Source organism: Chiloscyllium punctatum, chromosome 21, assembly GCF_047496795.1.
Source record: "Chiloscyllium punctatum isolate Juve2018m chromosome 21, sChiPun1.3, whole genome shotgun sequence".
NCBI classification, from domain to species: Eukaryota; Metazoa; Chordata; class Chondrichthyes; order Orectolobiformes; family Hemiscylliidae; genus Chiloscyllium; species Chiloscyllium punctatum.
The window spans coordinates 23,819,196-23,888,965 of NC_092759.1; positions in this window are offsets into that span (position 1 = coordinate 23,819,196).

A 69,770-nucleotide genomic window follows, 5' to 3' on the forward strand; every position below is an offset into this window, starting at 1 on the left:
CAGAGGGTCTGAGACAGAGGGGCTGAAACAGAGGGCGAGAAACAGAGGGGCTGAAACAGAGGGCGAGAAACAGAGGGGCTGAAACAGAGGGCGAGAAACAGAGGCGCTGAAACAGAGAGGCTGAAACAGAGGGCGAGAAACAGAGGGTAATGAAACAGAGGGCGAGAAACAGAGGGGCTGAAACAGAGGGTGAGAAACAGTGGGGCTGAATCAGAGGGGCTGAATCAGAGGGGCTGAAACAGAGGGCGAGAAACACAGGGGCTGAAACAGAGGGCGAGAAACAGAGGGACTGAAACAGAGTGGCTGAAACAGAGGGGCTGAAACAGAGGGGCTGAAACAGGGGGACTGAAACAGAGGGCGAGAAACAGAGGGGCTGAAACAAAGGGCGAGAAACAGAGGGGCTGAAACAGAGGGCGAGAAACAGAGGGGCTGAAACAGAGGTTGAGAAACAGTGGGGCTGAAACAGAGGGGCTGAAACAGAGAGGATGAAACAGAGGGGCTGAAACAGAGGGCGAGATACAGAGGGGCTGAAACAGAGGGCGAGAAACAGAGGGGCTGAAACAGAGGGCGAGAAACAGAGGGGCTGAATCAGAGGGGCTGAAACAGAGGGCGAGAAACAGAGGGGCTGAAACAGAGGGTGCGAAACAGAGGGGCTGAAACAGAGGGGCTGAAACAGAGGGTGAGAAACAGAGGGGCTGAAACAGAGGGTGAGAAACAGAGGGGCTAAAACAGAGGCGCTGAAACAGAGGGTCTGAAACAGAGGGGCTGAAACAGAGGGCGAGAAACAGAGGGGCTGAAACAGGGGGCGAGAAACAGAGGGGCTGAAACAGAGGGCGAGAAACAGAGGGGCTGAAAGAGAGGGCGAGAAACAGAGGGGCTGAAACAGAGGGGCTGAAACAGAGGGCGAGAAACAGAGGGGCTGAAACACAGGGGCTGAAACAGAGGGGCTGAAACAGATGGGCTGAAACAGAGGGCGAGAAACAGAGGGGCTGAAACAGAGGGCGAGAAACAGAGGTGCTGAAACAGAGGGGCTGAATCAGAGGGGCTGAAACAGAGGGGCTGAATCAGAGGGGATGAAACAGAGGGCGAGAAACAGAGGGGCTGAAACAGAGGGGGAGAAACAGAGGTGCTGAAACAGAAGGGCTGAATCAGAGGGGCTGATTCAGAGGGGCTGAAACAGAGGGGCTGAATCAGCGGGTCTGAAACAGAGGGCGAGAAACAGAGGGGCTGAAACAGAGGGCGAGAAACAGAGGGGCAGAAACAGAGGGCGAGAAACAGAGGGGCTGAAACAGAGGGGCTGAAAGAGAGGGCGAGAAACAGAGGGGCTGACACAGAGGGGCTGAAAGAGACGGGCTGAAACAGAGGGGCTGAAACAGAGGTCGAGAAACAGAGGGGCTGAAACAGAGGGCGAGAAACAGAGGGGTTGAAACAGAGGGCGAGAAGCACAGGGGCTGAAACAGAGGGGATGAAACAGAGGGGCTGAAACAGAGAGCGAGAAACAGAGGGGATGAAACAGAGGGCGAGAAACAGAGGGGCTGAAACAGAGGGCGAGAAACAGTGGGGCTGAAGCAGAGGGGCTGAAACAGAGGGGCTGAAACAGAGGGGCTGAATCAGAGGGGCTGATTCAGAGGGGCTGAAACAGAGGGGCTGAATCAGCGGGGCTGAAACAGAGGGCGAGAAACAGAGGGGCTGAAACAGAGGTCGAGAAACAGAGGGGCTGAAACAGAGGGGTTGAAACAGAGGGGCTGAAACAGAGGGGCTGAAACAGAGGGCGAGAAACAGAGGGGCTGAAACAGAGGGGCTGAATCAGAGGGGCTGAAACAGAAGGGCTGAAACAGAGGGCGAGAAACAGAGGGGCTGAAACAGAGGGGCTGAAACAGAGGGGCTGAAACAGAGGGCGAGAAACAGAGGGGCTGAACTAGAGGGCGAGAAACAGAGGGGCTGAATCAGAGGGGCTGAAACAGAGGGGCTGAAACAGAGGGCGAAAAACAGAGGGGCTGAAACAGAGGGCGAGAAACAAAGGGCGAGAAACAGAGGGACTGAAACAGAGGGGCTGAAACAGAGGGGCTGAAACAGAGGGGCTGAAACAGAGGGCCTGAATCAGAGCGGCTGAAACAAGGGGCTGAATCAGAGGGGCTGAAACAGAGGGCGAGAAACAGAGGGGCTGAAACAGAGGGCGAGAAACAGAGGGGCTGAAACAGAGGGGCTGAAACAGAGGGCGAGAAACAGAGGGGCTGAAACAGAGGGCGAGAAACAGAGGTGCTGAAACAGAGGGGCTGAATCAGAGGGGCTGAAACAGAGGGGCTGAATCAGAGGGGATGAAACAGGGGGCGAGAAACAGAGGGGCTGAAACAGAGGGCGAGAAACAGAGGTGCTGAAACAGAGTGGCTGAATCAGAGGGGCTGATTCAGAGGGGCTGAAACAGAGGGGCTGAATCAGCGGGGCTGAAACAGAGGGCGAGAAACAGAGAGGCTGAAACAGAGGGCGAGAAACAGAGGGGCAGAAACAGAGGGGCTGAAACAGAGGGGCTGAAACAGAGGGCGAGAAACAGAGGGGCTGAATCAGAGGGGCTGAATCAGAGGGGCTGAATCAGAGGGGCTGAAACAGAGGGGCTGAATCAGAGGGGCTGAAACAGAGGGCGAGAAACAGCGTGGCTGAAACAGAGGGCGGGAAACAGAAGGGCTGAAACAGAGGGGTGAAACAGAGGGGCTGAAACAGAGGGGCTGAATCAGAGGGGCTGATTCAGAGGGGCTGAATCAGAGGGGCTGAATCAGCGGGGCTGAAACAGAGGGCGAGAAACAGAGGGGCTGAAACAGAGGGGCTGAAACAGAGGGCGAGAAACAGAGGGGCTGACACAGAGGGGCTGAAACAGAGGGGCTGAAACAGAGGGGTTGAAACAGAGGGGCTGAACTAGAGGGCGAGAAACAGAGGGGCTGAATCAGAGGGGCTGAAACAGAGGGGCTGAAACAGTGGGGCTGGAACAGAGGGGCTGAAACAGACGGGCTGAAACAGAGAGCCTGAAACAGAGGGCGAGAAACAGAGGGGCTGAAACAGAGGGCGAAAAACAGAGGGGCTGAAACAGAGGGCGAGAAACAAAGGGGGAGAAACAGAGGGACTGAAACAGAGGGGCTGAAACAGAGGGGCTGAAACAGAGGGGCTGAAACAGAGGGGCTGAATCAGAGGGGCTGAAACAGAGGGGCTGAATCAGAGGGGCTGAAACAGAGGGCGAGAAACAGAGGGGCTGAAACAGAGGGCGAGAAACAGAGGGGCTGAAACAGAGGGGCTGAAACAGAGGGCGAGAAACAGAGGGGCTGAAACAGAGGGCGAGAAACAGAGGTGCTGAAACAGAGGGGCTGAATCAGAGGGGCTGAAACAGAGGGGCTGAATCAGAGGGGATGAAACAGGGGGCGAGAAACAGAGGGGCTGAAACAGAGGGGGAGAAACAGAGGTGCTGAAACAGAGTGGCTGAATCAGAGGGGCTGATTCAGAGGGGCTGAAACAGAGGGGCTGAATCAGCGGCGCTGAAACAGAGGGCGAGAAACAGAGGGGCTGAATCAGAGGGGCTGAATCAGAGGGGCTGAAACAGAGAGCGAGAAACAGAGGGGCTGAAACAGAGGGCGAGAAACAGAGGGGCTGAAACAGAGGGCGAGAAAACGAGGGGCTGAAGCAGAGGGGCTGAAACAGAGGGGCTGAAACAGAGGGGCTGAATCAGAGGGGCTGATTCAGAGGGGCTGAAAAAGAGGGGCTGAATCAGCGGGGCTGAAACAGAGGGCGAGAAACAGAGGGGCTGAAACAGATGGGCTGAAACAGAGGGCGAGAAACAGAGGGGCTGAAACAGAGTGGCTGAAACAGAAGGCGAGAAACAGAGGGGCTGAAACAGAGGGCGAGAAACAGAGGGGCTGAAACAGAGGTCGAGAAAGAGAGGGGCTGAAACAGAGGGGCTGAAACAGAGGGGTTGAAACAGAGGGGCTGAAACAGAGGGCGAGAAACAGAGGGGCTGAATCAGAGGGGCTGAATCAGAGGGGCTGAAACAGAGGGGCTGAATCAGTGGGCGAGAAACAGAGGGGCTGAAACAGCAGGCGAGAAACAGAGGGCGAGAAACAGAGGGGCTGAAACAGAGGGGCTGAAACAGACGGGCTGAAACAGAGAGCCTGAAACAGAGGGCGAGAAACAGAGGGGCTGAAACAGAGGGGCTGAAACAGACGGGCTGAAACAGAGAGCCTGAAACAGAGGGTGAGAAACAGAGGGCAAGAAACAGAGGGGCTGAAACAGAGGGGCTGAAACAGAGGGGCTGAATCAGAGGGGCTGAAACAGAGTGGTTGAAACAGAGGGGCTGAAACAGAGGGGCTGAATCAGAGGGGCTGAAACAGAGGGGCTGAATCAGAGGGGCTGAAACAGAGGGCGAGAAACAGCGTGGCTGAAACAGAGGGCGGGAAACAGAAGGGCTGAAACAGAGGGGCTGAAACAGAGGGGCTGAAACAGAGGGGCTGAATCAGAGGGGCTGATTCAGAGGGGCTGAATCAGAGGGGCTGAATCAGCGGGGCTGAAACAGTGGGCGAGAAACAGAGGGGCTGAAACAGAGGGGCTGAAACAGAGGGCGAGAAACAGAGGGGCTGACACAGAGGGGCTGAAACAGAGGGGCTGAAACAGACGGGTTGAAACAGAGGGCGAGAAACAGAGGGGCTGAAACAGAGGGCGAGAAACAGGGAGGCTGAAACAGAGGGGAAGAAACAGAGGGGCTGAAACAGAGGGGCTGAAATAGAGGGGCTGAAATAGAGGGGCTGAAACAGAGGGCGAGAAACAGCGGGGCTGAAACAGAGGGCGAGAAACAGAGGGGCTGAAACAGAGGGCGAGAAACAGGGGGCTGCAACAGTGGAGCTGAAACAGAGGGGCTGAATCAGAGGGGCTGATTCAGAGGTGCTGAATCAGAGGGGCTGAATCAGCGGGGCTGAAACAGAGGGCGAGAAACAGAGGGGCTGAAACAGAGAGCCTGAAACAGAGGGCGAGAAACAGAGGGGCTGAAACAGAGGGGCTGAAACAGACGGGCTGAAACAGAGAGCCTGAAACAGAGGGTGAGAAACAGAGGGCAAGAAACAGAGGGGCTGAAACAGAGGGGTTGAAACAGAGGGGCTGAAACAGAGGGGCTGAATCAGAGGGGCTGAAACAGAGTGGTTGAAACAGAGGGGCTGAAACAGAGGGGCTGAATCAGAGGGGCTGAAACAGAGGGCGAGAAACAGAGGGGCTGAAACAGAGGGCGAGAAACAGAGGGGCTGAAACTGAGGGGCTGAAACAGAGGGGCTGAAACAGAGGGCGAGACACAGAGGGGCTGAAACAGATGGCGAGAAACAGAGGGGCTGAAACAGAGGGCGAGAAACAGAGGGGCTGAAACAGAGGGGCTGAAAGAGAGGGCGAGAAACAGAGGGGCTGACACAGAGGGGCTGAAACAGACGGGCTGAAACAGAGGGGCTGAAACAGAGGTCGAGAAACAGAGGGGCTGAAACAGAGGGCGAGAAACAGAGGGGTTGAAACAGAGGGCGAGAAGCACAGGGGCTGAAACAGAGGGGATGAAACAGAGGGGCTGAAACAGAGAGCGAGAAACAGAGGGGCTGAAACAGAGGGCGAGAAACAGAGGGGCTGAAACAGAGGGCGAGAAACAGAGGGGCTGAAGCAGAGGGGCTGAAACAGAGGGGCTGAAACAGAGGGGCTGAATCAGAGGGGCTGATTCAGAGGGGCTGAAACAGAGGGGCTGAATCAGCGGGGCTGAAACAGAGGGCGAGAAACAGAGGGGCTGAAACAGAGGTCGAGAAACAGAGGGGCTGAAACAGAGGGGCTGAAACAGAGGGGCTGAAACAGAGGGCGAGAAACAGAGGGGCTGAAACAGAGTGGCTGAATCAGAGGGGCTGAAACAGAAGGGCTGAAACAGAGGGCGAGAAACAGAGGGGCTGAAACAGAGGGGCTGAAACAGAGGGGCTGAAACAGAGGGGCTGAAACAGAGGGCGAGAAACAGAGGGGCTGAACTAGAGGGCGAGAAACAGAGGGGCTGAATCAGAGGGGCTGAAACAGAGGGGCTGAAACAGTGGGGCTGGAACAGAGGGGCTGAAACAGACGGGCTGAAACAGAGAGCCTGAAACAGAGGGCGAGAAACAGAGGGGCTGAAACAGAGGGCGAAAAACAGAGGGGCTGAAACAGAGGGCGAGAAACAAAGGGGGAGAAACAGAGGGACTGAAACAGAGGGGCTGAAACAGAGGGGCTGAAACAGAGGGGCTGAAACAGAGGGGCTGAATCAGAGCGGCTGAAACAGAGGGGCTGAATCAGAGGGGCTGAAACAGAGGGCGAGAAACAGAGGGGCTGAAACAGAGGGCGAGAAACAGAGGGGCTGAAACAGAGGGGCTGAAACAGAGGGCGAGAAACAGAGGGGCTGAAACAGAGGGCGAGAAACAGAGGTGCTGAAACAGAGGGGCTGAATCAGAGGGGCTGAAACAGAGGGGCTGAATCAGAGGGGATGAAACAGGGGGCGAGAAACAGAGGGGCTGAAACAGAGGGCGAGAAACAGAGGTGCTGAAACAGAGTGGCTGAATCAGAGGGGCTGATTCAGAGGGGCTGAAACAGAGGGGCTGAATCAGCGGGGCTGAAACAGAGGGCGAGAAACAGAGGGGTTGAAACAGAGGGCGAGAAACAGAGGGGCTGAAACAGAGGGGCTGAAACAGATGGGCTGAAACAGAGAGCGAGAAACAGAGGGGCTGAAACAGAGGGCGAGAAACAGAGGGGCTGAAACAGAGGGCGAGAAACAGAGGGGCTGAAGCAGAGGGGCTGAAACAGAGGGGCTGAAACAGAGGGGCTGAATCAGAGGGGCTGATTCAGAGGGGCTGAAACAGAGGGGCTGATTCAGCGGGGCTGAAACAGAGGGCGAGAAACAGAGGGGCTGAAACAGGGCGAGAAACAGAGGGGCAGAAACAGAGGGCGAGAAACAGAGCGGCTGAAACAGATGGGCTGAAACAGAGGGGCTGAAACAGAGTGGCTGAAACAGAAGGCGAGAAACAGAGGGGCTGAAACAGAGGGCGAGAAACAGAGGGGCTGAAACAGAGGTCGAGAAAGAGAGGGGCTGAAACAGAGGGGCTGAAACAGAGGGGTTGAAACAGAGGGGCTGAAACAGAGGGCGAGAAACAGAGGGGCTGAATCAGAGGGGCTGAATCAGAGGGGCTGAAACAGAGGGGCTGAAACAGTGGGCGAGAAACAGAGGGGCTGAAACAGCAGGCGAGAAACAGAGGGCGAGAAACAGAGTGGCTGAAACAGAGGGTCTGAAACAGACGGGCTGAAACAGAGAGCCTGAAACAGAGGGCGAGAAACAGAGGGGCTGAAACAGAGGGGCTGAAACAGACGGGCTGAAACAGAGAGCCTGAAACAGAGGGTGAGAAACAGAGGGCAACAAACAGAGGGGCTGAAACAGAGGGGCTGAAACAGAGGGGCTGAAACAGAGGGGCTGAATCAGAGGGGCTGAAACAGAGTGGTTGAAACAGAGGGGCTGAAACAGAGGGGCTGAATCAGAGGGGCTGAAACAGAGGGCGAGAAACAGAGGGGCTGAAACAGAGGGCGAGAAACAGAGGGGCTGAAACAGAGGGGCTGAAACAGAGGGGCTGAAACAGAGGGCGAGACACAGAGGGGCTGAAACAGATCGCGAGAAACAGAGGGGCTGAAACAGAGGGCGAGAAACAGAGGGGCTGAAACAGAGAGCGAGAAACAGAGGGGCTGAAACAGAGGGCGAGAAACAGAGGGGCTGAAACAGAGGGCGAGAAACAGAGGGACTGAAACAGAGGGGCTAAAACAGAGGGGCTGAAACAGAGGGCGAGAAACAGAGGGGCTGAAACAGAGGGTCAGAAACAGAGGGGCTGAAACACGGGGCGTGAAACAGAGGGGCTGAAACAGAGGGGCGGGAAACAGAGGGGCGGGAAACAGAGGGGCGGGAAACAGAGGGGCTAAATGAGAGGGGCTGAATGAGAGTGGCTGAATCAGAGAAGCTGAATCAGAGGGGCTGAAACAGAGGGTGAGTAACAAAGGGGCTGAAACAGAGGGGCTGAAACAGAGGGGCTGAAACAGAGGGCGAGAAACAGAGGGGCTGAATCAGTGGGGCTGAATCAGAGGGGCTGAATCAGAGGGGCTGAAACAGAGGGGCTGAATCAGAGGGGCTGAAACAGAGGGCGAGAAACAGCGTGGCTGAAACAGAGGGCGGGAAACAGAAGGGCTGAAACAGAGGGGTGAAACAGAGGGGCTGAAACAGAGGGGCTGAATCAGAGGGGCTGATTCAGAGGGGCTGAATCAGAGGGGCTGAATCAGCGGGGCTGAAACAGAGGGCGAGAAACAGAGGGGCTGAAACAGAGGGGCTGAAACAGAGGGCGAGAAACAGAGGGGCTGAAACAGAGGGCGAGAAACAGGGAGGCTGAAACAGAGGGGAAGAAACAGAGGGGCTGAAACAGAGGGGCTGAAATAGAGGGGCTGAAATAGAGGGGCTGAAACAGAGGGCGAGAAACAGCGGGGCTGAAACAGAGGGCGAGAAACAGAGGGGCTGAAACAGAGGGCGAGAAACAGGGGGCTGCAACAGTGGAGCTGAAACAGAGGGGCTGAATCAGAGGGGCTGATTCAGAGGTGCTGAATCAGAGGGGCTGAATCAGCGGGGCTGAAACAGAGGGCGAGAAACAGAGGGGCTGAAACAGAGAGCCTGAAACAGAGGGCGAGAAACAGAGGGGCTGAAACAGAGGGGCTGAAACAGACGGGCTGAAACAGAGAGCCTGAAACAGAGGGTGAGAAACAGAGGGCAAGAAACAGAGGGGCTGAAACAGAGGGGTTGAAACAGAGGGGCTGAAACAGAGGGGCTGAATCAGAGGGGCTGAAACAGAGTGGTTGAAACAGAGGGGCTGAAACAGAGGGGCTGAATCAGAGGGGCTGAAACAGAGGGCGAGAAACAGAGGGGCTGAAACAGAGGGCGAGAAACAGAGGGGCTGAAACTGAGGGGCTGAAACAGAGGGGCTGAAACAGAGGGCGAGACACAGAGGGGCTGAAACAGATGGCGAGAAACAGAGGGGCTGAAACAGAGGGCGAGAAACAGAGGGGCTGAAACAGAGGGGCTGAAAGAGAGGGCGAGAAACAGAGGGGCTGACACAGAGGGGCTGAAACAGACGGGCTGAAACAGAGGGGCTGAAACAGAGGTCGAGAAACAGAGGGGCTGAAACAGAGGGCGAGAAACAGAGGGGTTGAAACAGAGGGCGAGAAGCACAGGGGCTGAAACAGAGGGGATGAAACAGAGGGGCTGAAACAGAGAGCGAGAAACAGAGGGGCTGAAACAGAGGGCGAGAAACAGAGGGGCTGAAACAGAGGGCGAGAAACAGAGGGGCTGAAGCAGAGGGGCTGAAACAGAGGGGCTGAAACAGAGGGGCTGAATCAGAGGGGCTGATTCAGAGGGGCTGAAACAGAGGGGCTGAATCAGCGGGGCTGAAACAGAGGGCGAGAAACAGAGGGGCTGAAACAGAGGTCGAGAAACAGAGGGGCTGAAACAGAGGGGCTGAAACAGAGGGGCTGAAACAGAGGGCGAGAAACAGAGGGGCTGAAACAGAGGGGCTGAATCAGAGGGGCTGAAACAGAAGGGCTGAAACAGAGGGCGAGAAACAGAGGGGCTGAAACAGAGGGGCTGAAACAGAGGGGCTGAAACAGAGGGGCTGAAACAGAGGGCGAGAAACAGAGGGGCTGAACTAGAGGGCGAGAAACAGAGGGGCTGAATCAGAGGGGCTGAAACAGAGGGGCTGAAACAGTGGGGCTGGAACAGAGGGGCTGAAACAGACGGGCTGAAACAGAGAGCCTGAAACAGAGGGCGAGAAACAGAGGGGCTGAAACAGAGGGCGAAAAACAGAGGGGCTGAAACAGAGGGCGAGAAACAAAGGGGGAGAAACAGAGGGACTGAAACAGAGGGGCTGAAACAGAGGGGCTGAAACAGAGGGGCTGAAACAGAGGGGCTGAATCAGAGCGGCTGAAACAGAGGGGCTGAATCAGAGGGGCTGAAACAGAGGGCGAGAAACAGAGGGGCTGAAACAGAGGGCGAGAAACAGAGGGGCTGAAACAGAGGGGCTGAAACAGAGGGCGAGAAACAGAGGGGCTGAAACAGAGGGCGAGAAACAGAGGTGCTGAAACAGAGGGGCTGAATCAGAGGGGCTGAAACAGAGGGGCTGAATCAGAGGGGATGAAACAGGGGGCGAGAAACAGAGGGGCTGAAACAGAGGGCGAGAAACAGAGGTGCTGAAACAGAGTGGCTGAATCAGAGGGGCTGATTCAGAGGGGCTGAAACAGAGGGGCTGAATCAGCGGGGCTGAAACAGAGGGCGAGAAACAGAGGGGTTGAAACAGAGGGCGAGAAACAGAGGGGCTGAAACAGAGGGGCTGAAACAGATGGGCTGAAACAGAGAGCGAGAAACAGAGGGGCTGAAACAGAGGGCGAGAAACAGAGGGGCTGAAACAGAGGGCGAGAAACAGAGGGGCTGAAGCAGAGGGGCTGAAACAGAGGGGCTGAAACAGAGGGGCTGAATCAGAGGGGCTGATTCAGAGGGGCTGAAACAGAGGGGCTGATTCAGCGGGGCTGAAACAGAGGGCGAGAAACAGAGGGGCTGAAACAGGGCGAGAAACAGAGGGGCAGAAACAGAGGGCGAGAAACAGAGCGGCTGAAACAGATGGGCTGAAACAGAGGGGCTGAAACAGAGTGGCTGAAACAGAAGGCGAGAAACAGAGGGGCTGAAACAGAGGGCGAGAAACAGAGGGGCTGAAACAGAGGTCGAGAAAGAGAGGGGCTGAAACAGAGGGGCTGAAACAGAGGGGTTGAAACAGAGGGGCTGAAACAGAGGGCGAGAAACAGAGGGGCTGAATCAGAGGGGCTGAATCAGAGGGGCTGAAACAGAGGGGCTGAAACAGTGGGCGAGAAACAGAGGGGCTGAAACAGCAGGCGAGAAACAGAGGGCGAGAAACAGAGTGGCTGAAACAGAGGGTCTGAAACAGACGGGCTGAAACAGAGAGCCTGAAACAGAGGGCGAGAAACAGAGGGGCTGAAACAGAGGGGCTGAAACAGACGGGCTGAAACAGAGAGCCTGAAACAGAGGGTGAGAAACAGAGGGCAACAAACAGAGGGGCTGAAACAGAGGGGCTGAAACAGAGGGGCTGAAACAGAGGGGCTGAATCAGAGGGGCTGAAACAGAGTGGTTGAAACAGAGGGGCTGAAACAGAGGGGCTGAATCAGAGGGGCTGAAACAGAGGGCGAGAAACAGAGGGGCTGAAACAGAGGGCGAGAAACAGAGGGGCTGAAACAGAGGGGCTGAAACAGAGGGGCTGAAACAGAGGGCGAGACACAGAGGGGCTGAAACAGATCGCGAGAAACAGAGGGGCTGAAACAGAGGGCGAGAAACAGAGGGGCTGAAACAGAGAGCGAGAAACAGAGGGGCTGAAACAGAGGGCGAGAAACAGAGGGGCTGAAACAGAGGGCGAGAAACAGAGGGACTGAAACAGAGGGGCTAAAACAGAGGGGCTGAAACAGAGGGCGAGAAACAGAGGGGCTGAAACAGAGGGTCAGAAACAGAGGGGCTGAAACACGGGGCGTGAAACAGAGGGGCTGAAACAGAGGGGCGGGAAACAGAGGGGCGGGAAACAGAGGGGCGGGAAACAGAGGGGCTAAATGAGAGGGGCTGAATGAGAGTGGCTGAATCAGAGAAGCTGAATCAGAGGGGCTGAAACAGAGGGTGAGTAACAAAGGGGCTGAAACAGAGGGGCTGAAACAGAGGGGCTGAAACAGAGGGCGAGAAACAGAGGGGCTGAATCAGTGGGGCTGAATCAGAGGGGCTGAATCAGAGGGGCTGAAACAGAGGGGCTGAATCAGAGGGGCTGAAACAGAGGGCGAGAAACAGCGTGGCTGAAACAGAGGGCGGGAAACAGAAGGGCTGAAACAGAGGGGTGAAACAGAGGGGCTGAAACAGAGGGGCTGAATCAGAGGGGCTGATTCAGAGGGGCTGAATCAGAGGGGCTGAATCAGCGGGGCTGAAACAGAGGGCGAGAAACAGAGGGGCTGAAACAGAGGGGCTGAAACAGAGGGCGAGAAACAGAGGGGCTGAAACAGAGGGCGAGAAACAGGGGGCTGCAACAGTGGAGCTGAAACAGAGGGGCTGAATCAGAGGGGCTGATTCAGAGGTGCTGAATCAGAGGGGCTGAATCAGCGGGGCTGAAACAGAGGGCGAGAAACAGAGGGGCTGAAACAGAGAGCCTGAAACAGAGGGCGAGAAACAGAGGGGCTGAAACAGAGGGGCTGAAACAGACGGGCTGAAACAGAGAGCCTGAAACAGAGGGTGAGAAACAGAGGGCAAGAAACAGAGGGGCTGAAACAGAGGGGTTGAAACAGAGGGGCTGAAACAGAGGGGCTGAATCAGAGGGGCTGAAACAGAGTGGTTGAAACAGAGGGGCTGAAACAGAGGGGCTGAATCAGAGGGGCTGAAACAGAGGGCGAGAAACAGAGGGGCTGAAACAGAGGGCGAGAAACAGAGGGGCTGAAACTGAGGGGCTGAAACAGAGGGGCTGAAACAGAGGGCGAGACACAGAGGGGCTGAAACAGATGGCGAGAAACAGAGGGGCTGAAACAGAGGGCGAGAAACAGAGGGGCTGAAACAGAGGGGCTGAAAGAGAGGGCGAGAAACAGAGGGGCTGACACAGAGGGGCTGAAACAGACGGGCTGAAACAGAGGGGCTGAAACAGAGGTCGAGAAACAGAGGGGCTGAAACAGAGGGCGAGAAACAGAGGGGTTGAAACAGAGGGCGAGAAGCACAGGGGCTGAAACAGAGGGGATGAAACAGAGGGGCTGAAACAGAGAGCGAGAAACAGAGGGGCTGAAACAGAGGGCGAGAAACAGAGGGGCTGAAACAGAGGGCGAGAAACAGAGGGGCTGAAGCAGAGGGGCTGAAACAGAGGGGCTGAAACAGAGGGGCTGAATCAGAGGGGCTGATTCAGAGGGGCTGAAACAGAGGGGCTGAATCAGCGGGGCTGAAACAGAGGGCGAGAAACAGAGGGGCTGAAACAGAGGTCGAGAAACAGAGGGGCTGAAACAGAGGGGCTGAAACAGAGGGGCTGAAACAGAGGGCGAGAAACAGAGGGGCTGAAACAGAGGGGCTGAATCAGAGGGGCTGAAACAGAAGGGCTGAAACAGAGGGCGAGAAACAGAGGGGCTGAAACAGAGGGGCTGAAACAGAGGGGCTGAAACAGAGGGGCTGAAACAGAGGGCGAGAAACAGAGGGGCTGAACTAGAGGGCGAGAAACAGAGGGGCTGAATCAGAGGGGCTGAAACAGAGGGGCTGAAACAGTGGGGCTGGAACAGAGGGGCTGAAACAGACGGGCTGAAACAGAGAGCCTGAAACAGAGGGCGAGAAACAGAGGGGCTGAAACAGAGGGCGAAAAACAGAGGGGCTGAAACAGAGGGCGAGAAACAAAGGGGGAGAAACAGAGGGACTGAAACAGAGGGGCTGAAACAGAGGGGCTGAAACAGAGGGGCTGAAACAGAGGGGCTGAATCAGAGCGGCTGAAACAGAGGGGCTGAATCAGAGGGGCTGAAACAGAGGGCGAGAAACAGAGGGGCTGAAACAGAGGGCGAGAAACAGAGGGGCTGAAACAGAGGGGCTGAAACAGAGGGCGAGAAACAGAGGGGCTGAAACAGAGGGCGAGAAACAGAGGTGCTGAAACAGAGGGGCTGAATCAGAGGGGCTGAAACAGAGGGGCTGAATCAGAGGGGATGAAACAGGGGGCGAGAAACAGAGGGGCTGAAACAGAGGGCGAGAAACAGAGGTGCTGAAACAGAGTGGCTGAATCAGAGGGGCTGATTCAGAGGGGCTGAAACAGAGGGGCTGAATCAGCGGGGCTGAAACAGAGGGCGAGAAACAGAGGGGTTGAAACAGAGGGCGAGAAACAGAGGGGCTGAAACAGAGGGGCTGAAACAGATGGGCTGAAACAGAGAGCGAGAAACAGAGGGGCTGAAACAGAGGGCGAGAAACAGAGGGGCTGAAACAGAGGGCGAGAAACAGAGGGGCTGAAGCAGAGGGGCTGAAACAGAGGGGCTGAAACAGAGGGGCTGAATCAGAGGGGCTGATTCAGAGGGGCTGAAACAGAGGGGCTGATTCAGCGGGGCTGAAACAGAGGGCGAGAAACAGAGGGGCTGAAACAGGGCGAGAAACAGAGGGGCAGAAACAGAGGGCGAGAAACAGAGCGGCTGAAACAGATGGGCTGAAACAGAGGGGCTGAAACAGAGTGGCTGAAACAGAAGGCGAGAAACAGAGGGGCTGAAACAGAGGGCGAGAAACAGAGGGGCTGAAACAGAGGTCGAGAAAGAGAGGGGCTGAAACAGAGGGGCTGAAACAGAGGGGTTGAAACAGAGGGGCTGAAACAGAGGGCGAGAAACAGAGGGGCTGAATCAGAGGGGCTGAATCAGAGGGGCTGAAACAGAGGGGCTGAAACAGTGGGCGAGAAACAGAGGGGCTGAAACAGCAGGCGAGAAACAGAGGGCGAGAAACAGAGTGGCTGAAACAGAGGGTCTGAAACAGACGGGCTGAAACAGAGAGCCTGAAACAGAGGGCGAGAAACAGAGGGGCTGAAACAGAGGGGCTGAAACAGACGGGCTGAAACAGAGAGCCTGAAACAGAGGGTGAGAAACAGAGGGCAACAAACAGAGGGGCTGAAACAGAGGGGCTGAAACAGAGGGGCTGAAACAGAGGGGCTGAATCAGAGGGGCTGAAACAGAGTGGTTGAAACAGAGGGGCTGAAACAGAGGGGCTGAATCAGAGGGGCTGAAACAGAGGGCGAGAAACAGAGGGGCTGAAACAGAGGGCGAGAAACAGAGGGGCTGAAACAGAGGGGCTGAAACAGAGGGGCTGAAACAGAGGGCGAGACACAGAGGGGCTGAAACAGATCGCGAGAAACAGAGGGGCTGAAACAGAGGGCGAGAAACAGAGGGGCTGAAACAGAGAGCGAGAAACAGAGGGGCTGAAACAGAGGGCGAGAAACAGAGGGGCTGAAACAGAGGGCGAGAAACAGAGGGACTGAAACAGAGGGGCTAAAACAGAGGGGCTGAAACAGAGGGCGAGAAACAGAGGGGCTGAAACAGAGGGTCAGAAACAGAGGGGCTGAAACACGGGGCGTGAAACAGAGGGGCTGAAACAGAGGGGCGGGAAACAGAGGGGCGGGAAACAGAGGGGCGGGAAACAGAGGGGCTAAATGAGAGGGGCTGAATGAGAGTGGCTGAATCAGAGAAGCTGAATCAGAGGGGCTGAAACAGAGGGTGAGTAACAAAGGGGCTGAAACAGAGGGGCTGAAACAGAGGGGCTGAAACAGAGGGCGAGAAACAGAGGGGCTGAATCAGTGGGGCTGAATCAGAGGGGCTGAATCAGAGGGGCTGAAACAGAGGGGCTGAATCAGAGGGGCTGAAACAGAGGGCGAGAAACAGCGTGGCTGAAACAGAGGGCGGGAAACAGAAGGGCTGAAACAGAGGGGTGAAACAGAGGGGCTGAAACAGAGGGGCTGAATCAGAGGGGCTGATTCAGAGGGGCTGAATCAGAGGGGCTGAATCAGCGGGGCTGAAACAGAGGGCGAGAAACAGAGGGGCTGAAACAGAGGGGCTGAAACAGAGGGCGAGAAACAGAGGGGCTGACACAGAGGGGCTGAAACAGAGGGGCTGAAACAGAGGGGTTGAAACAGAGGGGCTGAACTAGTGGGCGAGAAACAGAGGGGCTGAATCAGAGGGGCTGAAACAGAGGGGCTGAAACAGTGGGGCTGGAACAGAGGGGCTGAAACAGACGGGCTGAAACAGAGAGCCTGAAACAGAGGGCGAGAAACAGAGGGGCTGAAACAGAGGGCGAAAAACAGAGGGGCTGAAACAGAGGGCGAGAAACAAAGGGGGAGAAACAGAGGGACTGAAACAGAGGGGCTGAAACAGAGGGGCTGAAACAGAGGGGCTGAAACAGAGGGGCTGAATCAGAGCGGCTGAAACAGAGGGGCTGAATCAGAGGGGCTGAAACAGAGGGCGAGAAACAGAGGGGCTGAAACAGAGGGCGAGAAACAGAGGGGCTGAAACAGAGGGGCTGAAACAGAGGGCGAGAAACAGAGGGGCTGAAACAGAGGGCGAGAAACAGAGGTGCTGAAACAGAGGGGCTGAATCAGAGGGGCTGAAACAGAGGGGCTGAATCAGAGGGGATGAAACAGGGGGCGAGAAACAGAGGGGCTGAAACAGAGGGCGAGAAACAGAGGTGCTGAAACAGAGTGGCTGAATCAGAGGGGCTGATTCAGAGGGGCTGAAAAAGAGGGGCTGAATCAGCGGGGCTGAAACAGAGGGCGAGAAACAGAGGGGCTGAAACAGAGGGCGAGAAACAGAGGGGCAGAAACAGAGGGCGAGAAACAGAGGGGTTGAAACAGAGGGCGAGAAACAACGGGGCTGAAACAGAGGGGCTGAAACAGATGGGCTGAAACAGAGAGCGAGAAACAGAGGGGCTGAAACAGAGGGCGAGAAACAGAGGGGCTGAAACAGAGGGCGAGAAACAGAGGGGCTGAAGCAGAGGGGCTGAAACAGAGGGGCTGAAACAGAGGGGCTGAATCAGAGGGGCTGATTCAGAGGGGCTGAAAAAGAGGGGCTGAATCAGCGGGGCTGAAACAGAGGGCGAGAAACAGAGGGGCTGAAACAGGGCGAGAAACAGAGGGGCAGAAACAGAGGGCGAGAAACAGAGGGGCTGAAACAGATGGGCTGAAACAGAGGGCGAGAAACAGAGGGGCTGAAACAGAGTGGCTGAAACAGAAGGCGAGAAACAGAGGGGCTGAAACAGAGGGCGAGAAACAGAGGGGCTGAAACAGAGGTCGAGAAAGAGAGGGGCTGAAACAGAGGGGCTGAAACAGAGGGGTTGAAACAGAGGGGCTGAAACAGAGGGCGAGAAACAGAGGGGCTGAATCAGAGGGGCTGAATCAGAGGGGCTGAAACAGAGGGGCTGAATCAGTGGGCGAGAAACAGAGGGGCTGAAACAGCAGGCGAGAAACAGAGGGCGAGAAACAGAGGGGCTGAAACAGAGGGTCTGAAACAGACGGGCTGAAACAGAGAGCCTGAAACAGAGGGCGAGAAACAGAGGGGCTGAAACAGAGGGGCTGAAACAGACGGGCTGAAACAGAGAGCCTGAAACAGAGGGTGAGAAACAGAGGGCAAGAAACAGAGGGGCTGAAACAGAGGGGCTGAAACAGAGGGGCTGAAACAGAGGGGCTGAAACAGAGGGCGAGAAACAGAGGCGCTGAAACAGAGAGGCTGAAACAGAGGGCGAGAAACAGAGGGTAATGAAACAGAGGGCGAGAAACAGAGGGGCTGAAACAGAGGGTGAGAAACAGTGGGGCTGAATCAGAGGGGCTGAATCAGAGGGGCTGAAACAGAGGGCGAGAAACACAGGGGCTGAAACAGAGGGCGAGAAACAGAGGGACTGAAACAGAGTGGCTGAAACAGAGGGGCTGAAACAGAGGGGCTGAAACAGGGGGACTGAAACAGAGGGCGAGAAACAGAGGGGCTGAAACAAAGGGCGAGAAACAGAGGGGCTGAAACAGAGGGCGAGAAACAGAGGGGCTGAAACAGAGGTTGAGAAACAGTGGGGCTGAAACAGAGGGGCTGAAACAGAGAGGATGAAACAGAGGGGCTGAAACAGAGGGCGAGATACAGAGGGGCTGAAACAGAGGGCGAGAAACAGAGGGGCTGAAACAGAGGGCGAGAAACAGAGGGGCTGAATCAGAGGGGCTGAAACAGAGGGCGAGAAACAGAGGGGCTGAAACAGAGGGTGCGAAACAGAGGGGCTGAAACAGAGGGGCTGAAACAGAGGGTGAGAAACAGAGGGGCTGAAACAGAGGGTGAGAAACAGAGTGGCTGAAACAGAGGGGCTGAAACAGAGGGCGAGAAACAGAGGGGCTGAAACAGAGGGCGAGAAACAGAGGGGCTGAAACAGAGGGCGAGAAACAGAGGGTCTGAAACAGAGGGCGAGAAACAGAGGGGCTGAAACAGAGTGCGAGAAACAGAGGGGCTGAAACAGAGGGGCGGAAACAGTGATCGAGATACAGAGGGGCTGAAACAGAGGGGCTGAAATACAGGGGCTGAAACAGGGCGAGAAACAGAGGGGCTGAAACAGAGGGTGAGAAACGGAGGGGCTGAAACAGGGGGCGTGAAACAGAGGGGCTGAAACAGAGGGGAGGGAAAAAGAGGGGCGGGAAACAGTGGGGCGGGAAACAGAGGGGCTGAATCAGAGGGGCTGAATCAGAGGGGCTGAATCAGAGGGGCTGAATCAGAGGGGCTGAAACAGAGGGTGAGAAACAGAGGGGCTGAAACAGAGGGGCTGAAACAGAGGGGCTGAAACAGGGCGAGAAACAGAGGGGCTGAATCAGAGGGTCTGAATCAGAGGGGCCGAATCGGAGGGGCTGAAACAGAGGGGCTGAATCAGAGGGGCTGAAACAGAGGGCGAGAAACAGAGGGGCTGAAACAGAGGGCGGGGAACAGAGGGGCTGAAACAGAGGGGCTGAAACAGAGGGGCTGAAACAGAGGGGCTGAATCCAAGCGGCTGAAACAGAGGGGCTGAATCAGAGGGGCTGAAACACAGGGCGAGAAACAGAGGGGCTGAAACAGAGGGCGAGAAACAGAGGGGCTAAAACAGAGGCGCTGAAACAGAGGGTCTGAAACAGAGGGGCTGAAACAGAGGGCGAGAAACAGAGGGGCTGAAACAGGGGGCGAGAAACAGAGGGGCTGAAACAGAGGGCGAGAAACAGAGGGGCTGAAAGAGAGGGCGAGAAACAGAGGGGCTGAAACAGAGGGGCTGAAACAGAGGGCGAGAAACAGAGGGGCTGAAACACAGGGGCTGAAACAGAGGGGCTGAAACAGATGGGCTGAAACAGAGGGCGAGAAACAGAGGGGCTGAAACAGAGGGCGAGAAACAGAGGTGCTGAAACAGAGGGGCTGAATCAGAGGGGCTGAAACAGAGGGGCTGAATCAGAGGGGATGAAACAGAGGGCGAGAAACAGAGGGGCTGAAACAGAGGGCGAGAAACAGAGGTGCTGAAACAGAAGGGCTGAATCAGAGGGGCTGATTCAGAGGGGCTGAAACAGAGGGGCTGAATCAGCGGGTCTGAAACAGAGGGCGAGAAACAGAGGGGCTGAAACAGAGGGCGAGAAACAGAGGGGCAGAAACAGAGGGCGAGAAACAGAGGGGCTGAAACAGAGGGGCTGAAAGAGAGGGCGAGAAACAGAGGGGCTGACACAGAGGGGCTGAAAGAGACGGGCTGAAACAGAGGGGCTGAAACAGAGGTCGAGAAACAGAGGGGCTGAAACAGAGGGCGAGAAACAGAGGGGTTGAAACAGAGGGCGAGAAGCACAGGGGCTGAAACAGAGGGGATGAAACAGAGGGGCTGAAACAGAGAGCGAGAAACAGAGGGGCTGAAACAGAGGGCGAGAAACAGAGGGGCTGAAACAGAGGGCGAGAAACAGAGGGGCTGAAGCAGAGGGGCTGAAACAGAGGGGCTGAAACAGAGGGGCTGAATCAGAGGGGCTGATTCAGAGGGGCTGAAACAGAGGGGCTGAATCAGCGGGGCTGAAACAGAGGGCGAGAAACAGAGGGGCTGAAACAGAGGTCGAGAAACAGAGGGGCTGAAACAGAGGGGCTGAAACAGAGGGGCTGAAACAGAGGGGCTGAAACAGAGGGCGAGAAACAGAGGGGCTGAAACAGAGGGGCTGAATCAGAGGGGCTGAAACAGAAGGGCTGAAACAGAGGGCGAGAAACAGAGGGGCTGAAACAGAGGGGCTGAAACAGAGGGGCTGAAACAGAGGGCGAGAAACAGAGGGGCTGAACTAGAGGGCGAGAAACAGAGGGGCTGAATCAGAGGGGCTGAAACAGAGGGGCTGAAACAGAGGGCGAAAAACAGAGGGGCTGAAACAGAGGGCGAGAAACAAAGGGCGAGAAACAGAGGGACTGAAACAGAGGGGCTGAAACAGAGGGGCTGAAACAGAGGGGCTGAAACAGAGGGCCTGAATCAGAGCGGCTGAAACAAGGGGCTGAATCAGAGGGGCTGAAACAGAGGGCGAGAAACAGAGGGGCTGAAACAGAGGGCGAGAAACAGAGGGGCTGAAACAGAGGGGCTGAAACAGAGGGCGAGAAACAGAGGGGCTGAAACAGAGGGCGAGAAACAGAGGTGCTGAAACAGAGGGGCTGAATCAGAGGGGCTGAAACAGAGGGGCTGAATCAGAGGGGATGAAACAGGGGGCGAGAAACAGAGGGGCTGAAACAGAGGGCGAGAAACAGAGGTGCTGAAACAGAGTGGCTGAATCAGAGGGGCTGATTCAGAGGGGCTGAAACAGAGGGGCTGAATCAGCGGGGCTGAAACAGAGGGCGAGAAACAGAGAGGCTGAAACAGAGGGCGAGAAACAGAGGGGCAGAAACAGAGGGGCTGAAACAGAGGGGCTGAAACAGAGGGCGAGAAACAGAGGGGCTGAATCAGAGGGGCTGAATCAGAGGGGCTGAATCAGAGGGGCTGAAACAGAGGGGCTGAATCAGAGGGGCTGAAACAGAGGGCGAGAAACAGCGTGGCTGAAACAGAGGGCGGGAAACAGAAGGGCTGAAACAGAGGGGTGAAACAGAGGGGCTGAAACAGAGGGGCTGAATCAGAGGGGCTGATTCAGAGGGGCTGAATCAGAGGGGCTGAATCAGCGGGGCTGAAACAGAGGGCGAGAAACAGAGGGGCTGAAACAGAGGGGCTGAAACAGAGGGCGAGAAACAGAGGGGCTGACACAGAGGGGCTGAAACAGAGGGGCTGAAACAGAGGGGTTGAAACAGAGGGGCTGAACTAGAGGGCGAGAAACAGAGGGGCTGAATCAGAGGGGCTGAAACAGAGGGGCTGAAACAGTGGGGCTGGAACAGAGGGGCTGAAACAGACGGGCTGAAACAGAGAGCCTGAAACAGAGGGCGAGAAACAGAGGGGCTGAAACAGAGGGCGAAAAACAGAGGGGCTGAAACAGAGGGCGAGAAACAAAGGGGGAGAAACAGAGGGACTGAAACAGAGGGGCTGAAACAGAGGGGCTGAAACAGAGGGGCTGAAACAGAGGGGCTGAATCAGAGGGGCTGAAACAGAGGGGCTGAATCAGAGGGGCTGAAACAGAGGGCGAGAAACAGAGGGGCTGAAACAGAGGGCGAGAAACAGAGGGGCTGAAACAGAGGGGCTGAAACAGAGGGCGAGAAACAGAGGGGCTGAAACAGAGGGCGAGAAACAGAGGTGCTGAAACAGAGGGGCTGAATCAGAGGGGCTGAAACAGAGGGGCTGAATCAGAGGGGATGAAACAGGGGGCGAGAAACAGAGGGGCTGAAACAGAGGGGGAGAAACAGAGGTGCTGAAACAGAGTGGCTGAATCAGAGGGGCTGATTCAGAGGGGCTGAAACAGAGGGGCTGAATCAGCGGCGCTGAAACAGAGGGCGAGAAACAGAGGGGCTGAATCAGAGGGGCTGAATCAGAGGGGCTGAAACAGAGGGGTTGATACAGAGGGCGAGAAACAGAGGGGCTGAAACAGAGGGGCTGAAACAGTTGGGCTGAAACAGAGAGCGAGAAACAGAGGGGCTGAAACAGAGGGCGAGAAACAGAGGGGCTGAAACAGAGGGCGAGAAAACGAGGGGCTGAAGCAGAGGGGCTGGAACAGAGGGGCTGAAACAGAGGGGCTGAATCAGAGGGGCTGATTCAGAGGGGCTGAAAAAGAGGGGCTGAATCAGCGGGGCTGAAACAGAGGGCGAGAAACAGAGGGGCTGAAACAGATGGGCTGAAACAGAGGGCGAGAAACAGAGGGGCTGAAACAGAGTGGCTGAAACAGAAGGCGAGAAACAGAGGGGCTGAAACAGAGGGCGAGAAACAGAGGGGCTGAAACAGAGGTCGAGAAAGAGAGGGGCTGAAACAGAGGGGCTGAAACAGAGGGGTTGAAACAGAGGGGCTGAAACAGAGGGCGAGAAACAGAGGGGCTGAATCAGAGGGGCTGAATCAGAGGGGCTGAAACAGAGGGGCTGAATCAGTGGGCGAGAAACAGAGGGGCTGAAACAGCAGGCGAGAAACAGAGGGCGAGAAACAGAGGGGCTGAAACAGAGGGGCTGAAACAGACGGGCTGAAACAGAGAGCCTGAAACAGAGGGCGAGAAACAGAGGGGCTGAAACAGAGGGGCTGAAACAGACGGGCTGAAACAGAGAGCCTGAAACAGAGGGTGAGAAACAGAGGGCAAGAAACAGAGGGGCTGAAACAGAGGGGCTGAAACAGAGGGGCTGAATCAGAGGGGCTGAAACAGAGTGGTTGAAACAGAGGGGCTGAAACAGAGGGGCTGAATCAGAGGGGCTGAAACAGAGGGGCTGAATCAGAGGGGCTGAAACAGAGGGCGAGAAACAGCGTGGCTGAAACAGAGGGCGGGAAACAGAAGGGCTGAAACAGAGGGGCTGAAACAGAGGGGCTGAAACAGAGGGGCTGAATCAGAGGGGCTGATTCAGAGGGGCTGAATCAGAGGGGCTGAATCAGCGGGGCTGAAACAGTGGGCGAGAAACAGAGGGGCTGAAACAGAGGGGCTGAAACAGAGGGCGAGAAACAGAGGGGCTGACACAGAGGGGCTGAAACAGAGGGGCTGAAACAGACGGGTTGAAACAGAGGGCGAGAAACAGAGGGGCTGAAACAGAGGGCGAGAAACAGGGAGGCTGAAACAGAGGGGAAGAAACAGAGGGGCTGAAACAGAGGGGCTGAAATAGAGGGGCTGAAATAGAGGGGCTGAAACAGAGGGCGAGAAACAGCGGGGCTGAAACAGAGGGCGAGAAACAGAGGGGCTGAAACAGAGGGCGAGAAACAGGGGGCTGAAACAGTGGAGCTGAAACAGAGGGGCTGAATCAGAGGGGCTGATTCAGAGGTGCTGAATCAGAGGGGCTGAATCAGCGGGGCTGAAACAGAGGGCGAGAAACAGAAGGGCTGAAACAGAGAGCCTGAAACAGAGGGCGAGAAACAGAGGGGCTGAAACAGAGGGGCTGAAACAGACGGGCTGAAACAGAGAGCCTGAAACAGAGGGTGAGAAACAGAGGGCAAGAAACAGAGGGGCTGAAACAGAGGGGTTGAAACAGAGGGGCTGAAACAGAGGGGCTGAATCAGAGGGGCTGAAACAGAGTGGTTGAAACAGAGGGGCTGAAACAGAGGGGCTGAATCAGAGGGGCTGAAACAGAGGGCGAGAAACAGAGGGGCTGAAACAGAGGGCGAGAAACAGAGGGGCTGAAACTGAGGGGCTGAAACAGAGGGGCTGAAACAGAGGGCGAGACACAGAGGGGCTGAAACAGATGGCGAGAAACAGAGGGGCTGAAACAGAGGGCGAGAAACAGAGGGGCTGAAACAGAGGGGCTGAAAGAGAGGGCGAGAAACAGAGGGGCTGACACAGAGGGGCTGAAACAGACGGGCTGAAACAGAGGGGCTGAAACAGAGGTCGAGAAACAGAGGGGCTGAAACAGAGGGCGAGAAACAGAGGGGTTGAAACAGAGGGCGAGAAGCACAGGGGCTGAAACAGAGGGGATGAAACAGAGGGGCTGAAACAGAGGGCGAGAAACAGAGGGGCTGAAACAGAGGGCGAGAAACAGAGGGGCTGAAACAGAGGGCGAGAAACAGAGGGGCTGAAGCAGAGGGGCTGAAACAGAGGGGCTGAAACAGAGGGGCTGAATCAGAGGGGCTGATTCAGAGGGGCTGAAACAGAGGGCTGAATCAGCGGGGCTGAAACAGAGGGCGAGAAACAGAGGGGCTGAAACAGAGGTCGAGAAACAGAGGGGCTGAAACAGAGGGGCTGAAACAGAGGGGCTGAAACAGAGGGCGAGAAACAGAGGGGCTGAAACAGAGGGGCTGAATCAGAGGGGCTGAAACAGAAGGGCTGAAACAGAGGGCGAGAAACAGAGGGGCTGAAACAGAGGGGCTGAAACAGAGGGGCTGAAACAGAGGGGCTGAAACAGAGGGCGAGAAACAGAGGGGCTGAACTAGAGGGCGAGAAACAGAGGGGCTGAATCAGAGGGGCTGAAACAGAGGGGCTGAAACAGTGGGGCTGGAACAGAGGGGCTGAAACAGACGGGCTGAAACAGAGAGCCTGAAACAGAGGGCGAGAAACAGAGGGGCTGAAACAGAGGGCGAAAAACAGAGGGGCTGAAACAGAGGGCGAGAAACAAAGGGGGAGAAACAGAGGGACTGAAACAGAGGGGCTGAAACAGAGGGGCTGAAACAGAGGGGCTGAAACAGAGGGGCTGAATCAGAGCGGCTGAAACAGAGGGGCTGAATCAGAGGGGCTGAAACAGAGGGCGAGAAACAGAGGGGCTGAAACAGAGGGCGAGAAACAGAGGGGCTGAAACAGAGGGGCTGAAACAGAGGGCGAGAAACAGAGGGGCTGAAACAGAGGGCGAGAAACAGAGGTGCTGAAACAGAGGGGCTGAATCAGAGGGGCTGAAACAGAGGGGCTGAATCAGAGGGGATGAAACAGGGGGCGAGAAACAGAGGGGCTGAAACAGAGGGCGAGAAACAGAGGTGCTGAAACAGAGTGGCTGAATCAGAGGGGCTGATTCAGAGGGGCTGAAACAGAGGGGCTGAATCAGCGGGGCTGAAACAGAGGGCGAGAAACAGAGGGGTTGAAACAGAGGGCGAGAAACAGAGGGGCTGAAACAGAGGGGCTGAAACAGATGGGCTGAAACAGAGAGCGAGAAACAGAGGGGCTGAAACAGAGGGCGAGAAACAGAGGGGCTGAAACAGAGGGCGAGAAACAGAGGGGCTGAAGCAGAGGGGCTGAAACAGAGGGGCTGAAACAGAGGGGCTGAATCAGAGGGGCTGATTCAGAGGGGCTGAAACAGAGGGGCTGATTCAGCGGGGCTGAAACAGAGGGCGAGAAACAGAGGGGCTGAAACAGGGCGAGAAACAGAGGGGCAGAAACAGAGGGCGAGAAACAGAGCGGCTGAAACAGATGGGCTGAAACAGAGGGGCTGAAACAGAGTGGCTGAAACAGAAGGCGAGAAACAGAGGGGCTGAAACAGAGGGCGAGAAACAGAGGGGCTGAAACAGAGGTCGAGAAAGAGAGGGGCTGAAACAGAGGGGCTGAAACAGAGGGGTTGAAACAGAGGGGCTGAAACAGAGGGCGAGAAACAGAGGGGCTGAATCAGAGGGGCTGAATCAGAGGGGCTGAAACAGAGGGGCTGAAACAGTGGGCGAGAAACAGAGGGGCTGAAACAGCAGGCGAGAAACAGAGGGCGAGAAACAGAGTGGCTGAAACAGAGGGTCTGAAACAGACGGGCTGAAACAGAGAGCCTGAAACAGAGGGCGAGAAACAGAGGGGCTGAAACAGAGGGGCTGAAACAGACGGGCTGAAACAGAGAGCCTGAAACAGAGGGTGAGAAACAGAGGGCAACAAACAGAGGGGCTGAAACAGAGGGGCTGAAACAGAGGGGCTGAAACAGAGGGGCTGAATCAGAGGGGCTGAAACAGAGTGGTTGAAACAGAGGGGCTGAAACAGAGGGGCTGAATCAGAGGGGCTGAAACAGAGGGCGAGAAACAGAGGGGCTGAAACAGAGGGCGAGAAACAGAGGGGCTGAAACAGAGGGGCTGAAACAGAGGGGCTGATACAGAGGGCGAGACACAGAGGGGCTGAAACAGATCGCGAGAAACAGAGGGGCTGAAACAGAGGGCGAGAAACAGAGGGGCTGAAACAGAGAGCGAGAAACAGAGGGGCTGAAACAGAGGGCGAGAAACAGAGGGGCTGAAACAGAGGGCGAGAAACAGAGGGACTGAAACAGAGGGGCTAAAACAGAGGGGCTGAAACAGAGGGCGAGAAACAGAGGGGCTGAAACAGAGGGTCAGAAACAGAGGGGCTGAAACACGGGGCGTGAAACAGAGGGGCTGAAACAGAGGGGCGGGAAACAGAGGGGCGGGAAACAGAGGGGCGGGAAACAGAGGGGCTAAATGAGAGGGGCTGAATGAGAGTGGCTGAATCAGAGAAGCTGAATCAGAGGGGCTGAAACAGAGGGTGAGTAACAAAGGGGCTGAAACAGAGGGGCTGAAACAGAGGGGCTGAAACAGAGGGCGAGAAACAGAGGGGCTGAATCAGTGGGGCTGAATCAGAGGGGCTGAATCAGAGGGGCTGAAACAGAGGGGCTGAATCAGAGGGGCTGAAACAGAGGGCGAGAAACAGCGTGGCTGAAACAGAGGGCGGGAAACAGAAGGGCTGAAACAGAGGGGTGAAACAGAGGGGCTGAAACAGAGGGGCTGAATCAGAGGGGCTGATTCAGAGGGGCTGAATCAGAGGGGCTGAATCAGCGGGGCTGAAACAGAGGGCGAGAAACAGAGGGGCTGAAACAGAGGGGCTGAAACAGAGGGCGAGAAACAGAGGGGCTGACACAGAGGGGCTGAAACAGAGGGGCTGAAACAGAGGGGTTCAAACAGAGGGGCTGAACTAGTGGGCGAGAAACAGAGGGGCTGAATCAGAGGGGCTGAAACAGAGGGGCTGAAACAGTGGGGCTGGAACAGAGGGGCTGAAACAGACGGGCTGAAACAGAGAGCCTGAAACAGAGGGCGAGAAACAGAGGGGCTGAAACAGAGGGCGAAAAACAGAGGGGCTGAAACAGAGGGCGAGAAACAAAGGGGGAGAAACAGAGGGACTGAAACAGAGGGGCTGAAACAGAGGGGCTGAAACAGAGGGGCTGAAACAGAGGGGCTGAATCAGAGCGGCTGAAACAGAGGGGCTGAATCAGAGGGGCTGAAACAGAGGGCGAGAAACAGAGGGGCTGAAACAGAGGGCGAGAAACAGAGGGGCTGAAACAGAGGGGCTGAAACAGAGGGCGAGAAACAGAGGGGCTGAAACAGAGGGCGAGAAACAGAGGTGCTGAAACAGAGGGGCTGAATCAGAGGGGCTGAAACAGAGGGGCTGAATCAGAGGGGATGAAACAGGGGGCGAGAAACAGAGGGGCTGAAACAGAGGGCGAGAAACAGAGGTGCTGAAACAGAGTGGCTGAATCAGAGGGGCTGATTCAGAGGGGCTGAAAAAGAGGGGCTGAATCAGCGGGGCTGAAACAGAGGGCGAGAAACAGAGGGGCTGAAACAGAGGGCGAGAAACAGAGGGGCAGAAACAGAGGGCGAGAAACAGAGGGGTTGAAACAGAGGGCGAGAAACAGAGGGGCTGAAACAGAGGGGCTCAAACAGATGGGCTGAAACAGAGAGCGAGAAACAGAGGGGCTGAAACAGAGGGCGAGAAACAGAGGGGCTGAAACAGAGGGCGAGAAACAGAGGGGCTGAAGCAGAGGGGCTGAAACAGAGGGGCTGAAACAGAGGGGCTGAATCAGAGGGGCTGATTCAGAGGGGCTGAAAAAGAGGGGCTGAATCAGCGGGGCTGAAACAGAGGGCGAGAAACAGAGGGGCTGAAACAGGGCGAGAAACAGAGGGGCAGAAACAGAGGGCGAGAAACAGAGGGGCTGAAACAGATGGGCTGAAACAGAGGGCGAGAAACAGAGGGGCTGAAACAGAGTGGCTGAAACAGAAGGCGAGAAACAGAGGGGCTGAAACAGAGGGCGAGAAACAGAGGGGCTGAAACAGAGGTCGAGAAAGAGAGGGGCTGAAACAGAGGGGCTGAAACAGAGGGGTTGAAACAGAGGGGCTGAAACAGAGGGCGAGAAACAGAGGGGCTGAATCAGAGGGGCTGAATCAGAGGGGCTGAAACAGAGGGGCTGAATCAGTGGGCGAGAAACAGAGGGGCTGAAACAGCAGGCGAGAAACAGAGGGCGAGAAACAGAGGGGCTGAAACAGAGGGTCTGAAACAGACGGGCTGAAACAGAGAGCCTGAAACAGAGGGCGAGAAACAGAGGGGCTGAAACAGAGGGGCTGAAACAGACGGGCTGAAACAGAGAGCCTGAAACAGAGGGTGAGAAACAGAGGGCAAGAAACAGAGGGGCTGAAACAGAGGGGCTGAAACAGAGGGGCTGAAACAGAGGGGCTGAATCAGAGGGGCTGAAACAGAGTGGTTGAAACAGAGGGGCTGAAACAGAGGGGCTGAATCAGAGGGGCTGAAACAGAGGGGCTGAATCAGCGGGGCTGATTCAGAGGGGCTGAATCAGATGGGCTGAATCAGCGGGGCTGAAACAGTGGGCGAGAAACAGAGGGGCTGAAACAGAGGGGCTGAAACAGAGGGCGAGAAACAGAGGGGCTGACACAGAGGGGATGAAACAGAGGGGCTGAAACAGAGGGGTTGAAACAGAGGGCGAGAAACAGAGGGGCTGAAACAGAGGGCGAGAAACAGGGAGGCTGAAACAGAGGGGAAGAAACAGAGGGGCTGAAACAGAGGGGCTGAAATAGAGGGGCTGAAATAGAGGGGCTGAAACAGAGGGCGAGAAACAGCGGGGCTGAAACAGAGGGCGAGAAACAGAGGGGCTGAAACAGAGGGCGAGAAACAGGGGGCTGAAACAGTGGGGCTGAAACAGAGGGGCTGAATCAGAGGGGCTGATTCAGAGGTGCTGAATCAGAGGGGCTGAATCAGCGGGGCTGAAACAGAGGGCGAGAAACAGAGGGGCTGAAACAGAGAGCCTGAAACAGAGGGCGAGAAACAGAGGGGCTGAAACAGAGGGGCTGAAACAGACGGGCTGAAACAGAGAGCCTGAAACAGAGGGTGAGAAACAGAGGGCAAGAAACAGAGGGGCTGAAACAGAGGGGCTGAAACATAGGGGCTGAAACAGAGGGGCTGAATCAGAGGGGCTGAAACAGAGTGGTTGAAACAGAGGGGCTGAAACAGAGGGGCTGAATCAGAGGGGCTGAAACAGAGGGCGAGAAACAGAGGGGCTGAAATAGAGGGCGAGAAACAGAGGGGCTGAAACTGAGGGGCTGAAACAGAGGGGCTGAAACAGAGGGCGAGACACAGAGGGGCTGAAACAGATGGCGAGAAACAGAGGGGCTGAAACAGAGGGCGAGAAACAGAGGGGCTGAAACAGAGGGGCTGAAAGAGAGGGCGAGAAACAGAGGGGCTGACACAGAGGGGCTGAAACAGACGGGCTGAAACAGAGGGGCTGAAACAGAGGTCGAGAAACAGAGGGGCTGAAACAGAGGGCGAGAAACAGAGGGGTTGAAACAGAGGGCGAGAAGCACAGGGGCTGAAACAGAGGGGATGAAACAGAGGGGCTGAAACAGAGAGCGAGAAACAGAGGGGCTGAAACAGAGGGCGAGAAACAGAGGGGCTGAAACAGAGGGCGAGAAACAGAGGGGCTGAAGCAGAAGGGCTGAAACAGAGGGGCTGAAACAGAGGGGCTGAATCAGAGGGGCTGATTCAGAGGGGCTGAAACAGAGGGGCTGAATCAGCGGGGCTGAAACAGAGGGCGAGAAACAGAGGGGCTGAAACAGAGGTCCAGAAACAGAGGGGCTGAAACAGAGGGGCTGAAACAGAGGGGCTGAAACAGAGGGCGAGATACACAGGGGCTGAAACAGAGGGGCTGAATCAGAGGGGCTGAAACAGAAGGGCTGAAACAGAGGGCGAGAAACAGAGGGGCTGAAACAGAGGGGCTGAAACAGAGGGGCTGAAACAGAGGGGCTGAAACAGAGGGCGAGAAACAGAGGGGCTGAACTAGAGGGCGAGAAACAGAGGGGCTGAATCAGAGGGGCTGAAACAGAGGGGCTGAAACAGTGGGGCTGGAACAGAGGGGCTGAAACAGACGGGCTGAAACAGAGAGCCTGAAACAGAGGGCGAGAAACAGAGGGGCTGAAACAGAGGGCGAAAAACAGAGGGGCTGAAACAGAGGGCGAGAAACAAAGGGGGAGAAACAGAGGGACTGAAACAGAGGGGCTGAAACAGAGGGGCTGAAACAGAGGGGCTGAAACAGAGGGGCTGAATCAGAGCGGCTGAAACAGAGGGGCTGCATCAGAGGGGCTGAAACAGAGGGCGAGAAACAGAGGGGCTGAAACAGAGGGGCTGAAACAGAGGGGCTGAAACAGAGGGCGAGAAACAGAGGGGCTGAAACAGAGGGCGAGAAACAGAGGTGCTGAAACAGAGGGGCTGAATCAGAGGGGCTGAAACAGAGGGGCTGAATCAGAGGGGACGAAACAGGGGGCGAGAAACAGAGGGGCTGAAACAGAGGGCGAGAAACAGAGGTGCTGAAACAGAGTGGCTGAATCAGAGGGGCTGATTCAGAGGGGCTGAAACAGAGGGGCTGAATCAGCGGGGCTGAAACAGAGGGCGAGAAACAGAGGGGTTGAAACAGAGGGCGAGAAACAGAGGGGCTGAAACAGAGGGGCTGAAACAGATGGGCTGAAACAGAGAGCGAGAAACAGAGGGGCTGAAACAGAGGGCGAGAAACAGAGGGGCTGAAACAGAGGGCGAGAAACAGAGGGGCTGAAGCAGAGGGGCTGAAACAGAGGGGCTGAAACAGAGGGGCTGAATCAGAGGGGCTGATTCAGAGGGGCTGAAACAGAGGGGCTGATTCAGCGGGGCTGAAACAGAGGGCGAGAAACAGAGGGGCTGAAACAGGGCGAGAAACAGAGGGGCAGAAACAGAGGGCGAGAAACAGAGGGGCTGAAACAGATGGGCTGAAACAGAGGGCGAGAAACAGAGGGGCTGAAACAGAGGGGCTGAAACAGAGTGGCTGAAACAGAAGGCGAGAAACAGAGGGGCTGAAACAGAGGGCGAGAAACAGAGGGGCTGAAACAGAGGTCGAGAAAGAGAGGGGCTGAAACAGAGGGGCTGAAACAGAGGGGTTGAAACAGAGGGGCTGAAACAGAGGGCGAGAAACAGAGGGGCTGAATCAGAGGGGCTGAATCAGAGGGGCTGAAACAGAGGGGCTGAAACAGTGGGCGAGAAACAGAGGGGCTGAAACAGCAGGCGAGAAACAGAGGGCGAGAAACAGAGGGGCTGAAACAGAGGGGCTGAAACAGATGGGCTGAAACAGAGAGCCTGAAACAGAGGGCGAGAAACAGAGGGGATGAAACAGAGTGGCTGAAACAGACGGGCTGAAACAGAGAGCCTGAAACAGAGGGTGAGAAACAGAGGGCAAGAAACAGAGGGGCTGAAACAGAGGGGCTGAAACAGAGGGGCTGAAACAGAGGGGCTGAATCAGAGGGGCTGAAACAGAGTGGTTGAAACAGAGGGGCTGAAACAGAGGGCGAGAAACAGAGGGGCTGAATCAGAGGGGCTGAATCAGAGGGGCTGAAACAGAGGGGCTGAAACAGTGGGCGAGAAACAGAGGGGCTGAAACAGCAGGCGAGAAACAGAGGGCGAGAAACAGAGGGGCTGAAACAGAGGGGCTGAAACAGACGGGCTGAAACAGAGAGCCTGAAACAGAGGGCGAGAAACAGAGGGGCTGAAACAGAGGGGCTGAAACAGACGGGCTGAAACAGAGAGCCTGAAACAGAGGGTGAGAAACAGAGGGCAACAAACAGAGGGGCTGAAACAGAGGGGCTGAAACAGAGGGGCTGAATCAGAGGGGCTGAAACAGAGTGGTTGAAACAGAGGGGCTGAAACAGAGGGGCTGAATCAGAGGGGCTGAAACAGAGGGCGAGAAACAGAGGGGCTGAAACAGAGGGCGAGAAACAGTGGGGCTGAAACAGAGGGGCTGAAACAGAGGGGCTGAAACAGAGGGCGAGACACAGAGGGGCTGAAACAGATCGCGAGAAACAGAGGGGCTGAAACAGAGGGCGAGAAACAGAGGGGCTGAAACAGAGAGCGAGAAACAGAGGGGCTGAAACAGAGGGGCTGAAACAGAGGGCGAGAAACAGAGGGACTGAAACAGAGGGGCTAAAACAGAGGGGCTGAAACAGAGGGCGAGAAACAGAGGGGCTGAAACAGAGGGTCAGAAACAGAGGGGCTGAAACACGGGGCGTGAAACAGAGGGGCTGAAACAGAGGGGCGGGAAACAGAGGGGCGGGAAACAGAGGGGCGGGAAATAGAGGGGCTGAATGAGAGGGGCTGAATGAGAGTGGCTGAATCAGAGGAGCTGAATCAGAGGGGCTGAAACAGAGGGTGAGTAACAAAGGGGCTGAAACAGAGGGGCTGAAACAGAGGGGCTGAAACAGAGGGCGAGAAACAGAGGGGCTGAATCAGAGGGGCTGAATCAGAGGGGCTGAATCAGAGGGGCTGAAACAGAGGGGCTGAATCAGAGGGGCTGAAACAGAGGGCGAGAAACAGCGTGGCTGAAACAGAGGGCGGGAAACAGAAGGGCTGAAACAGAGGGGTGAAACAGAGGGGCTGAAACAGAGGGGCTGAATCAGAGGGGCTGATTCAGAGGGGCTGAATCAGAGGGGCTGAATCAGCGGGGCTGAAACAGAGGGCGAGAAACAGAGGGGCTGAAACAGAGGGGCTGAAACAGAGGGCGAGAAACAGAGGGGCTGACACAGAGGGGCTGAAACAGAGGGGCTGAAACAGAGGGGTTAAAACAGAGGGGCTGAACTAGAGGGCGAGAAACAGAGGGGCTGAATCAGAGGGGCTGAAACAGAGGGGCTGAAACAGTGGGGCTGGAACAGAGGGGCTGAAACAGACGGGCTGAAACAGAGAGCCTGAAACAGAGGGCGAGAAACAGAGGGGCTGAAACAGAGGGCGAAAAACAGAGGGGCTGAAACAGAGGGCGAGAAACAAAGGGGGAGAAACAGAGGGACTGAAACAGAGGGGCTGAAACAGAGGGGCTGAAACAGAGGGGCTGAAACAGAGGGGCTGAAACAGTGGGGCTGGAACAGAGGGGCTGAAACAGACGGGCTGAAACAGAGAGCCTGAAACAGAGGGCGAGAAACAGAGGGGCTGAAACAGAGGGCGAAAAACAGAGGGGCTGAAACAGAGGGCGAGAAACAAAGGGGGAGAAACAGAGGGACTGAAACAGAGGGGCTGAAACAGAGGGGCTGAAACAGAGGGGCTGAAACAGAGGGGCTGAATCAGAGCGGCTGAAACAGAGGGGCTGAATCAGAGGGGCTGAAACAGAGGGCGAGAAACAGAGGGGCTGAAACAGAGGGCGAGAAACAGAGGGGCTGAAACAGAGGGGCTGAAACAGAGGGGCTGAAACAAAGGGCGAGAAACAGAGGGGCTGAAACAGAGGGCGAGAAACAGAGGTGCTGAAACAGAGGGGCTGAATCAGAGGGGCTGAAACAGAGGGGCTGAATCAGAGGGGATGAAACAGGGGGCGAGAAACAGAGGGGCTGAAACAGAGGGCGAGAAACAGAGCTGCTGAAACAGAGTGGCTGAATCAGAGGGGCTGATTCAGAGGGGCTGAAACAGAGGGGCTGAATCAGCGGGGCTGAAACAGAGGGCGAGAAACAGAGGGGTTGAAACAGAGGGCGAGAAACAGAGGGGCTGAAACAGAGGGGCTGAAACAGATGGGCTGAAACAGAGAGCGAGAAACAGAGGGGCTGAAACAGAGGGCGAGAAACAGAGGGGCTGAAACAGAGGGCGGGAAACAGAGGGGCTGAAGCAGAGGGGCTGAAACAGAGGGGCTGAAACAGAGGGGCTGAATCAGAGGGGCTGATTCAGAGGGGCTGAAACAGAGGGGCTGATTCAGCGGGGCTGAAACAGAGGGCGAGAAACAGAGGGGCTGAAACAGGGCGAGAAACAGAGGGGCAGAAACAGAGGGCGAGAAACAGAGGGGCTGAAACAGATGGGCTGAAACAGAGGGCGAGAAACAGAGGGGCTGAAACAGAGGGGCTGAAACAGAGTGGCTGAAACAGAAGGCGAGAAACAGAGGGGCTGAAACAGAGGGCGAGAAACAGAGGGGCTGAAACAGAGGTCGAGAAAGAGAGGGGCTGAAACAGAGGGGCTGAAACAGAGGGGTTGAAACAGAGGGGCTGAAACAGAGGGCGAGAAACAGAGGGGCTGAATCAGAGGGGCTGAATCAGAGGGGCTGAAACAGAGGGGCTGAAACAGTGGGCGAGAAACAGAGGGGCTGAAACAGCAGGCGAGAAACAGAGGGCGAGAAACAGAGGGGCTGAAACAGAGGGGCTGAAACAGACGGGCTGAAACAGAGAGCCTGAAACAGAGGGCGAGAAACAGAGGGGCTGAAACAGAGGGGCTGAAACAGACGGGCTGAAACAGAGAGCCTGAAACAGAGGGTGAGAAACAGAGGGCAAGAAACAGAGGGGCTGAAACAGAGGGGCTGAAACAGAGGGGCTGAAACAGAGGGGCTGAATCAGAGGGGCTGAAACAGAGTGGTTGAAACAGAGGGGCTGAAACAGAGGGGCTGAATCAGAGGGGCTGAAACAGAGGGCGAGAAACAGAGGGGCTGAAACAGAGGGCGAGAAACAGAGGGGCTGAAACAGAGGGGCTGAAACAGAGGGGCTGAAACAGAGGGCGAGACACAGAGGGGCTGAAACAGATCGCGAGAAACAGAGGGGCTGAAACAGAGGGCGAGAAACAGAGGGGCTGAAACAGAGAGCGAGAAACAGAGGGGCTGAAACAGAGGGCGAGAAACAGAGGGGCTGAAACAGAGGGCGAGAAACAGAGGGACTGAAACAGAGGGGCTAAAACAGAGGGGCTGAAACAGAGGGCGAGAAACAGAGGGGCTGAAACAGAGGGTCAGAAACAGAGGGGCTGAAACACGGGGCGTGAAACAGAGGAGCTGAAACAGAGGGGCGGGAAACAGAGGGGCGGGAAACAGAGGGGCGGGAAATAGAGGGGCTGAATGAGAGGGGCTGAATGAGAGTGGCTGAATCAGAGGAGCTGAATCAGAGGGGCTGAAACAGAGGGTGAGTAACAAAGGGGCTGAAACAGAGGGGCTGAAACAGAGGGGCTGAAACAGAGGGCGAGAAACAGAGGGGCTGAATCAGAGGGGCTGAATCAGAGGGGCTGAATCAGAGGGGCTGAAACAGAGGGGCTGAATCAGAGGGGCTGAAACAGAGGGCGAGAAACAGCGTGGCTGAAACAGAGGGAGGGAAACAGAAGGGCTGAAACAGAGGGGTGAAACAGAGGGGCTGAAACAGAGGGGCTGAATCAGAGGGGCTGATTCAGAGGGGCTGAATCAGAGGGGCTGAATCAGCGGGGCTGGAACAGAGGGCGAGAAACAGAGGGGCTGAAACAGAGGGGCTGAAACAGAGGGCGAGAAACAGAGGGGCTGACACAGAGGGGCTGAAACAGAGGGGCTGAAACAGAGGGGTTGAAACAGAGGGGCTGAACTAGAGGGCGAGAAACAGAGGGGCTGAATCAGAGGGGCTGAAACAGAGGGGCTGAAACAGTGGGGCTGGAACAGAGGGGCTGAAACAGACGGGCTGAAACAGAGAGCCTGAAACAGAGGGCGAGAAACAGAGGGGCTGAAACAGAGGGCGAAAAACAGAGGGGCTGAAACAGAGGGCGAGAAACAAAGGGGGAGAAACAGAGGGACTGAAACAGAGGGGCTGAAACAGAGGGGCTGAAACAGAGGGGCTGAAACAGAGGGGCTGAATCAGAGCGGCTGAAACAGAGGGGCTGAATCAGAGGGGCTGAAACAGAGGGCGAGAAACAGAGGGGCTGAAACAGAGGGCGAGAAACAGAGGGGCTGAAACAGAGGGGCTGAAACAGAGGGCGAGAAACAGAGGGGCTGAAACAGAGGGCGAGAAACAGAGGTGCTGAAACAGAGGGGCTGAATCAGAGGGGCTGAAACAGAGGGGCTGAATCAGAGGGGATGAAACAGGGGGCGAGAAACAGAGGGGCTGAAACAGAGGGCGAGAAACAGAGGTGCTGAAACAGAGTGGCTGAATCAGAGGGGCTGATTCAGAGGGGCTGAAACAGAGGGGCTGAATCAGCGGGGCTGAAACAGAGGGCGAGAAACAGAGGGGCTGAAACAGAGGGCGAGAAACAGAGGGGCAGAAACAGAGGGCGAGAAACAGAGGGGTTGAAACAGAGGGCGAGAAACAGAGGGGCTGAAACAGAGGGGCTGAAACAGATGGGCTGAAACAGAGAGCGAGAAACAGAGGGGCTGAAACAGAGGGCGAGAAACAGAGGGGCTGAAACAGAGGGCGAGAAACAGAGTGGCTGAAGCAGAGGGGCTGAAACAGAGGGGCTGAAACAGAGGGGCTGAATCAGAGGGGCTGATTCAGAGGGGCTGAAAAAGAGGGGCTGAATCAGCGGGGCTGAAACAGAGGGCGAGAAACAGAGGGGCAGAAACAGGGCGAGAAACAGAGGGGCAGAAACAGAGGGCGAGAAACAGAGGGGCTGAAACAGATGGGCTGAAACAGAGGGCGAGAAACAGAGGGGCTGAAACAGAGTGGCTGAAACAGAAGGCGAGAAACAGAGGGGCTGAAACAGAGGGCGAGAAACAGAGGGGCTGAAACAGAGGTCGAGAAAGAGAGGGGCTGAAACAGAGGGGCTGAAACAGAGGGGTTGAAACAGAGGGGCTGAAACAGAGGGCGAGAAACAGAGGGGCTGAATCAGAGGGGCTGAATCAGAGGGGCTGAAACAGAGGGGCTGAATCAGTGGGCGAGAAACAGAGGGGCTGAAACAGCAGGCGAGAAACAGGGGGCGAGAAACAGAGGGGCTGAAACAGAGGGGCTGAAACAGACGGGCTGAAACAGAGAGCCTGAAACAGAGGGCGAGAAACAGAGGGGCTGAAACAGAGGGGCTGAAACAGACGGGCTGAAACAGAGAGCCTGAAACAGAGGGTGAGAAACAGAGGGCAAGAAACAGAGGGGCTGAAACAGAGGGGCTGAAACAGAGGGGCTGAAACAGAGGGGCTGAATCAGAGGGGCTGAAACAGAGTGGTTGAAACAGAGGGGCTGAAACAGAGGGGCTGAATCAGAGGGGCTGAAACAGAGGGGCTGAATCAGAGGGGCTGAAACAGAGGGCGAGAAACAGCGTGGCTGAAACAGAGGGCGGGAAACAGAAGGGCTGAAACAGAGGGGCTGAAACAGAGGAGCTGAAACAGAGGGGCTGAATCAGAGGGGCTGATTCAGAGGGGCTGAATCAGAGGGGCTGAATCAGCGGGGCTGAAACAGAGGGCGAGAAACAGAGGGGCTGAAACAGAGGGGCTGAAACAGAGGGCGAGAAACAGAGGGGCTGACACAGAGGGGCTGAAACAGAGGGGCTGAAACAGAGGGGATGAAACAGAGGGCGAGAAACACAGGGGCTGAAACAGAGGGCGAGAAACAGGGAGGCTGAAACAGAGGGGAAGAAACAGAGGGGCTGAAACAGAGGGGCTGAAATAGAGGGGCTGAAATAGAGGGGCTGAAACAGAGGGCGAGAAACAGCGGGGCTGAAACAGAGGGCGAGAAACAGAGGGGCTGAAACAGAGGGCGAGAAACAGGGGGCTGAAACAGTGGGGCTGAAACAGAGGGGCTGAATCAGAGGGGCTGATTCAGAGGTGCTGAATCAGAGGGGCTGAATCAGCGGGGCTGAAACAGAGGGCGAGAAACAGAGGGGCTGAAACAGAGAGCCTGAAACAGAGGGCGAGAAACAGAGGGGCTGAAACAGAGGGGCTGAAACAGACGGGCTGAAACAGAGAGCCTGAAACAGAGGGTGAGAAACAGAGGGCAAGAAACAGAGGGGCTGAAACAGAGGGGCTGAAACAGAGGGGCTGAAACAGAGGGGCTGAATCAGAGGGGCTGAAACAGAGTGGTTGAAACAGAGGGGCTGAAACAGAGGGGCTGAATCAGAGGGGCTGAAACAGAGGGCGAGAAACAGAGGGGCTGAAACAGAGGGCGAGAAACAGAGGGGCTGAAACTGAGGGGCTGAAACAGAGGGGCTGAAACAGAGGGCGAGACACAGAGGGGCTGAAACAGATGGCGAGAAACAGAGGGGCTGAAACAGAGGGCGAGAAACAGAGGGGCTGAAACAGAGGGGCTGAAAGAGAGGGCGAGAAACAGAGGGGCTGACACAGAGGGGCTGAAACAGACGGGCTGAAACAGAGGGGCTGAAACAGAGGTCGAGAAACAGAGGGGCTGAAACAGAGGGCGAGAAACAGAGGGGTTGAAACAGAGGGCGGGAAGCACAGGGGCTGAAACAGAGGGGATGAAACAGAGGGGCTGAAACAGAGAGCGAGAAACAGAGGGGCTGAAACAGAGGGCGAGAAACAGAGGGGCTGAAACAGAGGGCGAGAAACAGAGGGGCTGAAGCAGAGGGGCTGAAACAGAGGGGCTGAAACAGAGGGGCTGAATCAGAGGGGCTGATTCAGAGGGGCTGAAACAGAGGGGCTGAATCAGCGGGGCTGAAACAGAGGGCGAGAAACAGAGGGGCTGAAACAGAGGTCCAGAAACAGAGGGGCTGAAACAGAGGGGCTGAAACAGAGGGGCTGAAACAGAGGGGCTGAAACAGAGGGCGAGAAACAGAGGGGCTGAAACAGAGGGGCTGAATCAGAGGGGCTGAAACAGAAGGGCTGAAACAGAGGGCGAGAAACAGAGGGGCTGAAACAGAGGGGCTGAATCAGAGGGGCTGAAACAGAGGGCGAGAAACAGAGGGGCTGAAACAGAGGGCGAGAAACAGAGGGGCTGAAACAGAGGGGCTGAAACAGAGGGCGAGAAACAGAGGGGCTGAAACAGAGGGCGAGAAACAGAGGTGCTGAAACAGAGGGGCAGAATCAGAGGGGCTGAAACAGAGGGCGAGAAACAGAGGTGCTGAAACAGAGTGGCTGAATCAGAGGGGCTGATTCAGAGGGGCTGAAACAGAGGGCCTGAATCAGCGGGGCTGAAACAGAGGGCGAGAAACAGAGGGGTTGAAACAGAGGGCGAGAAACAGAGGGGCTGAAACAGAGAGCGAGAAACAGAGGGGCTGAAACAGAGGGCGAGAAACAGAGGGGCTGAAACAGAGGGCGAGAAACAGAGGGGCTGAAGCAGAGGGGCTGAAACAGAGGGGCTGAAACAGAGGGGCTGAATCAGAGGGGCTGATTCAGAGGGGCTGAAACAGAGGGGCTGATTCAGCGGGGCTGAAACAGAGGGCGAGAAACAGAGGGGCTGAAACAGGGCGAGAAACAGAGGGGCAGAAACAGAGGGCGAGAAACAGAGGGGCTGAAACAGATGGGCTGAAACAGAGGGCGAGAAACAGAGGGGCTGAAACAGAGGGGCTGAAACAGAGTGGCTGAAACAGAAGGCGAGAAACAGAGGGGCTGAAACAGAGGGCGAGAAACAGAGGGGCTGAAACAGAGGTCGAGAAAGAGAGGGGCTGAAATAGAGGGGCTGAAACAGAGGGGTTGAAACAGAGGGGCTGAAACAGAGGGCGAGAAACAGAGGGGCTGAATCAGAGGGGCTGAATCAGAGGGGCTGAAACAGAGGGGCTGAAACAGTGGGCGAGAAACAGAGGGGCTGAAACAGCAGGCGAGAAACAGAGGGCGAGAAACAGAGGGGCTGAAACAGAGGGGCTGAAACAGACGGGCTGAAACAGAGAGCCTGAAACAGAGGGCGAGAAACAGAGGGGCTGAAACAGAGGGGCTGAAACAGATGGGCTGAAACAGAGAGCCTGAAACAGAGGGTGAGAAACAGAGGGCAAGAAACAGAGGGGCTGAAACAGAGGGGCTGAAACAGAGGGGCTGAATCAGAGGGGCTGAAACAGAGTGGTTGAAACAGAGGGGCTGAAACAGAGGGGCTGAATCAGAGGGGCTGAAACAGAGGGCGAGAAACAGAGGGGCTGAAACAGAGGGCGAGAAACAGAGGGGCTGAAACAGAGGGGCTGAAACAGAGGGGCTGAAACAGAGGGCGAGACACAGAGGGGCTGAAACAGATGGCGAGAAACAGAGGGGCTGAAACAGAGGGCGAGAAACAGAGGGGCTGAAACAGAGAGCGAGAAACAGAGGGGCTGAAACAGAGGGCGAGAAACAGAGGGGCTGAAACAGAGGGCGAGAAACAGAGGGACTGAAACAGAGGGGCTAAAACAGAGGGGCTGAAACAGAGGACGAGAAACAGAGGGGCTGAAACAGAGGGTCAGAAACAGAGGGGCTGAAACACGTGGCGTGAAACAGAGGGGCTGAAACAGAGGGGCGGGAAACAGAGGGGCGGGAAACAGAGGGGCGAGAAACAGAGGGGCTGAATGAGAGGGGCTGAATGAGAGTGGCTGAATCAGAGTAGCTGAATCAGAGGGGCTGAAACAGAGGGTGAGTAACAAAGGGGCTGAAACAGAGGGGCTGAAACAGAGGGGCTGAAACAGAGGGCGAGAAACAGAGGGGCTGAATCAGAGGGGCTGAATCAGAGGGGCTGAATCAGAGGTGCTGAAACAGAGGGGCTGAATCAGAGGGGCTGAAACAGAGGGCGAGAAACAGCGTGGCTGAAACAGAGGGCGGGAAACAGAAGGGCTGAAACAGAGGGGTGAAACAGAGGGGCTGAAACAGAGGGGCTGAATCAGAGGGGCTGATTCAGAGGGGCTGAATCAGAGGGGCTGAATCAGCGGGGCTGAAACAGAGGGCGAGAAACAGAGGGGCTGAAACAGAGGGGCTGAAACAGAGGGCGAGAAACAGAGGGGCTGACACAGAGGGGCTGAAACAGAGGGGCTGAAACAGAGGGGTTGAAACAGAGGGGCTGAACTAGAGGGCGAGAAACAGAGGGGCTGAATCAGAGGGGCTGAAACAGAGGGGCTGAAACAGTGGGGCTGGAACAGAGGGGCTGAAACAGACGGGCTGAAACAGAGAGCCTGAAACTGAGGGCGAGAAACAGAGGGGCTGAAACAGAGGGCGAAAAACAGAGGGGCTGAAACAGAGGGCGAGAAACAAAGGGGGAGAAACAGAGGGACTGAAACAGAGGGGCTGAAACAGAGGGGCTGAAACAGAGGGGCTGAAACAGAGGGGCTGAATCAGAGCGGCTGAAACAGAGGGGCTGAATCAGAGGGGCTGAAACAGAGGGCGAGAAACAGAGGGGCTGAAACAGAGGGCGAGAAACAGAGGGGCTGAAACAGAGGGGCTGAAACAGAGGGCGAGAAACAGAGGGGCTGAAACAGAGGGCGAGAAACAGAGGTGCTGAAACAGAGGGGCTGAATCAGAGGGGCTGAAACAGAGGGGCTGAATCAGAGGGGATGAAACAGGGGGCGAGAAACAGAGGGGCTGAAACAGAGGGCGAGAAACAGAGGTGCTGAAACAGAGTGGCTGAATCAGAGGGGCTGATTCAGAGGGGCTGAAACAGAGGGGCTGAATCAGCGGGGCTGAAACAGAGGGCGAGAAACAGAGGGGCTGAAACAGAGGGCGAGAAACAGAGGGGCTGAAACAGAGGGCGAGAAACAGAGGGGCTGAAGCAGAGGGGCTGAAACAGAGGGGCTGAAACAGAGGGGCTGAATCAGAGGGGCTGATTCAGAGGGGCTGAAAAAGAGGGGCTGAATCAGCGGGGCTGAAACAGAGTCGAGAAACAGAGGGGCTGAAACAGGGTGAGAAACAGAGGGGCAGAAACAGAGGGCGAGAAACAGAGGGGCTGAAACAGATGGGCTGAAACAGAGGGCGAGAAACAGAGGGGCTGAAACAGAGTGGCTGAAACAGAAGGCGAGAAACAGAGGGGCTGAAACAGAGGGCAAGAAACGGAGGGGCTGAAACAGAGGGGCTGAAACAGAGGGCGAGACACAGAGGGGCTGAAACAGATCGCGAGAAACAGAGGGGCTGAAACAGAGGTCGAGAAACAGAGGGGCTGAAACAGAGAGCGAGAAACAGAGGGGCTGAAACAGAGGGGCTGAAACAGAGGGCGAGAAACAAGGGGCTGAAACAGAGGGCGAGAAACAGAGGGGCTGAAACAGAGGGGCTTAAACAGAGGGGCTGAAACAGAGAGGCTGAAACAGAGGACGAGAAACAGAGGAGCAGAAACAGAGGGGCTGAATCAGAGGGGCTGAAACAGAGGTGCTGAAACAGAGGGCGAGAAACAGAGGGTCGGAAACAGAGGGCGAGAAACAGAGGGGCTGAATCAGAGGGGCTGATTCAGAGGGGCTGAATCAGAGGGGCTGAATCAGCGGGGCTGAAACAGAGGGCGAGAAACAGAGGGGCTGAAACAGAGGGGCTGAAACAGAGGGCGAGAAACAGAGGGGCTGACACAGAGGGGCTGAAACAGAGGGGCTGAAACAGAGGGGTTGAAACAGAGGGCGAGAAACAGAGGGGCTGAAACAGAGGGCGAGAAACAGGGAGGCTGAAACAGAGGGGAAGAAACAGAGGGGCTGAAACAGAGGGGCTGAAATAGAGGGGCTGAAATAGAGGGGCTGAAACAGAGGGCGAGAAACAGCGGGGCTGAAACAGAGGGCGAGAAACAGAGGGGCTGAAACAGAGGGCGAGAAACAAGGGGGCTGAAACAGTGGGGCTGAAACAGAGGGGCTGAATCAGAGGGGCTGATTCAGAGGTGCTGAATCAGAGGGGCTGAATCAGCGGGGCTGAAACAGAGGGCGAGAAACAGAGGGGCTGAAACAGAGGGGCTGAAACAGACGGGCTGAAACAGAGAGCCTGAAACAGAGGGCGAGAAACAGAGGGGCTGAAACAGAGGGGCTGAAACAGACGGGCTGAAACAGAGAGCCTGAAACAGAGGGTGAGAAACAGAGGGCAAGAAACAGAGGGGCTGAAACAGAGGGGCTGAAACAGAGGGGCTGAAACAGAGGGGCTGAATCAGAGGGGCTGAAACAGAGTGGTTGAAACAGAGGGGCTGAAACAGAGGGGCTGAATCAGAGGGGCTGAAACAGAGGGCGAGAAACAGAGGGGCTGAAACAGAGGGCGAGAAACAGAGGGGCTGAAACAGAGGGGCTGAAACAGAGGGGCTGAAACAGAGGGCGAGACACAGAGGGGCTGAAACAGATCGCGAGAAACAGAGGGGCTGAAACAGAGGGCGAGAAACAGAGGGGCTGAAACAGAGGGCGAGAAACAGAGGGGCTGAATCAGAGGGGCTGAATCTGAGGGGCTGAATCAGTGGGGCTGAAACAGAGGGGCTGAATCAGAGGGGCTGAAACAGAGGGCGAGAAACAGCGTGTCTGAAACAGAGGGCGGGAAACAGAAGGGCTGAAACAGAGGGGCTGAAACAGAGGGGCTGAAACAGAGGGGCTGAATCAGAGGGGCTGATTCAGAGGGGCTGAAACAGAGGGGCTGAAACAGAGGGGCTGAAATAGAGGGGCTGAAACAGATGGCGAGAAATAGAGGGGCTGAAACTGAGGGCGAGAAACAAAGGGTGAGAAACTGAGGGGCTGAAACAGAGGGGCTGAATCAGGGGGGCTGATTCCGAGGTGCTGAAACAGATGGGCCGAATCAGCGGTGCTGAAACAGAGGGTGAGTAACAGAGGGGCTGAAACAGAGGGGCTGAAACAGAGGGGCTGAAACAGAGGGCGAGAAACAGAGGGGCTGAATCAGAGGGGCTGAATCAGAGGGGCTGAATCAGAGGGGCTGAAACAGAGGGGCTGAATCAGAGGGGCTGAAACAGAGGGCGAGAAACAGCGTGGCTGAAACAGAGGGCGGGAAACAGAAGGGCTGAAACAGAGGGGCTGAAACAGAGGGGCTGAAACAGAGGGGTTGAATCAGAGGGGCTGATTGAGAGGGGCTGAATCAGAGGGGCTGAATCAGCGGGGCTGAAACAGAGGGCGAGAAACAGAGGGGCTGAAACAGAGGGGCTGAAACAGAGGGCGAGTAACAGAGGGGCTGACACAGAGGGGCTGAAACAGAGGGGCTGAAACAGAGGGGTTGAAACAGAGGGCGAGAAACAGAGGGGCTGAAACAGAGGGGAAGAAACAGAGGGGCTGAAACAGAGGGGCTGAAATAGAGGTGCTGAAATAGAGGGGCTGAAACAGAGGGCGAGAAACAGCGGGGCTGAAACAGAGGGGCTGAAACAGAGGGCGAGACACAGAGGGGCTGAAACAGATCGCGAGAAACAGAGGGGCTGAAACAGAGGTCGAGAAACAGAGGGGCTGAAACAGAGAGCGAGAAACAGAGGGGCTGAAACAGAGGGGCTGAAACAGAGGGCGAGAAACAAGGGGCTGAAACAGAGGGCGAGAAACAGAGGGGCTGAAACAGAGGGGCTTAAACAGAGGGGCTGAAACAGAGAGGCTGAAACAGAGGACGAGAAACAGAGGAGCAGAAACAGAGGGGCTGAATCAGAGGGGCTGAAACAGAGGTGCTGAAACAGAGGTCGAGAAACAGAGGGTCTGAAACAGAGGGCGAGAAACAGAGGGGCTGAATCAGAGGGGCTGATTCAGAGGGGCTGAATCAGAGGGGCTGAATCAGCGGGGCTGAAACAGAGGGCGAGAAACAGAGGGGCTGAAACAGAGGGGCTGAAACAGAGGGCGAGAAACAGAGGGGCTGACACAGAGGGGCTGAAACAGAGGGGCTGAAACAGAGGGGTTGAAACAGAGGGCGAGAAACAGAGGGGCTGAAACAGAGGGCGAGAAACAGGGAGGCTGAAACAGAGGGGAAGAAACAGAGGGGCTGAAACAGAGGGGCTGAAATAGAGGGGCTGAAATAGAGGGGCTGAAACAGAGGGCGAGAAACAGCGGGGCTGAAACAGAGGGCGAGAAACAGAGGGGCTGAAACAGAGGGCGAGAAACAAGGGGGCTGAAACAGTGGGGCTGAAACAGAGGGGCTGAATCAGAGGGGCTGATTCAGAGGTGCTGAATCAGAGGGGCTGAATCAGCGGGGCTGAAACAGAGGGCGAGAAACAGAGGGGCTGAAACAGAGGGGCTGAAACAGACGGGCTGAAACAGAGAGCCTGAAACAGAGGGCGAGAAACAGAGGGGCTGAAACAGAGGGGCTGAAACAGACGGGCTGAAACAGAGAGCCTGAAACAGAGGGTGAGAAACAGAGGGCAAGAAACAGAGGGGCTGAAACAGAGGGGCTGAAACAGAGGGGCTGAAACAGAGGGGCTGAATCAGAGGGGCTGAAACAGAGTGGTTGAAACAGAGGGGCTGAAACAGAGGGGCTGAATCAGAGGGGCTGAAACAGAGGGCGAGAAACAGAGGGGCTGAAACAGAGGGCGAGAAACAGAGGGGCTGAAACAGAGGGGCTGAAACAGAGGGGCTGAAACAGAGGGCGAGACACAGAGGGGCTGAAACAGATCGCGAGAAACAGAGGGGCTGAAACAGAGGGCGAGAAACAGAGGGGCTGAAACAGAGGGCGAGAAACAGAGGGGCTGAATCAGAGGGGCTGAATCAGAGGGGCTGAATCAGTGGGGCTGAAACAGAGGGGCTGAATCAGAGGGGCTGAAACAGAGGGCGAGAAACAGCGTGTCTGAAACAGAGGGCGGGAAACAGAAGGGCTGAAACAGAGGGGCTGAAACAGAGGGGCTGAAACAGAGGGGCTGAATCAGAGGGGCTGATTCAGAGGGGCTGAATCAGTGGGGCTGAAACAGAGGGGCTGAATCAGAGGGGCTGAATCAGTGGGGCTGAAACAGAGGGGCTGAATCAGAGGGGCTGAAACAGAGGGCGAGAAACAGCGTGTCTGAAACAGAGGGCGGGAAACAGAAGGGCTGAAACAGAGGGGCTGAAACAGAGGGGCTGAAACAGAGGGGCTGAATCAGAGGGGCTGATTCAGAGGGGCTGAAACAGAGGGGCTGAAACAGAGGGGCTGAAACAGAGGGGCTGAAACAGAGGGGCTGAATCAGAGGGGCTGATTCAGAGGGGCTGAAACAGAGGGGCTGAAACAGAGGGGCTGAAATAGAGGGGCTGAAACAGATGGCGAGAAATAGAGGGGCTGAAACTGAGGGCGAGAAACAAAGGGTGAGAAACAGAGGGGCTGAAACAGAGGGGCTGAATCAGGGGGGCTGATTCCGAGGTGCTGAAACAGATGGGCCGAATCAGCGGTGCTGAAACAGAGGGTGAGTAACAGAGGGGCTGAAACAGAGGGGCTGAAACAGAGGGGCTGAAACAGAGGGCGAGAAACAGAGGGGCTGAATCAGAGGGGCTGAATCAGAGGGGCTGAATCAGAGGGGCTGAAACAGAGGGGCTGAATCAGAGGGGCTGAAACAGAGGGCGAGAAACAGCGTGGCTGAAACAGAGGGCGGGAAACAGAAGGGCTGAAACAGAGGGGCTGAAACAGAGGGGCTGAAACAGAGGGGTTGAATCAGAGGGGCTGATTGAGAGGGGCTGAATCAGAGGGGCTGAATCAGCGGGGCTGAAACAGAGGGCGAGAAACAGAGGGGCTGAAACAGAGGGGCTGAAACAGAGGGCGAGAAACAGAGGGGCTGACACAGAGGGGCTGAAACAGAGGGGCTGAAACAGAGGGGTTGAAACAGAGGGCGAGAAACAGAGGGGCTGAAACAGAGGGGAAGAAACAGAGGGGCTGAAACAGAGGGGCTGAAATAGAGGTGCTGAAATAGAGGGGCTGAAACAGAGGGCGAGAAACAGCGGGGCTGAAACAGAGGGCGAGAAACAGAGGGGCTGAAACAGAGGGCGAGAAACAGGGGGGCTGAAACAGTGGGGCTGAAACAGAGGGGCTGAATCAGAGGGGCTGATTCAGAGGTGCTGAATCAGAGGGGCTGAATCAGCGGGGCTGAATCAGAGGGCGAGAAACAGAGGGGCTGAAACAGAGGGCGAGAAACAGAGGGGCTGAAACACTGGGCGAGAAATAGAGGGGCGGGAAACAGAGGGGCGGGAAACAGAGGGGCTGAATGAGAGGGGCTGAATGAGAGTGGCTGAATCAGAGGAGCTGAATCAGAGGGGCTGAAACAGAGGGTGAGTAACAGAGGGGCTGAAACAGAGGGGCTGAAACAGAGGGGCTGAAACAGAGGGCGAGAAACAGAGGGGCTGAATCAGAGGGGCTGAATCAGAGGGGCTGAATCAGAGGGGCTGAAACAGAGGGGCTGTATCAGAGGGGCTGAAACAGAGGGCGAGAAACAGTGTGGCTGAAACAGAGGGCGGGAAACAGAAGGGCTGAAACAGAGGGGCTGAAACAGAGGGGCTGAAACAGAGGGGTTGAATCAGAGGGGCTGATTCAGAGGGGCTGAATCAGAGGGGCTGAATCAGCGGGGCTGAAACAGAGGGCGAGAAACAGAGGGGCTGAAACAGAGGGGCTGAAACAGAGGGCGAGAAACAGAGGGGCTGACACAGAGGGGCTGAAACAGAGGGGCTGAAACAGAGGGGTTGAAACAGAGGGCGAGAAACAGAGGGGCTGAAACAGAGGGCGAGAAACAGGGAGGCTGAAACAGAGGGGAAGAAACAGAGGGGCTGAAACAGAGGGGCTGAAATAGAATTGTTGAAATAGAGGGGCTGAAACAGAGGGCGAGAAACAGCGGGGCTGAAACAGAGGGCGAGAAACAGAGGTGCTGAAACAGAGGGCGAGAAACAGGGGGGCTGAAACAGTGGGGCTGAAACAGAGGGGCTGAATCAGAGGGGCTGATTCAGAGGTGCTGAATCAGAGGGGCTGAATCAGCGCGGCTGAAACAGAGGGCGAGAAACAGAGGGGCTGAAACAGAGGGCGAGAAACAGAGGGGCTGAAACAGAGGGCGAGAAATAGAGGGGCTGAAACAGAGGGGCTGAAACAGAGGGCGAGAAACAAGGGGCTGAAACAGAGGGCGAGAAACAGAGGGGCTGAAACAGAGGGGCTGAAACAGAGGGGCTGAAACAGAGAGGCTGAAACAGAGGGCGAGAAACAGAGGGGTAGAAACAGAGGGGCTGAAGCAGTGGGGCTGAAACAGAGGTGCTGAAACAGAGGGCGAGAAACAGAGGGTCTGAAACAGAGGGCGAGAAACAGAGGGGCTGAAACAGAGGGGCTGAAACAGAGGGGCTGAAACAGAGGGGCTGAAACAGATTTCGAGAAACAGAGAGGCTGAAACAGAGGGCGAGAAACAGAGGGGCTGAATCAGAGGGGCTGAAACAGAGGGGCTGAAACAGAGGGGCTGAAACAGAGGGCGAAAAACAGAGGGGCTGAATCAGAGGGGCTGAATCAGAGGGGCTGAAACAGAAGGGCTGAAACAGAGTGCGAGAAACAGAGGGGCTGAAACAGAGGGGCTGAAACAGAGGGGCTGAAACAGAGGGGCTGAATCAGAGCGGCTGAAACAGAGGGGCTGAATCAGAGGGGCTGAAACAGAGGGCGAGAAACAGAGGGGCTGAAACAGAGGGCGAGAAACAGAGGGACTGAAACAGAGGGGCTGAAACAGAGGGTCTGAAACAGAGGGGCTGAAACAGAGGGCGAGAAACAGAGGGGCTGAAACAGAGGGCGAGAAACAGAGGGGCTGAAACAGAGAGGCTGAAACAGAGGGCCAGAAACAGAGGGGCTGAAACAGAGGGTGAGAAACAGAGGGCGAGAAACTGAGGGACTGAAACAGAGGGGCTGAAACAGAGGGGCTGAAACAGACGGGCTGAAACAGATGGTGAGAAACAGAGGGGCGGAAACACGGGGCGTGAAACAGAGGGGCTGAAACAGAGGGGCGGGAAACAGAGGGGCTGAAACAGAGGGGCTGAAACAGAGGGCGAGAAACAGAGGGGCTGAATCAGAGTAGCTGAATCAGAGGGGCTGAATCAGAGGGGCTGAAACAGAGGGCGAGAAACAGAGGGGCTGAAACAGAGTGCGGGAAACAGAGGGGCTGAAACAGATGGCGAGAAACAGAGGGGCTGAAACAGAGGGGTTGAAACAGAGGGCGAGAAACAGAGGGGCTGAATCAGAGGGGCTGATTCAGAGGGGTGAAACAGAGGGGCTGAATCAGCGGAGCTGAAACAGAGGGCGAGAAACAGAGGGGCTGAAACAGAGGGCGAGAAACAGAGGCGCAGAAACAGAGGGCGAGAAACAGAGGTGCTGAAACAGAAGGGCTGAAACAGAGGGCGAGAAACAGAGGGGCTGACACAGAGGGGCTGAAACAGAGGGGCTGAAACAGAGGGGCTGAAACAGAGGGCGAGAAACAGAATGGCTGAAACAGAGGGCGAAAAACAGAGGGGCTGAAACAGAGGGGCTGAAACAGAGGGGCTGAAATAGAGGGGCTGAAACAGATGGCGAGAAATAGAGGGGCTGAAACTGAGGGCGGGAAACAAAGGGTGAGAAACAGAGGGGCTGAAACAGAGGGGCTGAATCAGGGGGGCTGATTCCGAGGTGCTGAAACAGATGGGCTGAATCAGCGGTTCTGAAACCGAGGGCGAGAAACAGAGGGGCTGAAACAGTGGGCGAGTATCAGAGGGGCTGAAACAGAGGGCGAGAAACAGAGGGGCTGAAACAGAGGGGCTGAAACAGATGGCGAGAAACAGAGGGGCTGAAACAGAGGGCGGGAAACAGAAGGGCTGAAACACAGGGCGAGAAATAGAGGGGCTGACACAGAGGGGCTGAAACAGAGGGTCTGAAACAGAGGGGCTGAAACAGAGGGGCTGAAACAGTGGGGCTGAAACAGAGGGCGAGAAACAGGGAGGCTGAAACAGAGGGGAAGAAACAGAGGGGCTGAAACAGAGGGGCTGAAATAGAGGGGCTGAAATAGAGGGGCTGAAACAGAGGGCGAGAAACAGCGGGGCTGAAACAGAGGGCGAGAAACAGAGGGGCTGAAACAGAGGGCGAGAAACAGGGGGCTGAAACAGTGGGGCTGAAACAGAGGGGCTGAATCAGAGGGCCTGATTCAGAGGTGCTGAATCAGAGGGGCTGAATCAGCGGGGCTGAAACAGAGGGCGAGAAACAGAGGGGCTGAAACAGAGGGGCTGAAACAGACGGGCTGAAACAGAGAGCCTGAAACAGAGGGCGAGAAACAGAGGGGCTGAAACAGAGGGGCTGAAACAGACGGGCTGAAACAGAGAGCCTGAAACAGAGGGTGAGAAACAGAGGGCAAGAAACAGAGGGGCTGAAACAGAGGGTCTGAAACAGAGGGGCTGAAACAGAGGGGCTGAATCAGAGGGGCTGAAACAGAGTGGTTGAAACAGAGGGGCTGAAACAGAGGGGCTGAATCAGAGGGGCTGAAACAGAGGGCGAGAAACAGAGGGGCTGAAACAGAGGGCGAGAAACAGAGGGGCTGAAACAGAGGGGCTGAAACAGAGGGGCTGAAACAGAGGGCGAGACACAGAGGGGCTGAAACAGATGGCGAGAAACAGAGGGGCTGAAACAGAGGGCGAGAAACAGAGGGGCTGAAACAGAGAGCGAGAAACAGAGGGGCTGAAACAGAGGGCGAGAAACAGAGGGGCTGAAACAGAGGGCGAGAAACAGAGGGACTGAAACAGAGGGGCTAAAACAGAGGGGCTGAAACAGAGGGCGAGAAACAGAGGGGCTGAAACAGAGGGTCAGAAACAGAGGGGTTGAAACACGGGGCGTGAAACAGAGGGGCTGAAACAGAGGGGCGGGAAACAGAGGGGCGGGAAACAGTGGGGCGGGAAACAGAGGGGCTGAATGAGAGGGGCTGAATGAGAGTGGCTGAATCAGAGGAGCTGAATCAGAGGGGCTGAAACAGAGGGTGAATAACAGAGGGGCTGAAACAGAGGGCGAGAAACAGAGGGGCTGAATCAGAGGGGCTGAATCAGAGGGGCTGAATCAGAGGGGCTGAAACAGAGGGGCTGAATCAGAGGGACTGAAACAGAGGGCGAGAAACAGCGTGGCTGAAACAGAGGTCGGGAAACAGAAGGGCTGAAACAGAGGGGCTGAAACAGAGGGGCTGAAACAGAGGGGCTGAATCAGAGGGGCTGATTCAGAGGGGCTGAATCAGAGGGGCTGAATCAGCGGGGCTGAAACAGAGGGCGAGAAACAGAGGGGCTGAAACAGAGGGGCTGAAACAGAGGGCGACAAACAGAGGGGCTGACACAGAGGGGCTGAAACAGAGGGGCTGAAACAGAGGGGTTGAAACAGAGGGCGAGAAACAGAGGGGCTGAAACAGAGGGCGAGAAACAGGGAGGCTGAAACAGAGGGGAAGAAACAGAGGGGCTGAAACAGAGGGGCTGAAATAGAGGGGCTGAAATAGAGGGGCTGAAACAGAGGGCGAGAAACAGCGGGGCTGAAACAGAGGGCGAGAAACAGAGGGGCTGAAACAGAGGGCGAGAAACAGGGGGGCTGAAACAGTGGGGCTGAAACAGAGGGGCTGAATCAGAGGGGCTGATTCAGAGGTGCTGAATCAGAGGTGCTGAATCAGCGGGGCTGAAACAGAGGGCGAGAAACAGAGGGGCTGAAACAGAGGGCGAGAAACAGAGGGGCAGAAACAGAGGGTCAGAAACAGAGGGGCTGAAACAGAGGTGCTGAAACAGAGGGCGAGAAACAGAGGGTCTGAAACAGAGGGCAAGAAACAGAGGGACTGAAACAGAGGGGCTGAAACAGAGGGGCTGAAACAGAGGGGCTGAATCAGAGGGGCTGAAACAGAGTGGTTGAAACAGAGGGGCTGAAACAGAGGGGCTGAATCAGAGGGGCTGAAACAGAGGGCGAGAAACAGAGGGGCTGAAACAGAGGGCGAGAAACAGAGGGGCTGAAACAGAGGGGCTGAAACAGAGGGGCTGAAACAGAGGGCGAGACACAGAGGGGCTGAAACAGATCGCGAGAAACAGAGGGGCTGAAACAGAGGGCGAGAAACAGAGGGGCTGAAACAGAGGGCGAGAAACAGAGGGGCTGAATCAGAGGGGCTGAATCAGAGGGGCTGAATCAGAGGGGCTGAAACAGAGGGGCTGAATCAGAGGGGCTGAAACAGAGGGCGAGAAACAGCGTGTCTGAAACAGAGGGCGGGAAACAGAAGGGCTGAAACAGAGGGGCTGAAACAGAGGGGCTGAAACAGAGGGGCTGAATCAGAGGGGCTGATTCAGAGGGGCTGAAACAGAGGGGCTGAAACAGAGGGGCTGAAATAGAGGGGCTGAAACAGATGGCGAGAAATAGAGGGGCTGAAACTGAGGGCGAGAAACAAAGGGTGAGAAACAGAGGGGCTGAAACAGAGGGGCTGAATCAGGGGGGCTGATTCCGAGGTGCTGAAACAGATGGGCCGAATCAGCGGTGCTGAAACAGAGGGTGAGTAACAGAGGGGCTGAAACAGAGGGGCTGAAACAGAGGGGCTGAAACAGAGGGGCTGAAACAGAGGGCGAGAAACAGAGGGGCTGAATCAGAGTAGCTGAATCAGAGGGGCTAAATCAGAGGGGCTGAAACAGAAGTCGAGAAACAGAGGGGCTGAAACAGAGTGCGGGAAACAGAGGGGCTGAAACAGATGGCGAGAAACAGAGGGGCTGAAACAGAGGGGCTGAAACAGAGGGCGAGAAACAGAGGGTCTGAATCAGAGGGGCTGATTCAGAGGGGTGAAACAGAGGGGCTGAATCAGCGGAGCTGAAACAGAGGGCGAGAAACAGAGGGGCTGAAACAGAGGGCGAGAAACAGAGGCGCAGAAACAGAGGGCGAGAAACAGAGGTGCTGAAACAGAGGGGCTGAAACAGAGGGCGAGAAACAGAGGGGCTGACACAGAGGGGCTGAAACAGAGGGGCTGAAACAGAGGGGCTGAAACAGAGGGCGAGAAACAGAATGGCTGAAACAGAGGGCGAAAAACAGAGGGGCTGAAACAGAGGGGCTGAAACAGAGGGGCTGAAACAGAGGGGCTGAATCAGAGGGGCTGAAACAGAGTGGTTGAAACAGAGGGGCTGAAACAGAGGGGCTGAATCAGAGGGGCTGAAACAGAGGGCGAGAAACAGAGGGGCTGAAACAGAGGGCGAGAAACAGAGGGGCTGAAACAGAGGGGCTGAAACAGAGGGCGAGACACAGAGGGGCTGAAACAGATGGCGAGAAACAGAGGGGCTGAAACAGAGGGCGAGAAACAGAGGGACTGAAACAGAGGGGCTAAAACAGAGGGGCTGAAACAGAGGGCGAGAAACAGAGGGGCTGGAACAGAGGGTCAGAAACAGAGGGGCTGAAACACGGGGCGTGAAACAGAGGGGCTGAAACAGAGGGGCGGGAAACAGAGGGGCGGGAAACAGAGGGGCGGGAAACAGAGGAGCTGAATGAGAGGGGCTGAATGAGAGTGGCTGAATCAGAGGAGCTGAATCAGAGGGGCTGAAACAGAGGGTGAATAACAGAGGGGCTGAAACAGAGGGGCTGAAACAGAGGGGCTGAAACAGAGGGCGAGAAACAGAGGGGCTGAATCAGAGGGGCTGAATCAGAGGGGCTGAATCAGAGGGGCTGAAACAGAGGGGCTGAATCAGAGGGACTGAAACAGAGGGCGAGAAACAGCGTGGCTGAAACAGAGGTCGGGAAACAGAAGGGCTGAAACAGAGGGGCTGAAACAGAGGGGCTGAAACAGAGGGGCTGAATCAGAGGGGCTGATTCAGAGGGGCTGAATCAGAGGGGCTGAATCAGCGGGGCTGAAACAGAGGGCGAGAAACAGAGGGGCTGAAACAGAGGGGCTGAAACAGAGGGCGAGAAACAGAGGGGCTGACACAGAGGGGCTGAAACAGAGGGGCTGAAACAGAGGGGTTGAAACAGAGGGCGAGAAACAGAGGGGCTGAAACAGAGGGCGAGAAACAGGGAGGCTGAAACAGAGGGGAAGAAACAGAGGGGCTGAAACAGAGGGGCTGAAATAGAGGGGCTGAAATAGAGGGGCTGAAACAGAGGGCGAGAAACAGCGGGGCTGAAACAGAGGGCGAGAAACAGAGGGGCTGAAACAGAGGGCGAGAAACAGGGGGGCTGAAACAGTGGGGCTGAAACAGAGGGGCTGAATCAGAGGGGCTGATTCAGAGGTGCTGAATCAGAGGGGCTGAATCAGCGGGGCTGAAACAGAGGGCGAGAAACAGAGGGACTGAAACAGAGGGCGAGAAACAGAGGGGCAGAAACAGAGGGTCAGAAACAGAGGGGCTGAAACAGAGGTGCTGAAACAGAGGGCGAGAAACAGAGGGTCTGAAAGAAGAGGGCGAGAAACAGAGGGGCTGAAACAGAGGGGCTGAAACAGAGGGGCTGAATCAGAGGGGCTGAAACAGAGTGGTTGAAACAGAGGGGCTGAAACAGAGGGGCTGAATCAGAGGGGCTGAAACAGAGGGCGAGAAGCAGAGGGGCTGAAACAGAGGGCGAGAAACAGAGGGGCTGAAACAGAGGGGCTGAAACAGAGGGCGAGACACAGAGGGGCTGAAACAGATCGCGAGAAACAGAGGGGCTGAAACAGAGGGCGAGAAACAGAGGGGCTGAAACAGAGAGCGAGAAACAGAGGGGCTCAAACAGAGGGGCTGAAACAGAGGGCGAGAAACAAGGGGCTGAAACAGAGGGCGAGAAACAGAGGGGCTGAAACAGAGGGGCTGAAACAGAGGGGCTGAAACAGAGAGGCTGAAACAGAGGACGAGAAACAGAGGGCCAGAAACAGAGGGGCTGAATCAGAGGGGCTGAAACAGAGGTGCTGAAACAGAGGGCGAGAAACAGAGGGTCTGAAACAGAGGGCGAGAAACAGAGGCGCTGAAACAGAGGGGCTGAAACAGAGGGGCTGAATCAGAGGGGCTGAAACAGAGTGGTTGAAACAGAGGGGCTGAAACAGAGGGGCTGAATCAGAGGGGCTGAAACAGAGTGCGAGAAACAGAGGGGCTGAAACAGAGGGCGAGAAACAGAGGGGCTGAAACAGAGGGGCTGAAACAGAGGGCGAGACACAGAGGGGCTGAAACAGATCGCGAGAAACAGAGGGGCTGAAACAGAGGGCGAGAAACAGAGGGGCTGAAACAGAGAGCGAGAAACAGAGGGGCTGAAACAGAGGGCGAGAAACAGAGGGGCTGAAACAGAGGGCGAGAAACAGAGGGACTGAAACAGAGGGGCTAAAACAGAGGGGCTGAAACAGAGGGCGAGAAACAGAGGGGCTGAAACAGAGGGTCAGAAACAGAGGGGCTGAAACACGGGGCGTGAAACAGAGGGGCTGAAACAGAGGGGCGGGAAACAGAGGGGCGGGAAACAGAGGGGCAGGAAACAGAGGGGCTGAATGAGAGGGGCTGAATGAGAGTGGCTGAATCAGAGGATCTGAATCAGAGGGGCTGAAACAGAGGGTGAGTAACAGAGGGGCTGAAACAGAGGGGCTGAAACAGAGGGGCTGAAACAGAGGGCGAGAAACAGAGGGGCTGAATCAGAGGGGCTGAATCAGAGGGGCTGAATCAGAGGTGCTGAAACAGAGAGGCTGAATCAGAGGTGCTGAAACAGAGGGCGAGAAACAGCGTGGCTGAAACAGAGGGCGGGAAACAGAAGGGCTGAAACAGAGGGGCTGAAACAGAGGGGCTGAATCAGAGGGGCTGATTCAGAGGGGCTGAATCAGAGGGACTGAATCAGCGGGGCTGAAACAGAGGGCGAGAAGCAGAGGGGCTGAAACAGAGGGGCTGAAACAGAGGGCGAGAAACAGAGGGGCTGACACAGAGGGGCTGAAACAGAGGGGCTGAAACAGAGGGGTTGAAACAGAGGGCGAGAAACAGAGGGGCTGAAACAGAGGGCGAGAAACAGGGAGGCTGAAACAGAGGGGAAGAAACAGAGGGGCTGAAACAGAGGGGCTGAAATAGAGGGGCTGAAATAGAGGGGCTGAAACAGAGGGCGAGAAACAGCGGGGCTGAAACAGAGGGCGAGAAACAGAGGGGCTGAAACAGAGGGCGAGAAACAGGGGGGCTGAAACAGTGGGGCTGAAACAGAGGGGCTGAATCAGAGGGGCTGATTCAGAGGTGCTGAATCAGAGGGGCTGAATCAGCGGGGCTGAAACAGAGGGCGAGAAACAGAGGGGCTGAAACAGAGGGGCTGAAACAGACGGGCTGAAACAGAGAGCCTGAAACAGAGGGCGAGAAACAGAGGGGCTGAAACAGAGGGGCTGAAACAGACGGGCTGAAACAGAGAGCCTGAAACAGAGGGTGAGAAACAGAGGGCAAGAAACAGAGGGGCTGAAACAGAGGGGCTGAAACAGAGGGGCTGAAACAGAGGGGCTGAATCAGAGGGGCTGAAACAGAGTGGTTGAAACAGAGGGGCTGAAACAGAGGGGCTGAATCAGAGGGGCTGAAACAGAGGGCGAGAAACAGAGGGGCTGAAACAGAGGGCGAGAAACAGAGGGGCTGAAACAGAGGGGCTGAAACAGAGGGGCTGAAACAGAGGGCGAGACACAGAGGGGCTGAAACAGATCGCGAGAAACAGAGGGGCTGAAACAGAGGGCGAGAAACAGAGGGGCTGAAACAGAGGGCGAGAAACAGAGGGGCTGAATCAGAGGGGCTGAATCAGAGGGGCTGAATCAGAGGGGCTGAAACAGAGGGGCTGAATCAGAGGGGCTGAAACAGAGGGCGAGAAACAGCGTGTCTGAAACAGAGGGCGGGAAACAGAAGGGCTGAAACAGAGGGGCTGAAACAGAGGGGCTGAAACAGAGGGGCTGAATCAGAGGGGCTGATTCAGAGGGGCTGAAACAGAGGGGCTGAAACAGAGGGGCTGAAATAGAGGGGCTGAAACAGATGGCGAGAAATAGAGGGGCTGAAACTGAGTGCGAGAAACAAAGGGTGAGAAGCAGAGGGGCTGAAACAGAGGGGCTGAATCAGGGGGGCTGATTCCGAGGTGCTGAAACAGATGGGCCGAATCAGCGGTGCTGAAACAGAGGGTGAGTAACAGAGGGGCTGAAACAGAGGGGCTGAAACAGAGGGTCTGAAACAGAGGGCGAGAAACAGAGGGGCTGAATCAGAGGGGCTGAATCAGAGGGGCTGAATCAGAGGGGCTGAAACAGAGGGGCTGAATCAGAGGGGCTGAAACAGAGGGCGAGAAACAGCGTGGCTGAAACAGAGGGCGGGAAACAGAAGGGCTGAAACAGAGGGGCTGAAACAGAGGGGCTGAAACAGAGGGGTTGAATCAGAGGGGCTGATTCAGAGGGGCTGAATCAGAGGGGCTGAATCAGCGGGGCGGAAACAGAGGGCGAGAAACAGAGGGGCTGAAACAGAGGGGCTGAAACAGAGGGCGAGAAACAGAGGGGCTGACACAGAGGGGCTGAAACAGAGGGGCTGAAACAGAGGGGTTGAAACAGAGGGCGAGAAACAGAGGGGCTGAAACAGAGGGCGAGAAACAGGGAGGCTGAAACAGAGGGGAAGAAACAGAGGGGCTGAAACAGAGGGGCTGAAATAGAGGTGCTGAAATAGAGGGGCTGAAACAGAGGGCGAGAAACAGCGGGGCTGAAACAGAGGGCGAGAAACAGAGGGGCTGAAACAGAGGGCGAGAAACAGGGGGGCTGAAACAGTGGGGCTGAAACAGAGGGGCTGAATCAGAGGGGCTGATTCAGAGGTGCTGAATCAGAGGGGCTGAATCAGCGGGGCTGAATCAGAGGGCGAGAAACAGAGGGGCTGAAACAGAGGGCGAGAAACAGAGGGGCTGAAACACTGGGCGAGAAATAGAGGGGCTGAAACAGAGGGGCTGAAACAGAGGGCGAGAAACAAGGGGCTGAAACAGAGGGCGAGAAACAGAGGGGCTGAAACAGAGGGGCTGAAACAGAGGGGCTGAAACAGAGAGGCTGAAACAGAGGGCGAGAAACAGAGGGGTAGAAACAGAGGGGCTGAAGCAGTGGGGCTGAAACAGAGGTGCTGAAACAGAGGGCGAGAAACAGAGGGTCTGAAACAGAGGGCGAGAAACAGAGGGGCTGAAACAGAGGGGCTGAAACAGAGGGGCTGAAACAGAGGGGCTGGAACAGAGGGGCTGAATCAGAGCGGCTAAAACAGAGGGGCTGAATCAGAGGGGCTGAAACAGAGGGCGAGAAACAGAGGGGCTGAAACAGAGGGCGAGAAACAGAGGGGCTGAAACAGAGGGGCTGAAACAGAGGGTCTGAAACAGAGGGGCTGAAACAGAGGGCGAGAAACAGAGGGGCTGAAACAGAGGGCGAGAAACAGAGGGGCTGAAACAGAGAGGCTGAAACAGAGGGCCAGAAACAGAGGGGCTGAAACAGAGGGTGAGAAACAGAGGGCGATAAACTGAGGGACTGAAACAGAGGGGCTGAAACAGAGGGGCTGAAACAGACGGGCTGAAACAGATGGTGAGAAACAGAGGGGCGGAAACACGGGGCGTGAAACAGAGGGGCTGAAACAGAGGGGCGGGAAACAGAGGGGCTGAAACAGAGGGGCTGAAACAGAGGGCGAGAAACAGAGGGGCTGAATCAGAGTAGCTGAATCAGAGGGGCTGAATCAGAGGGGCTGAAACAGAGGGCGAGAAACAGAGGGGCTGAAACAGAGGGCGGGAAACAGAGGGGCTGAAACAGAGGGCGAGAAACAGAGGGGCTGAAACAGAGGGGCTGAAACAGAGGGCGAGAAACAGACGGGCTGAATCAGAGGGGCTGATTCAGAGGGGTGAAACAGAGGGGCTGAATCAGCGGAGCTGAAACAGAGGGCGAGAAACAGAGGGGCTGAAACAGAGGGCGAGAAACAGAGGCGCAGAAACAGAGGGCGAGAAACAGAGGTGCTGAAACAGAGGGGCTGAAACAGAGGGCGAGAAACAGAGGGGCTGACACAGAGGGGCTGAAACAGAGGGGCTGAAACAGAGGGGCTGAAACAGAGGGCGAGAAACAGAATGGCTGAAACAGAGGGCGAAAAACAGAGGGGCTGAAACAGAGGGGCTGAAACAGAGGGGCTGAAACAGAGGGGCTGAAACAGATGGCGAGAAATAGAGGGGCTGAAACTGAGGGCGAGAAACAAAGGGTGAGAAACAGAGGGGCTGAAACAGAGGGGCTGAATCAGGGGGGCTGATTCCGAGGTGCTGAAACAGATGGGCCGAATCAGCGGTGCTGAAACCGAGGGCGAGAAACAGAGGGGCTGAAACAGTGGGCGAGTATCAGAGGGGCTGAAACAGAGGGCGAGAAACAGAGGGGCTGAAACAGAGGGGCTGAAACAGATGGTGAGAAACAGAGGGGCTGAAACAGAGGGCGGGAAACAGAAGGGCTGAAACACAGGGCGAGAAACAGAGGGGCTGAAGCAGAGGGGCTGAAACAGAGGGGCTGAAACAGAGGGGCTGAAACAGAGGGGCTGAAACAGTGGGGCTGAAACAGAGGGCGAGAAACAGGGAGGCTGAAACAGAGGGCGAGAAACAGAGGGGCTGAAACAGAGGGCGAGAAACAGAGGGACTGAAACAGAGGGGCTAAAACAGAGGGGCTGAAACAGAGGGCGAGAAACAGAGGGGCTGAAACAGAGGGTCAGAAACAGAGGGGCTGAAACACGGGGCGTGAAACAGAGGGGCTGAAACAGAGGGGCGGGAAACAGAGGGGCGGGAAACAGAGGGGCTGAATGAGAGGGGCTGAATGAGAGTGGCTGAATCAGAGGAGCTGAATCAGAGGGGCTGAAACAGAGGGTGAATAACAGAGGGGCTGAAACAGAGGGGCTGAAACAGAGGGCGAGAAACAGAGTGGCTGAATCAGAGGTGCTGAATCAGAGGGGCTGAATCAGAGGGGCTGAAACAGAGGGGCTGAATCAGAGGGACTGAAACAGAGGGCGAGAAACAGCGTGGCTGAAACAGAGGTCGGGAAACAGAAGGGCTGAAACAGAGGGGCTGAAACAGAGGGGCTGAAACAGAGGGGCTGAATCAGAGGGGCTGATTCAGAGGGGCTGAATCAGAGGGGCTGAATCAGCGGGGCTGAAACAGAGGGCGAGAAACAGAGGGGCTGAAACAGAGGGGCTGAAACAGAGGGCGAGAAACAGAGGGGCTGACACAGAGGGGCTGAAACAGAGGGGCTGAAACAGAGGGGTTGAAACAGAGGACGAGAAACAGAGGGGCTGAAACAGAGGGCGAGAAACAGGGAGGCTGAAACAGAGGGGAAGAAACAGAGGGGCTGAAACAGAGGGGCTGAAATAGAGGGGCTGAAATAGAGGGGCTGAAACAGAGGGCGAGAAACAGCGGGGCTGAAACAGAGGGCGAGAAACAGAGGGGCTGAAACAGAGGGCGAGAAACAGGGGGGCTGAAACAGAGGGCGAGAAACAGGGGGGCTGAAACAGTGGGGCTGAAACAGAGGGGCTGAATCAGAGGGGCTGATTCAGAGGTGCTGAATCAGAGGGGCTGAATCAGCGGGGCTGAATCAGAGGGCGAGAAACAGAGGGGCTGAAACAGAGGGCGAGAAACAGAGGGGCTGAAACACTGGGCGAGAAATAGAGGGGCTGAAACAGAGGGGCTGAAACAGAGGGCGAGAAACAGAGGGGTAGAAACAGAGGGGCTGAAGCAGTGGGGCTGAAACAGAGGTGCTGAAACAGAGGGCGAGAAACAGAGGGTCTGAAACAGAGGGCGAGAAACAGAGGGGCTGAAACAGAGGGGCTGAAACAGAGGGGCTGAAACAGAGGGGCTGAAACAGATTTCGAGAAACAGAGAGGCTGAAACAGAGGGCGAGAAACAGAGGGGCTGAATCAGAGGGGCTGAAACAGAGGGGCTGAAACAGAGGGGCTGAAACAGAGGGCGAAAAACAGAGGGGCTGAATCAGAGGGGCTGAATCAGAGGGGCTGAAACAGAAGGGCTGAAACAGAGTGCGAGAAACAGAGGGGCTGAAACAGAGGGGCTGAAACAGAGGGGCTGAATCAGAGCGGCTAAAACAGAGGGGCTGAATCAGAGGGGCTGAAACAGAGGGCGAGAAACAGAGGGGCTGAAACAGAGGGCGAGAAACAGAGGGGCTGAAACAGAGGGGCTGAAACAGAGGGTCTGAAACAGAGGGGCTGAAACAGAGGGCGAGAAACAGAGGGGCTGAAACAGAGGGCGAGAAACAGAGGGGCTGAAACAGAGAGGCTGAAACAGAGGGCCAGAAACAGAGGGGCTGAAACAGAGGGTGAGAAACAGAGGGCGAGAAACTGAGGGACTGAAACAGAGGGGCTGAAACAGAGGGGCTGAAACAGACGGGCTGAAACAGATGGTGAGAAACAGAGGGGCGGAAACACTGGGCGTGAAACAGAGGGGCTGAAACAGAGGGGCGGGAAACAGAGGGGCTGAAACAGAGGGGCTGAAACAGAGGGCGAGAAACAGAGGGGCTGAATCAGAGTAGCTGAATCAGAGGGGCTGAATCAGAGGGGCTGAAACAGAGGGCGAGAAACAGAGGGGCTGAAACAGAGGGCGGGAAACAGAGGGGCTGAAACAGAGGGCGAGAAACAGAGGGGCTGAAACAGAGGGGCTGAAACAGAGGGCGAGAAACAGACGGGCTGAATCAGAGGGGCTGATTCAGAGGGGTGAAACAGAGGGGCTGAATCAGCGGAGCTGAAACAGAGGGCGAGAAACAGAGGGGCTGAAACAGAGGGCGAGAAACAGAGGCGCAGAAACAGAGGGCGAGAAACAGAGGTGCTGAAACAGAGGGGCTGAAACAGAGGGCGAGAAACAGAGGGGCTGACACAGAGGGGCTGAAACAGAGGGGCTGAAACAGAGGGGCTGAAACAGAGGGCGAGAAACAGAATGGCTGAAACAGAGGGCGAAAAACAGAGGGGCTGAAACAGAGGGGCTGAAACAGAGGGGCTGAAACAGAGGGGCTGAAACAGATGGCGAGAAATAGAGGGGCTGAAACTGAGGGCGAGAAACAAAGGGTGAGAAACAGAGGGGCTGAAACAGAGGGGCTGAATCAGGGGGGCTGATTCCGAGGTGCTGAAACAGATGGGCTGAATCAGCGGTGCTGAAACCGAGGGCGAGAAACAGAGGGGCTGAAACAGTGGGCGAGTATCAGAGGGGCTGAAACAGAGGGCGAGAAACAGAGGGGCTGAAACAGAGGGGCTGAAACAGATGGCGAGAAACAGAGGGGCTGAAACAGAGGGCGGGAAACAGAAGGGCTGAAACACAGGGCGAGAAACAGAGGGGCTGAAGCAGAGGGGCTGAAACAGAGGGGCTGAAACAGAGGGGCTGAAACAGAGGGGCTGAAACAGTGGGGCTGAAACAGAGGGCGAGAAACAGGGAGGCTGAAACAGAGGGGAAGAAACAGAGGGGCTGAAACAGAGGGGCTGAAATAGAGGGGCTGAAATAGAGGGGCTGAAACAGAGGGCGAGAAACAGCGGGGCTGAAACAGAGGGCGAGAAACAGAGGGGCTGAAACAGAGGGCGAGAAACAGGGGGCTGAAACAGTGGGGCTGAAACAGAGGGGCTGAATCAGAGGGCCTGATTCAGAGGTGCTGAATCAGAGGGGCTGAATCAGCGGGGCTGAAACAGAGGGCGAGAAACAGAGGGGCTGAAACAGAGGGGCTGAAACAGACGGGCTGAAACAGAGAGCCTGAAACAGAGGGCGAGAAACAGAGGGGCTGAAACAGAGGGGCTGAAACAGACGGGCTGAAACAGAGAGCCTGAAACAGAGGGTGAGAAACAGAGGGCAAGAAACAGAGGGGCTGAAACAGAGGGTCTGAAACAGAGGGGCTAAAACAGAGGGGCTGAATCAGAGGGGCTGAAACAGAGTGGTTGAAACAGAGGGGCTGAAACAGAGGGGCTGAATCAGAGGGGCTGAAACAGAGGGCGAGAAACAGAGGGGCTGAAACAGAGGGCGAGAAACAGAGGGGCTGAAACAGAGGGGCTGAAACAGAGGGGCTGAAACAGAGGGCGAGACACAGAGGAGCTGAAACAGATGGCGAGAAACAGAGGGGCTGAAACAGAGGGCGAGAAACAGAGGGGCTGAAACAGAGAGCGAGAAACAGAGGGGCTGAAACAGAGGGCGAGAAACAGAGGGGCTGAAACAGAGGGCGAGAAACAGAGGGACTGAAACAGAGGGGCTAAAACAGAGGGGCTGAAACAGAGGGCGAGAAACAGAGGGGCTGAAACAGAGGGTCAGAAACAGAGGGGCTGAAACACGGGGCGTGAAACAGAGGGGCTGAAACAGAGGGGCGGGAAACAGAGGGGCGGGAAACAGAGGGGCGGGAAACAGAGGGGCTGAATGAGAGGGGCTGAATGAGAGTGGCTGAATCAGAGGAGCTGAATCAGAGGGGCTGAAACAGAGGGTGAATAACAGAGGGGCTGAAACAGAGGGGCTGAAACAGAGGGCGAGAAACAGAGTGGCTGAATCAGAGGGGCTGAATCAGAGGGGCTGAATCAGAGGGGCTGAAACAGAGGGGCTGAATCAGAGGGACTGAAACAGAGGGCGAGAAACAGCGTGGCTGAAACAGAGGTCGGGAAACAGAAGGGCTGAAACAGAGGGGCTGAAACAGAGGGGCTGAAACAGAGGGGCTGAATCAGAGGGGCTGATTCAGAGGGGCTGAATCAGAGGGGCTGAATCAGCGGGGCTGAAACAGAGGGCGAGAAACAGAGGGGCTGAAACAGAGGGGCTGAAACAGAGGGCGAGAAACAGAGGGGCTGACACAGAGGGGCTGAAACAGAGGGGCTGAAACAGAGGGGTTGAAACAGAGGACGAGAAACAGAGGGGCTGAAACAGAGGGCGAGAAACAGGGAGGCTGAAACAGAGGGGAAGAAACAGAGGGGCTGAAACAGAGGGGCTGAAATAGAGGGGCTGAAATAGAGGGGCTGAAACAGAGGGCGACAAACAGCGGGGCTGAAACAGAGGGCGAGAAACAGAGGGGCTGAAACAGAGGGCGAGAAACAGGGGGGCTGAAACAGTGGGGCTGAAACAGAGGGGCTGAATCAGAGGGACTGATTCAGAGGTGCTGAATCAGAGGGGCTGAATCAGCGGGGCTGAAACAGAGGGCGAGAAACAGAGGGGCTGAAACAGAGGGCGAGAAACAGAGGGGCAGAAACAGAGGGTCAGAAACAGAGGGGCTGAAACAGAGGTGCTGAAACAGAGGGCGAGAAACAGAGGGTCTGAAACAGAGGGCGAGAAACAGAGGGGCTGAAACAGAGGGGCTGAAACAGAGGGGCTGAATCAGAGTGGCTGAAACAGAGTGGTTGAAACAGAGGGGCTGAAACAGAGTGGCTGAATCAGAGGGGCTGAAACAGAGGGCGAGAAACAGAGGGGCTGAAACAGAGGGCGAGAAACAGAGGGGCTGAAACAGAGGGGCTGAAACAGAGGGCGAGACACAGAGGGGCTGAAACAGATCGCGAGAAACAGAGGGGCTGAAACAGAGGGCGAGAAACAGAGGGGCTGAAACAGAGAGCGAGAAACAGAGGGGCTGAAACAGAGGGCGAGAAACAAGGGGCTGAAACAGAGGGCGAGAAACAGAGGGGCTGAAACAGAGGGGCTGAAACAGAGGGGCTGAAACAGAGAGGCTGAAACAGAGGACGAGAAACAGAGGGGCAGAAACAGAGGGGCTGAATCAGAGGGGCTGAAACAGAGGTGCTGAAACAGAGGGCGAGAAACAGAGGGTCTGAAACAGAGGGCGAGAAACAGAGGGGCTGAAACAGAGGGGCTGAAACAGAGGGGCTGAATCAGAGGGGCTGAAACAGAGTGCGAGAAACAGAGGGGCTGAAACAGAGGGCGAGAAACAGAGGGGCTGAAACAGAGGGGCTGAAACAGAGGGCGAGACACAGAGGGGCTGAAACAGATCGCGAGAAACAGAGGGGCTGAAACAGAGGGCGAGAAACAGAGGGGCTGAAACAGAGAGCGAGAAACAGAGGGGCTGAAACAGAGGGCGAGAAACAGAGGGGCTGAAACAGAGGGCGAGAAACAGAGGGACTGAAACAGAGGGGCTAAAACAGAGGGGCTGAAACAGAGGGCGAGAAACAGAGGGGCTGAAACAGAGGGTCAGAAACAGAGGGGCTGAAACACGGGGCGTGAAACAGAGGGGCTGAAACAGAGGGGCGGGAAACAGAGGGGCGGGAAACAGAGGGGCAGGAAACAGAGGGGCTGAATGAGAGGGGCTAAATGAGAGTGGCTGAATCAGAGGATCTGAATCAGAGGGGCTGAAACAGAGGGTGAGTAACAGCGGGGCTGAAACAGAGGGGCTGAAACAGAGGGGCTGAAACAGAGGGCGAGAAACAGAGGGGCTGAATCAGAGGGGCTGAATCAGAGGGGCTGAATCAGAGGTGCTGAAACAGAGGGGCTGAATCAGAGGGGCTGAAAAAGAGGGCGAGAAACAGCGTGGCTGAAACAGAGGGCGGGAAACAGAAGGGCTGAAACAGAGGGGCTGAAACAGAGGGGCTGAATCAGAGGGGCTGATTCAGAGGGGCTGAATCAGAGGGGCTGAATCAGCGGGGCTGAAACAGAGGGCGAGAAACAGAGGGGCTGAAACAGAGGTGCTGAAACAGAGGGCGAGAAACAGAGGGGCTGACACAGAGGGGCTGAAACAGAGGGGTTGAAACAGAGGGCGAGAAACAGAGGGGCTGAAACAGAGGGCGAGAAACAGGGAGGCTGAAACAGAGGGGAAGAAACAGAGGGGCTGAAACAGAGGGGCTGAAATAGAGGGGCTGAAATAGAGGGGCTGAAACAGAGGGCGAGAAACAGCGGGGCTGAAACAGAGGGCGAGAAACAGAGGGGCTGAAACAGAGGGCGAGAAACAGGGGGGCTGAAACAGTGGGGCTGAAACAGAGGGGCTGAATCAGAGGGGCTGATTCAGAGGTGCTGAATCAGAGGGGCTGAATCAGCGGGGCTGAAACAGAGGGCGAGAAACAGAGGGGCTGAAACAGAGGGGCTGAAACAGACGGGATGAAACAGAGAGCCTGAAACAGAGGGCGAGAAACAGAGGGGCTGAAACAGAGGGGCTGAAACAGACGGGCTGAAACAGAGAGCCTGAAACAGAGGGTGAGAAACAGAGGGCAAGAAACAGAGGGGCTGAAACAGAGGGGCTGAAACAGAGGGGCTGAAACAGAGGGGCTGAATCAGAGGGGCTGAAACAGAGGGCGAGAAACAGAATGGCTGAAACAGAGGGCGAAAAACAGAGGGGCTGAAACAGAGGGGCTGAAACAGAGGGGCTGAAATAGAGGGGCTGAAACAGATGGCGAGAAATAGAGGGGCTGAAACTGAGGGCGAGAAACAAAGGGTGAGAAACAGAGGGGCTGAAACAGAGGGGCTGAATCAGGGGGGCTGATTCCGAGGTGCTGAAACAGATGGGCTGAATCAGCGGTGCTGAAACCGAGGGCGAGAAACAGAGGGGCTGAAACAGTGGGCGAGTATCAGAGGGGCTGAAACAGAGGGCGAGAAACAGAGGGGCTGAAACAGAGGGGCTGAAACAGATGGCGAGAAACAGAGGGGCTGAAACAGAGGGCGGGAAACAGAAGGGCTGAAACACAGGGCGAGAAACAGAGGGGCTGAAGCAGAGGGGCTGAAACAGAGGGGCTGAAACAGAGGGGCTGAAACAGAGGGGCTGAAACAGTGGGGCTGAAACAGAGGGCGAGAAACAGGGAGGCTGAAACAGAGGGGAAGAAACAGAGGGGCTGAAACAGAGGGGCTGAAATAGAGGGGCTGAATTAGAGGGGCTGAAACAGAGGGCGAGAAACAGCGGGGCTGAAACAGAGGGCGAGAAACAGAGGGGCTGAAACAGAGGGCGAGAAACAGGGGGCTGAAACAGTGGGGCTGAAACAGAGGGGCTGAATCAGAGGGCCTGATTCAGAGGTGCTGAATCAGAGGGGCTGAATCAGCGGGGCTGAAACAGAGGGCGAGAAACAGAGGGGCTGAAACAGAGGGGCTGAAACAGACGGGCTGAAACAGAGAGCCTGAAACAGAGGGCGAGAAACAGAGGGGCTGAAACAGAGGGGCTGAAACAGACGGGCTGAAACAGAGAGCCTGAAACAGAGGGTGAGAAACAGAGGGCAAGAAACAGAGGGGCTGAAACAGAGGGGCTGAAACAGAGGGGCTGAAACAGAGGGGCTGAATCAGAGGGGCTGAAACAGAGTGGTTGAAACAGAGGGGCTGAAACAGAGGGGCTGAATCAGAGGGGCTGAAACAGAGGGCGAGAAACAGAGGGGCTGAAACAGAGGGCGAGAAACAGAGGGGCTGAAACAGAGGGGCTGAAACAAAGGGGCTGAAACAGAGGGCGAGACACAGAGGGGCTGAAACAGATGGCGAGAAACAGAGGGGCTGAAACAGAGGGCGAGAAACAGAGGGGCTGAAACAGAGAGCGAGAAACAGAGGGGCTGAAACAGAGGGCGAGAAACAGAGGGGCTGAAACAGAGGGCGAGAAACAGAGGGACTGAAACAGAGGGGCTAAAACAGAGGGGCTGAAACAGAGGGCGAGAAACAGAGGGGCTGAAACAGAGGGTCAGAAACAGAGGGGCTGAAACACGGGGCGTGAAACAGAGGGGCTGAAACAGAGGGGCGGGAAACAGAGGGGCGGGAAACAGAGGGGCGGGAAACAGAGGGGCTGAATGAGAGGGGCTGAATGAGAGTGGCTGAATCAGAGGAGCTGAATCAGAGGGGCTGAAACAGAGGGTGAATAACAGAGGGGCTGAAACAGAGGGGCTGAAACAGAGGGCGAGAAACAGAGTGGCTGAATCAGAGGGGCTGAATCAGAGGGGCTGAATCAGAGGGGCTGAAACAGAGGGGCTGAATCAGAGGGACTGAAACAGAGGGCGAGAAACAGCGTGGCTGAAACAGAGGTCGGGAAACAGAAGGGCTGAAACAGAGGGGCTGAAACAGAGGGGCTGAAACAGAGGGGCTGAATCAGAGGGGCTGATTCAGAGGGGCTGAATCAGAGGGGCTGAATCAGCGGGGCTGAAACAGAGGGCGAGAAACAGAGGGGCTGAAACAGAGGGGCTGAAACAGAGGGCGAGAAACAGAGGGGCTGACACAGAGGGGCTGAAACAGAGGGGCTGAAACAGAGGGGTTGAAACAGAGGACGAGAAACAGAGGGGCTGAAACAGAGGGCGAGAAACAGGGAGGCTGAAACAGAGGGGAAGAAACAGAGGGGCTGAAACAGAGGGGCTGAAATAGAGGGGCTGAAACAGAGGGCGAGAAACAGCGGGGCTGAAACAGAGGGCGAGAAACAGAGGGGCTGAAACAGAGGGCGAGACACAGAGGGGCTGAAACAGATGGCGAGAAACAGAGGGGCTGAAACAGAGGGCGAGAAACAGAGGGGCTGAAACAGAGAGCGAGAAACAGAGGGGCTGAAACAGAGGGCGAGAAACAGAGGGGCTGAAACAGAGGGCGAGAAACAGAGGGACTGAAACAGAGGGGCTAAAACAGAGGGGCTGAAACAGAGGGCGAGAAACAGAGGGGCTGAAACAGAGGGTCAGAAACAGAGGGGCTGAAACACGGGGCGTGAAACAGAGGGGCTGAAACAGAGGGGCGGGAAACAGAGGGGCGGGAAACAGAGGGGCGGGAAACAGAGGGGCTGAATGAGAGGGGCTGAATGAGAGTGGCTGAATCAGAGGAGCTGAATCAGAGGGGCTGAAACAGAGGGTGAATAACAGAGGGGCTGAAACAGAGGGGCTGAAACAGAGGGCGAGAAACAGAGTGGCTGAATCAGAGGGGCTGAATCAGAGGGGCTGAATCAGAGGGGCTGAAACAGAGGGGCTGAATCAGAGGGACTGAAACAGAGGGCGAGAAACAGCGTGGCTGAAACAGAGGTCGGGAAACAGAAGGGCTGAAACAGAGGGGCTGAAACAGAGGGGCTGAAACAGAGGGGCTGAATCAGAGGGGCTGATTCAGAGGGGCTGAATCAGAGGGGCTGAATCAGCGGGGCTGAAACAGAGGGCGAGAAACAGAGGGGCTGAAACAGAGGGGCTGAAACAGAGGGCGAGAAACAGAGGGGCTGACACAGAGGGGCTGAAACAGAGGGGCTGAAACAGAGGGGTTGAAACAGAGGACGAGAAACAGAGGGGCTGAAACAGAGGGCGAGAAACAGGGAGGCTGAAACAGAGGGGAAGAAACAGAGGGGCTGAAACAGAGGGGCTGAAATAGAGGGGCTGAAATAGAGGGGCTGAAACAGAGGCCGAGAAACAGCGGGGCTGAAACAGAGGGCGAGAAACAGAGGGGCTGAAACAGAGGGCGAGAAACAGGGGGGCTGAAACAGTGGGGCTGAAACAGAGGGGCTGAATCAGAGGGGCTGATTCAGAGGTGCTGAATCAGAGGGGCTGAATCAGCGGGGCTGAAACAGAGGGCGAGAAACAGAGGGGCTGAAACAGAGGGCGAGAAACAGAGGGGCAGAAACAGAGGGTCAGAAACAGAGGGGCTGAAACAGAGGTGCTGAAACAGAGGGCGAGAAACAGAGGGTCTGAAACAGAGGGCGAGAAACAGAGGGGCTGAAACAGAGAGCGAGAAACAGAGGGGCTGAAACAGAGGGCGAGAAACAGAGGGGCTGAAACAGAGGGCGAGAAACAGAGGGACTGAAACAGAGGGGCTAAAACAGAGGGGCTGAAACAGAGGGCGAGAAACAGAGGGGCTGAAACAGAGGGTCAGAAACAGAGGGGCTGAAACACGGGGCGTGAAACAGAGGGGCTGAAACAGAGGGGCGGGAAACAGAGGGGCGGGAAACAGAGGGGCAGGAAACAGAGGGGCTGAATGAGAGGGGCTAAATGAGAGTGGCTGAATCAGAGGATCTGAATCAGAGGGGCTGAAACAGAGGGTGAGTAACAGAGGGGCTGAAACAGAGGGGCTGAAACAGAGGGGCTGAAACAGAGGGCGAGAAACAGAGGGGCTGAATCAGAGGGGCTGAATCAGAGGGGCTGAATCAGAGGTGCTGAAACAGAGGGGCTGAATCAGAGGGGCTGAAAAAGAGGGCGAGAAACAGCGTGGCTGAAACAGAGGGCGGGAAACAGAAGGGCTGAAACAGAGGGGCTGAAACAGAGGGGCTGAATCAGAGGGGCTGATTCAGAGGGGCTGAATCAGAGGGGCTGAATCAGCGGGGCTGAAACAGAGGGCGAGAAACAGAGGGGCTGAAACAGAGGTGCTGAAACAGAGGGCGAGAAACAGAGGGGCTGACACAGAGGGGCTGAAACAGAGGGGTTGAAACAGAGGGCGAGAAACAGAGGGGCTGAAACAGAGGGCGAGAAACAGGGAGGCTGAAACAGAGGGGAAGAAACAGAGGGGCTGAAACAGAGGGGCTGAAATAGAGGGGCTGAAATAGAGGGGCTGAATCAGAGGAGCTGAATCAGAGGGGCTGAAACAGAGGGTGAATAACAGAGGGGCTGAAACAGAGGGGCTGAAACAGAGGGCGAGAAACAGAGTGGCTGAATCAGAGGGGCTGAATCAGAGGGGCTGAATCAGAGGGGCTGAAACAGAGGGGCTGAATCAGAGGGACTGAAACAGAGGGC